The 56,537-nt window shown below is 40.4% G+C and overlaps 1 protein-coding gene and 1 long non-coding RNA gene across 2 annotated transcripts; both read right to left on the bottom strand.

The window, feature by feature from the left end:
- Nucleotides 1-7,872: 7,872 nt before the first annotated feature.
- On the bottom strand, nucleotides 7,873-10,496 carry LOC141277381 (uncharacterized). The gene is made up of 4 exons (XR_012328701.1): nucleotides 10,456-10,496; nucleotides 9,472-9,521; nucleotides 8,042-8,096; nucleotides 7,873-7,960 (listed from the first exon to the last, which is right to left on the bottom strand). It is a non-coding gene; the product is annotated as an uncharacterized lncRNA (long non-coding RNA).
- A 4,124-nt stretch (nucleotides 10,497-14,620) lies between these two features.
- Nucleotides 14,621-51,622, bottom strand: LOC101324789 (uncharacterized). Its single transcript, XM_033847648.2, has 10 exons — nucleotides 47,272-51,622; nucleotides 44,825-44,896; nucleotides 37,608-37,679; nucleotides 34,296-34,367; nucleotides 33,585-33,665; nucleotides 27,836-27,907; nucleotides 27,221-27,295; nucleotides 18,497-18,615; nucleotides 16,201-16,479; nucleotides 14,621-15,933 (listed from the first exon to the last, which is right to left on the bottom strand). Exons 1-10 carry the CDS (start codon nucleotides 50,982-50,984, stop codon nucleotides 14,621-14,623), a joined length of 5,868 nt encoding a protein of 1,955 aa, XP_033703539.2. The 5' UTR covers nucleotides 50,985-51,622.
- Between the last annotated feature and the right edge of the window lie 4,915 nt (nucleotides 51,623-56,537).

Raw genomic sequence — 56,537 nt, 5'->3', positions numbered from 1 at the left:
GTTATCCAAGGGTTGGGATTTTTTTTTTTTTTTTTTTGGATTTTTTTTTAAAGGAAAAAAACAACTCAATGGGAATTTTCCACCAGCTTGAAATGGTGGAGAACCCCCTACCAAGACAGGGTACACAATTGCACCTGAGTTTGAGAACTTGGGAGAAAAGTCAGGCCTTGGCTCCACCGTGGAGGGAGGCCCAGTGATCCAAGTATTCTCGCAACCCCAATGACCGTACGTGAGGGGCCAGAAGTAGATGATCCTCTATGGGCAGGAGGTCGAGCATGTTGTAAATAACTGGTACTTGATGAACCAGGAGAGAGAGGGCACCAGAATAAATTGTTATTTGATTTAATGATCTATGCCCCTTGAGAATGGTATGTTTTCCAGTTCCCAGGGACGGATGATACTGGGGAAACAAGGGAGGGAAGCCCCTCTTCATCCTTCTACTCATCCTCCTTTGCCCACATTTCCTCTTGTGGAAGTACTGGCTACATGAGGGATTCTAGTTTCAGCCCTGCTTCTTCTTGAAGGCCCTTGATATTGGTATATAAATATTCAACTATTTACATTTTAATTCCTTTACCACATGGTTAAACTTGGTTATGAATTTATACATTTTAATATAAGAAAAATAAGTATTTTACAAGCAATGCTGAGGAGCCAATATTAGAAAATAACATTTGCAGGTGGCCTGAGGCAGAACAGGGCTCACTCTGTGGCAGTCTCGTGTGCTGTCTCACTTTCCTCACCCGCCTCTTCATCAATCCAATATGCAGCCAGAAGCTTCTCTGCGGGGGCTTTGATGACTTCCCTGGGGTAAGAAGACTAATGCCAAGGCTTTTACTTTTGAAAGGAACAATTATAGTTTCATTATTTCCTCATTTAGATGAGAATTTTAAATTGTACCCTATCATTCACGTTGCATCCTTATAGAATATCTCATCCTCATCAGAAGACTCCCTGTCGTGTAGCTTTTGTGCCATGTTTTCCTTGCGTGTGGCGTTGAGAGGTCTATACATATCCCTAAGCCAAAGTTGTGGGAAACGTTCAGCCTTGAGAGCCAGCTGCGGACATGCCAGGCATGCCGCCGCTGCTCGAAGGGACTGTGCCTACTTGTTCCCCTCCTTGTTCCGTTCCACGGGAGATAAACCACCAGGGCCCAGGGATCAGAAAGAATGGAAACTGAGACGAGCAAAGCTGTCTCCCCCCTGCACACGCAGGTTATTCTGCATGATTCTGGGCTTGTGGGTTTCCTCCCAGGGAAGTTAACCTTGAAGCCGAGACGGTCTCTAGATGATGTAAACCACCATCTGGCAACCAACCTCCCTTTTTCTAGCCTATATAATCTGCAACTGTAGCATAATAAAATTTGCCTTGCCACCATCAGTTGTCTTGGTCCTTCTGACCCCATTCGTCGGTGCTACTTCAGTTCCTTACCCCTTCCCTTCTGACCCTGGGCGGTGAAACCCTCTTTCTCCGGCTGGTCCACGGCCAGCGGCGCCTGAACGGGGACCTGAAGCGTGAAGGCAATTAAAAGAAAGTGCAGGTAAGAGAATCCTTATGCAAAGTATGTGTGGCCACGAGTAAAAGTGAAACTAATAGAGGCGTAAGGCAATAGTCAGAAGTAAAAGAAGATGGGACAAAAGGGCTCAAAGGAGCGTGAATTATTTGCTCAGGTTTTACTTTCGATGCTTAAAGCTTGGGGTAGTAAGGTTTCTACCTCACAGTTGACTGAATTTTTGCAGCATATCCATGGTGTATCTCCCTGGTTTCCTGATGGCGGCTCTGTTGAGATAGAAATCTGGCAGAAAGTTGAAGAAGATTTTAAAAATTATTATGAGTCTCGAGGGCCTACTCATACTCCTGTTGTTACATTTAGTTTGTGGAATTTGATAAAAGAATGTTTAAATTCTTCTCATGATAGTGGTGATTTGAATGTAAAGTCAGAAGAGCCAAAGCCTTCTTCAGGAGATAAAACTGCCTTAATGGCTTCTACACCGCCACTTCCTAAATCTAGGGAACTTATTAATTTTGACATATCAGATGAAGAGGAACATTTCGATTTAACAGATGAGGCTTTTACACACGAAAGAGAAAAATACCTTGAGGATGATTTTCTAATGGCTGTGATAGGTAAGTCAGCGAAAAAGCTGCAGGTTAATAAGAACTGTCTTCCTCAAAAATCTGCATCTGTGAAAATGCTCAGTCCCTTGCAGCGCGCTGTACAAGGAGCAATAACACGAGGAGAAGATCCTATTTTCTGTTGTCCCGTCATAGAAAGACCTGATCCTAATAATCCTCAACAAGCTACTAGGGAGCATCGGGCTCTTCCTTTTAAAGTTTTGAAAGATTGAAAAATCTGCCTGTGCTCAATATGGGCCCACTGCTCCTCTTACTACTGTTACGGTTGACACTATTGCAGGAGAAGCTCTTCCCCCCGCTGATTGGAAGTCTATTGCACGAGCTTGTTTAAATGGTAGAGATTATTTGATATGGAAGTCCGGTTTTTATGAACGGGCTGCTGAACAAGCAGAAAAGAATGCTGCCCATAATATTCCAGTTGATTATCATATGCTGGTTGGGGAAGGAAAATATATTTATTTACAAGATCAATTAACTTCTCCCTTTGTTGCTTATCCTCAAATAAATCATTTGGCATTACAAGCCTGGAGGAAATGACCTTCTACACACAAAACTGAGGATCTTTCAACAATTAGACACGGACCTGATGAACCATATGCTGATTTTGTAGCTGGATTGTTACAGGCGGTGGGGAGACTCATTGTGGATGGACTCACTGGTCCGATTGTAGTTAAGCAACTTGCTTTTGAAAACGCTAATAATGCGTGTCAGGCTGCAATTCGACCTTGGAGAAAACGGGGAACATTGGAGGACTATATTCGCTTTTGTGCGGACATTGGACCTGCTTCTATACAGGGTGCTGCTATGGCTGCAGCATTAACTAAAGTGGGATTTAGAAGCAATCAAAAGAAAACAAAGACTTGCTTTAAATGCGGAAAGGCAGGTCATTTTGCTAGAGAATGTAGATCTTTTAATCCTAACCCTAGTCCTTCCTTCCCTACTCAAAAACCTCCAGATGGTCGAAAAATCCCTGGTTTATGCCCTAGATGCAATAGGGGAAAACATTGGGCACGAGACTGTCGCTCACTGGCCCACAAGGATGGGACACCACTGTCGGGGAAACTCCTCCCGGGGCCTTCCCCGGCCCCAACAAACAATAGGGGCAATGTTTGTGTATCCTCCTCAAATTATCAATCAGACATTAACCAAAAACAAAAACGTACAATATCCTCGCTCTCCAGAGCAACACCAGGAAGCGCAAGACTGGAGCTCAGTACCTCCGCCCGATATGTATTAACTCCTGAAATGGGTCCTCAGGCCCTCTCTACGGGCATCTGTGGACCTTTACCCAAGGGTTTGATGGGACTATTATGGGGAAAAAGTAGTGTCACCATGAAGGGTTTAACTATTATGCCAGGAGTCATAGATTCTGACTACGAAGGAGAAATAAAAGTCATGGCACAAACTATTAAAAATATAATAACTATTTCTCCTGGTGATAAAATTGCACAATTGCTACTTTTGCCCTTTGTACCTCATGGACAAATTTTACAACATCAAAAGAGAGGAACAAAGGCTTTTGGATCATCTAATGCTGCCTACTGGATTCAGAAGATAGGGAAAGAACGTCCAGAAATGAAATGAACCATTAATGGAAAGGTTTTTTCAGGTTTGTTAGACACTGGAGCTGATGTCTCTGTTATGATGCAGATGCACTGGCCTAAACATTGGCCCGTTAGTCCTACTATTACAGAACTTCAAGGAATAGGACAAAGTTCTTCTCCTGTGCAAAGTAGTCAGTTATTATTATGGCAAAATAGTGAGGGCCATTCAGGATACTTCCAGCCTTATGTTTTGCCTGGGCTGCCTTGAAACCTCTGGGGCCGAGATATATTAAAAGAAATGGGAGTATTGCTTTATAGTCCAAATTCTCAAGTCTCTAATATGATGTTGGATCAAGGATTTCTTCCCACAAAAGGGCTGGGAACAAATCAACAAGGAACTGTCTATCCTATTGATGTGAAAATAAAAAATGATAGACAAGGTTTGGGTTTTTCTTAGGGGCCTTGGATTCTCCTCCACTCACTGCTGATCCAATTACTTGGCTGACTGATGACCCTGTATGGGTGGACCAATGGCCCCTCACTAAGGACAAATTAGAGGCTGCAGAGTAGTTAGTTATAGAACAATTAAAGTTAGGACACTTAGGGTCTTCCAATAGTCCTTGGAATACTCCTATTTTTATTATCAAGAAAAAATCTGGAAAATATAGGTTATTACAGGATCTAAGAGCTGTTAATAAAACTATGCTAATAATGGGAGCTCTTCAACCAGGCCTACCCTCTCCAACAGCCATACCACACAATTACCATTTTTTAACTGTAGATTTAAAAGGTTGTCTTTTCACTATTCCTTTGTTTCCTGAAGATAGAAAATATTTTGCTTTTAGCTTGCCTTCCTTACATTTTAAGGAACCCATGAGGAGATTTCAATGGAAAGTATTGCCTCCGGGCATGGCAAATAGTCCTACATTATGCCAAAAATACATGGCTCAGGCCTTGACTCCTGTGAGAAAAAGGTTTCCATCGTTATATCGCATACATTATATGGGTGATATACTTTTAGCCACTGATAATATTCCTTTATTAGAGACTGCTCTTCAATTCTTACAACAATCCTTACAATCATTTGGCTTGGTCATTGCCTCAGAAAAAATTCAAAGACAATCTCCGTTTTTATATTTGGGAAAATATATTGATAACACTACTATTAGGCCTCAAAAACTGCAGATTCGAGTTGATAATTTAAAAACATTAAATGATTTTCAAAAACGGCTTGGAGATATTAATTGGCTAAGGCCTTCCTTAAAACTTACTACTGCTCAATTACAGCCTTTGTTAGATATTCTTTTTTTTTTTTTTATTTGGTTGTGCCGGGTCTTAGTTGCTGCATGTGGGCTTCTTAATTGTGGCATGTGAACTGTTAGTTGCAGCATGCATATGGGATCTAGTTCCCTGGTCAGGGATCGAACCCGGGCCCCCGGCATTGGGGGCACAGAGTCTTAGCCACTGCGCCACCAGGGAAGTCCTGTTAGATATTCTTAAAGGTGACTCAGATCCTTCTTCTTCACGCTCTATGACTCCAGAAGGATTTCAAGCTTTACAAATAGTTAATAGAGCTATCAGCTCTGCACAATTAACTCGAATACATACTCACCTGCCAATTTCTTTAATTGTTTGTCCAACACCTCATGTACCTACAGCTGTTTTATGACAAACTTGGGATTATTGAACGGATTCATATGAAAACTACACCCTCTAAAGTTATTAACCCTTATTATGAACTTATTAGTAATTTAATAATGCAAGGGAGAACTAGATGCTTACAACATATAGGAATAGAACCTTCTCAAATTATTATCCCTTATTCAGTTAGTCAGCAAAATTGGCGTTTTCAACATAGTAATGAATGGGGACTTGCTCTTGCAGGATTTCCAGGAAACCTAGAATGTCATTATCCTGCTGATAATTCAATTTAGTAAAAATAATCTTTACATTTTTCCTTCTATAATCCAACGACACCCTATTCCACATGTACCTTTGGTTTTTCCCAGCGGGTCCTCCTCAGGAATGGCTATTGTACTCACTGACGACAGGACAAAATTGACTGAACAAATTCCATTGACTTCAGCTCAGCGTGTTGAACTACATGCTGTTATTATGGCTTTTGAGCATTTTCCTTCTGTGTCTCTTAATCTGTTTTCTGATAGTAAATACCTTATTGATCTATTACTTCTTTTGGAAACTGCTACCGTAGGACATACTAATGACCCTGAATTATCATCCTCTTTTCGTTTGCTTCAACAGCTTACTCGTTCCCACGATGGTCCTGTTGCAGCTCTACACATCCGTGCTCATTCTAACTTGCCTGGTCCATTGTCTAAACTTAATGCGACTGCAGGTGTTTTAACTTGATCTAAACATAATCTTTATCCTGTGCATTTTCCTCCCAAAAATAAAGTTAAAGTTACTCTTCCTCCTCAATCTCTTTTCCCTAAAGCAGGACATATCCCAATTTACCGTACTCCTCCTTTCCGTTCGTCATGCTATCAAGAATGGCTAATGTATTGCATTCACTACTTGCGTACTGTAAATAAACATGGTTTATATCCAGGACGCCCTTGCGTTATGGTGAGTTATGATCAAACTCCTTTACAAGCAGCACAACACTCCCATGCTTTACATCATCAATCAGCTGCCACCTTACGCAAACAATTTTCCCTTACTCGTGAAGCCGTCCGACAAATTGTTAAGCAATGCCCACAATGCTTACCTCACCTTCCTGTTCCACATTATGGTGTTAATCCTCGTGGATTATTACCTAGTCATTTATGGCAAATGGATGTTACTCACATCCCCTCTTTTGGAAATTACAGTTTGTTCATGTCACTATTGATACTATTCTGGTTTCCTCTGTGCTACAGCACAGACCGGAGAGGCTACCAAACATGTTATTACTCATTTATTACATTGTTTTGCATTTATGAATATTCCTAAAATTATTAAAACAGATAATGGGCCCGCTTACACTAGTGCTGCTTTTGCAACATTTTGTAGTTCATTACAAATTACCCATATTACAGGCATTCCATATAACCCTCAAGGACACGGTATTATAGAACGTGCAAATAGATCTTTAAAGCTAACTATTGAAAAAATAAAAAAGGGGGAATTACACAGAACAACACCACATAACCTTATAAATAATGCTTTCTTTATTTAAAATTTTCTCACTCTTGATAAATTTGGCCATTCTGCAGGGGAGAGGTTGGTGGCTAGCAAATAGATGGCTCGCCACAGCTCACAACAAGTGTAGAAGTTGAAGAAGCTCTGCATCTCTCACGAAAATTTGACAGTGTTGATTCAGAAAAAGAAGAAGAAGGAGAGGAGATCAGATGGCAGCGTTAAAATTGAGGATGCGTTTAGCTTGTCGTGCAAAGTATACATGGATTTGTGTTACTCCTTATAAGTATAATGACTCTATTTGGGAATGAGAGAAAGTAAAAATGCATCTGCTGAGTGTTTGGTCAGATAATAATATTAGTCTTGATCTTAAAAAGTTAAATGCTGAAATTCAGGATATGCAAAATGCACATCTTGACATTTCGCCAGAAGATGTAATTCAAACTTTACTGGATCATTTAAAGTGGTTAAACCCTCAGTCTTGGATTACTGGAGGGTGGTCAGGATTTATTACCCTGGCCATAATTTGCCTATTATCGATAATAATCTTCTCATGTCTGTTTCGTATCCTCATGCAACAATATACTACTCTCGGCACTAAGCTTCATGGAATTATTTTGCAACAAAAATTAAAAAATAAAAAAGGGGGACCTGTGGGAAACGTTCAGCCTTGAGAGCCAGCTGCGGACATGCCAGGCATGCCGCCGCTGCTCAAAGGGACTGTGCCTACTTGTTCCCCTCCTTGTTCCATTCCACGGGAGATAAACCACCAGGGCCCAGGGATCAGAAAGAATGGAAACTGAGACGAGCAAAGCTGTCTCCCCCCTGCACACGCAGGTTATTCTGCATGATTCTGGGCTTATGGGTTTCCTCCCAGGGAAGTTAACCTTGAAGCCAAGACAGTCCCTAGATGATGTAAACCACCATCTGACAACCAACCTCCCTTTTTCTAGTCTATATAATCTGCAACTGTAGCATAATAAAATTTGTCTTGCAATCATCAGTTGTCTTGGTCCTTCTGACCTCATTCGTCGGTGCTACTTCAGTTCCTTACCCCTTCCATTCTGACCCTGGGCGGTGAAATCCTCTTTCTACGGCAGGCCCGTGGCATGAAGTGGCCCCCTTGCCCCGAAAACGCCCTCCTAGAACACAGAAAGGGAAATATTAATTCTGCATCTCCCCTGCTTTCTCTGGCCACAGTACTTTACCCTCCTCAAATTTACCTGACTCTCACTTTCCCCTGAGCTTCTCTTACGCCGCAGAAATCGAAAAAAGCCCCTTGGAGGAAAACACACACAGTTAGTGTTACATGTCATTTTTCACCTCTCGCACAATGTGTTATCTCTGGTCTTATTAGGACTAAACGGGTACCTCAGTCCATAATCACAATGAGCAAAATCACCACAGACCCGGGATCTTGAAATTCATTCCATGCATGCTGGCCTTCCAGAAGTTCTCTGTGTCTGTCAAAAATGGACCCCCAGTGTCTCCGGGGAGACCACTGCATGTGGCTTAGCATGGAGTATAGGCAGGATTTTCAGCCCCGTTCACCTTTCCTGGCCCTTGGCCAAGTGCCCTCGTGTGGTGAAAACACTGAACAAGGGCGCTGGGCAGAAACACGTTACTCTCTAGATGCGCTTCACACCAGTCCGCTTCGCATTAGTCGCACATGCAGCATTTGCTGGGGGTGTGGGTGTGGGGAGAAGGTGCTTTTATTTTCCTGGCTGCTCTATCCTATAAGTTGAATCACACCAAGTAAACACGTGAACCCAACAAGCAAAGTTATCTATAGCTCTCTGACTTTCATACTGCAGGGTATCACTGAGGTGTCAGTGAAAAGTGGAATCAGTTTAAAGGCCATGACCAGCAGGCAAGCACAAAATACTCTTTTTGAATACAAATAGAATAGAACACAAATCAGTGCACAATAAGTGTGTTTCAGAAACTACTTCTGTCCATATAGTATGTGTCTACTGAATTGTGACATAAAATCTAGCTCACAGCCCAAGCACAGTGGGATCAGTAGAGAAGTCCTCAGTGGAAAGGGACCATCTTTTTGATAATCACTAGCAGTATGACCATGGGACAAGATATTTTCCCTTTCTCTTTCTCCAGTTCCTTATTATAAAAGGAAGAGACAAACTACTGTCTAAAGTTTCTCCCAGTTAAAATTCCATGAGGTTGGGATAAAGGGAATAGAGAGTAGGGGCCTGAAAAACAGTAGGATGAGAAGGGAAGTTTTCTTGCCACTTTACAGAAGGGACTTACTTATATGTTCTACCTTTCGTCAGCTTTGAGTGAGGCCAGCCCCTAAATCCCCAACCATGTGGCCCTCCCGACCCCAGAGCCTCCTAGAAGGCGTCTGGTCTGGCCTGATGCCTAGGAACCAGGCATCAGGCCAGCAGGAACAGGTACAACCAAAACCCCTCCCCGTCCACCCTCTTTCCTTAAAGGACTAGTGAAAGCAGATGAATCTGTGCCAGTCCTGTTCTAACTCAGCTTGGGCTGGGGACCTAATTCTGCTGATACATAAATTAGGGTAAACCATTAGGGTAATTAAACATTCTTGCAGCCTTTGGTGAGGAAATGGAAACAGATGAGTTCTAAGTTCTCCTCTAGTTGAAAAATTCTGCTTTCAGAGACCAATATTTACCTTCTGCTGCTTTTTCTATCTTCGTCTTTTGCGATTCTGTGAGAATAAGTCTGTTTTGAAAGAAAACATGATCATGATTATCCATTACAACTATTTCCAAATCCTTATTCATTCCTTTTTACTTTAAATCTTATCTACCCAGTGAGATGATAACTTTTTTAAGGAAAGGCATTCTACCCTGTTTCAAAATCCTTTGACTCTTCCACAGTACCTAACTTAGGGTCTTGCATGCAGCCGGCAATATATTTTATTGACTGTTTTAGATAACGTTCAACAGATAATTCCTAATAAAAACTCTTAGAAGTAGGAAAAGAAAATAAAAGTATCTAGCAGAAACCTAAGCTTTGTTTTTGTTTTTTGTTTGTTTGTTTTTGCGGTACGGGGGCCTACTCGCTGTTGTGGCCTCTCCCGTTGCGGAGCATAGGCTCCGGACGTGCAGGCTCAGCGGCCATGGCTCACCGGCCCAGCCGCTCTGCGGCATGTGGGATCTTCCCGGACCGGGGCACGAACCCGCGTCCCCTGCATCAGCAAGCGGACTCTCAACAACTGCACCACCAGGGAAGCCCCTAAGCTTTGTTTTAAAGTCAAGAACAAGAGTAGGATGCCCATGATCACTGCTACTATTGATCATTGTGGAGGAGGTCTTAAACAGTAAGATAAGAAAAACGAAGTATTGGAAAGGAAGAGAAAAACATATTTGCATATGAAATGAGGGACCTAAAAAGACCAAAAGAATCAACCGAAATTTTACTGGAAGTAACATGAGGAACATGGTTCCATACAAAATCAAGAGATCCACATATAAGCCTCAATAGCTTTCCCGTATAACACAAATAACTAACAAAACAACAGAAGAAACATCTCATTTACTATATCCATAAAAATGAATAAATTACCTAGGAATAAACTTAACCAAAAATTTGTAAGACCTATGTGATGAAAATATTAAAACTTTTCTGAAGGACCTTAAGAAGAAGTACTTACATGGCATGAGATACCATCCTCTTAGAATGTTGTCAAGAGGTCAGTTCTCCTCAAATTAACCTACAAATTCAATGCAATCCATTTATATCCAAAATAATTTTTAAATAAAACCTAGCCAGCTGACACTTGGTAGGGAATATATGTAAGAGTAGTTATGAAATGTATGAAAAAGAAGGTCAAAGAGTAGGACCTTGTCCTACCAGATATAAAATATGTTATAGAGCAACTAGAATTAAGCAGTGTGATACTGGTACTGGTACAGGACAAGATAACTGGATCACAAAATAGAGTCCAGATGAAGATAGTATATTAGACCAGGGAAGAAAGAATAAACCATTCATTGAAAGATTTGAAAACAACTAGATCTTCATGTAGGGGGAAAAAGTTAGATCCCCTACCTCAACCATACTAAAAAAGAAATACAACAAATTCTAGACAGATTATAAAAGTACTTGGAGAAAATATTAGAGATGATTTTTACGTCATGAGGTGACAAAGGCCTCGCTAACAAAACCCACCCCACATGAGCCATGAGGAGAGGACGGGCAGATATGGTGGCAGACTGTCAACACACCTCCTACTCTTCACAGCCCTTGCCCCCTTTTCCCCTTGACTCTTTGTCTTCTTCTTGTTGACTTATGAAACTCTTGGGAGTTCCCTAGTGGACCAGTGGTAAGGGCTTTGCGTTTTCACTGCTGTGACCTGAGGTTCAATCCCTGGTCAGGGAACTAAGATCCTGCAAGCTGCAGAGCATGGTCAAACCCCACCACCCCCAAACAAACAAACAACTCTTCATAGTAAAGAAATACTGGCTTTCATTGAATTTCAGTGTTTCGAATCTTACCAGTGTTTTTGTCTCTAAGGAGACACGACAAAAGAGTGGAGTAGGGAGCACAAGCTTTGCAGTCGGGTGAAACTGGCTTCTGCTTTTGGTTTGGCCACTGGGCCCTCACATTGATCTCCTTCATCTATGCAGGAGGGATAGTAATATCATCCTCAGAGGACTGTGGGCATTAAATCAGACAATATATGGAAAACTCTTCCTCTTACGCTTGGCATGAATCAGTGCTAAGCTGGTGTCACAGACAAGATGGTGGAATGTATCAAAGGCTCTGCTTGTGGCATCAGGCTCTGAAGGCTCTTTCCCACCATAAGATTATAAAAATATTGCTTTCATTTTCTTCTAATGCCTTTATGTGGTCTTTCTTCACATTTATGGAAATAGGTTTATTTAAGATGAAAAATGGGGATCTGCTATTATTTACCCCCCAAAGAGCCAGGCAGCTATTCTACCACCATTAATTCATTTTTTTCCACGGATTCGAATATTAAAACATGACATTTCAAAAGTCTTAAGAACACATGGGTCTCTTGCTGGACTCTATGCTACTTCAAATCAATATTCGGCTGCATTATTCCTCACTGTGGAATTGACATAACGCCTCATCTCTCTTCCATTGAACCCCATTACTGTCTACCATAGGAAGAACACTGCATGGCCCCTGTCCTCAAAAAGCTTATCATATAAGTGGGGAGAGGAAATAATGGTTAGGACTCCTCGCTTTCACTGCCGAGGGTACAGGTTCAATCCCTACTTGGGGAACGAAGATCCCACAGGCCAAAACAAAACAAAACAAAACAAATGCAAGGTTAAACTACATAGAAGTTAAAAACAATAAAAAGGGGACTTTCCAGAAATTCTAAAAAAGCAAAAGGCCATATGCCACCTGGAGATGTAGAGGGCACAGTCCGGGCAATGGCCAATGACTAGCAGGCTGACCCCATGCCAGTCCCCAGCCTCCTGGCTCAGAAACCATACTCTTCCTCACCAAGAGAGAACTCACGTCTTCCTGTTGTGGCGGTCGCACTTTATCAATATCACAGGATTGATCAAAAATCAGAATGCCAAATTATTACTTGACAATGAGAAATACATCTGTTCTACACACAGGGCATCCGTGTCTACACAATGAGAGAACTGCCTTCTGTGGGACAGGCCTCCGTGGCACACTAAAGCACAATCACACGATCGGAGGCTACTTGGTGAGAACAGAATTAGACAAGGAATCAGCTGAATCGAGAATTTAATGGGAAGGCCTGAGGTAGCTGGATCCGTCCATCTCCTCCACAGGCACAGCCTGGCTAGGGGCCCTGACTCTTCAGTTATGCTGCCTAAGGTGCCCTCTCTACTCTCGGGCAATGTGAGGATGGGCACTGCCCATGCTGGTCTCTCCTCACCTTTTCTATGCTTTCACTACTGACCAACCCTTCTGCAGACAGACACATTTCTCTTTAGAAGTTAGTACATCATGTCAGGTTGTATTCAAGTCTGATAGGGCTGCAAGCCATTGGTCCTTACGCATCTCTGCTCAGCTCCACGATGTGCTAACCTTGGTGTTTCTCTCTTGGGGGGCTGCCTTTTAAGAAACTGCTTACCACTTTTGTGAGTTCTGAGGGGAGGGACCGCTTTGCTATGGCCCCTAAGAAATGGTGACAAACCTCACAGGACTAGGATCAGGAGGGCTGCAGTATTCGGGGAAGGCTTTACGAAGAAAGATATCTGAACTTGAGTTGGCTTTTCAGAGATTCATAGGACTTCCACAGGCAAAGCAAAATAAAGGAATTTTAGATGGGCAAAGGCACAGACCGAAGTAGGAATGGGTATGGTGTAACGAGCGTATAGTGAGGAGCCGCTTTGGCTGGAATGGAGGGAGGCCATTACAAGAGAAAAGGTAAATAAAGTAGGTTGGATTCGAAGGGTAGAATCAAGATTGTCAGCTTATTAAAGTCACTCTTTTAATGTTAGCAACTGCCTGTGGGGAAAAGTAATAAACCATTGTGTAACTGAACAAAAGGTAAACAGGCTAGCTCCAGGAATAGGCTACTATAAACATGACATACTTTAGGGTAGCCTGCTGCAGGATTTTACTTGCAGTGGTTTAATGGAACCTATCTACACAATTCCTAATACACCGGAGAAGAAAGATGCTAAGTAAACCTAAGGAATTGCAAAGATCCCACTTTTATCGTTTAGGCATGTCCTTTTACCTCTCCCAGGGTGACTGATAGCTCCATGACTTTGGAGATCGTATACCTCTCATCATTTCAGCCAACAAGGAAAGAAATCAAAAGTAGAATGAGAGTGACTGGTGAGTACATCAAATCAGCACAGTGTTTTGAGTTGAAGGAATTTTACTATCACGTCAACTCTGGCCTTCCTATAAACTTAACTTGTCAAAATAGTCCAATGGCTTGTTATCATGGATCCAATTCCATAGAGATTTCCTGGGAGTGGAGTTCCTTTAAAAATCCTGTGGGGACTTCTCTGGTGGCGCAGTGATTAAGAATCCGCCTGCCAGCGCAGGGGACACGGGTTCGATCCCTGGTCTGGGAAGGACCCACATGCTGCGGAGGAACTAAGTCCGTGCGCCACAACTCCTGAGCCTACGCGCCAAGAGCCCGTGAGCCACAACAAGAGAAGCCACCTCAATGAGAAGCCCGTGCACCGCAATGAAGCCCCAACGCAGCCCCTGCCAAAAAAAAAACCCACAAAAAAAATCTAGGAATATACTTTTCAGTAAAAGAACAAAGTGTATGTCAGTCCTCATGACTAAAGAGAAGAATCAAGTAGTAGTAGGTGGAAAGGTGGATTTAATTCTCAGTTTGTGGGTTCTGAATCTGAATTAATTATTGTCCTTACCTCAATGAGACAGAGAATTATAACCCAAATCGTCACTACTATAGTTACGGACATTGCCAAGATGAGTTTGTTGTTATAGCCATATCCTGGAACTTCTTTTGTGAGCTAAAAAAATAAATAACAATTTTTAAAAAACAAGGAGATAGAAGGGATGAAAACTTACTATTCTTAAACCTATTCTAAACAATAACTAACTATTCTTAAACTACTATAAAACCCAATCCTTTCAGGCTAGTAGCTTCTATAAGAACAAGCCAGATTTAATGTTATTCATCTTATCATTAGCATTTTCTTCTACAATTTATTTATCTTGTGTCATGCCTTTTCTCGTCTGCCCCAGGAATAGTGCCACACGGTCTAAATGAGCAAAGTGGGAGATCACTGTCTTAGCCCGTTTCATGGCTGAAGATAAGAAACAGACTAGGAGCCCGTGGCATTCCTGCTTGGGCACGTTAATGGCGTGTCCTAAACTGAGTAAAAGTCCAGGTCCCATGTGTCAGGGGTTACCCTCACCTCACTTGACTCCTGCCCTTTCTGCTCACTCTGGGCTTCTGTGCTCTCACTGATATAGTTGTCAGCTTTCCACTGGTCCGTATACCATTCCGCTTTGGACACATTTGCTTCTTGCTGCTTGCTGAGAAGCTTCATCAGGAGGCCTGTTCTAGAGATGAGGTTGGCACAGGCCAGCTGCACGTGGGTCTCCGAGCAGTTCATTTGTAAAGTCTGGATAACATGAGAAATGAGCCTTCGCACGTCATTGTTGGGGATGAGGGACCGTAGCTGCTGGTTTAGCTGAGTTTCAACTTGATCACCCGGGGATGTGAGCCCTGGGAAAGCGAAGCCTGTGGGCTTGGAGGATAATTCAGTGCCCGTGTTGTGGTACTCCCATCGTGTTGCATTGGTGTGTTGAACAGTTGGCATACTGTTGTCTGCAGCAACAGTAGAATGTGCAGTGGAGACGTTCCTATGGGTAGTGTTTCCAGGGCCGGTTACTCCTGGCAGAGTAGAGTTTCCTGTAGAAATAATTTGTTCAGAAACATTTTGTGCAGTATTGTTTCCTGAAGTAGTGTTTTCTGTAGAAGGGTCTGAAAGAGAAAATAATTCTGGAAAAGGCTTTTCCTGAGAAGTCACTTCTCCTGAAGATGAAGCAGCCTCTCGTGGAGGGGAATTTATGAGACTCCTCAGTACAGAGAACGGAGGGCTTGCAAGCATCATTCTAGTGAGTGAACTTTTCTTTCTGAACTTTCGACTCCTTTTGCCTTTGGGTTTTCTTTGGACCCGATGAGACCTAATTTTATGGAAGATGTATTTTTTTCCAGTATGTGAGATTAGTTCAAAGTCCTTAATACTTCTAATTCTAGCCTTCGCATCCTCTAAAACATCAATAGTGTCGGATAAGTCTTTCGATCTGCTTTTAACCTCAGATGAGGATTTTGGAGGGATGGAGGCAGAAGGCCTGCCCTTGAAGTACTGTTTCTGGGAAGAGGAGCCTGCTGCCTTGTGTTCCTTTATGAATGCAGACTCTGCATTGGAGGACTTTCCCACCAGCTTCCTGGGACTCTGCACCATGAGAAGCTGTTTCAGGTTTCTTGGGGATGGCCTCCTGAGCCTTCTTTCTTCAGCAGTGTTCACCTCAGATGGCTGGGCATTCTGTTTCCCGCTGACACTCTCATCTCCCACTGCTTTGAGGTGCATTTTCTGTATGCCCCTTGGGCCCTTGAGGACCCTGTTCACTCTCAGCAGGCTTTCCTCTGTACTCTCAGGGTTTGCTAGGCTGTCTTTCTGTGGTTGGGCAGTTTGTAATTTCTTTTGAAAGATGTAGCGTTTAAACGTGGCACTTGAAATGTTGGAACGCGTACGCGTGGCAGGTTTTTCTTCCTTTTTAACCTCATCAACTTTTTCTTGAGTTTCTGCAGCTAACAAATTTTCCGCAAAATGGAGTTTCCTCAGTTTGTTTTTATTAGTTGAATTCTTGGCTACAGGTTTAACAGAAGGGCTCCTTGTATCGCCTTTCAAAAGGCCCTGCGGCATATCTCCATCTGGTGTATTTGAGAAAAGAAGTTGAATGAATGGTAATAATGTTGATTCCACATCTCCTAGATTTCCCTCTGAGGTATAAGGCTGTATGTGGTTTAGTGTACTGATAATATCACTTTTATTATTAAAGTCCAGCTGCTCATTCATGAAGCCTGACAAGCTGACAGCACTTTCATCTGACGACGCCCTCTCTGACTCAATAGTCAGCTCAGTGGTGTTGTTCTTCTTGCGGGCTTGTAACACCTTCATCAACGATCCTTCTGCATTCTCTATAGATGTTTCTTCATCTGTCAAAAAAGAAGGGACTGTTTTTGATCATTGAACACTGATGGGACAGCTTTTTGTCAGTCCACAGCCAAATAAATTAGGAATCAGTCAAAGTTTGAGTGCCACTGAGGAGAAAAAGAAACCCACACTTAAGCCTATGACTGGCAACAACAAAATGTGAAAAAGATATCTCTTGAAAAAGGGGCTATGTACTCAGAAAATTCTGTAGCGTGAAATATAGTAACTATGTTCAGGATTACTCCACTGGTTCCCAGGGGCCAGTACTGAAGAAAAGGCAAGGCTGGAAGACAAATATTCCCCTACTCAGCTGGACTCTCTGCAGATCTACTGTGACTCCTCACATTCATATACCCCATCCTGTCCTGCCTCAGAGGCAGAGGAGTGTGAGGCTTCCCCCTCTCCACCCCCTCAGTGTGCTTGTGTTCTTGCTGCTATCACAGATGACCACGACAGCAACCGCCGCTAACAGGTCGTCATCTGGACATGTCCTTCTCCACCCGCCCACCGAGTCCTTTGCTCAGTCCCTGCTTCCACATATCCCAGCGCCCATAACACAAGGATCTATACAGAAAAGAACACTATGTCCGCCCTGGCTCTTTGCTAAAATTTGGGCGGGATCTGGGGTATAAGTTAAGAGATTTGCCAGATTATAGGCCAATGTGGAATGTTCAACAAATCAATGGAATAATACTTGAGGTCTTCAACTGCAGAAGGGAACAAGCAACTTCTCTCAGCTGGCTACTTTGCTTTCATTTCATTTTACCTCTAATATTTCCAGCTTTACTTGGGGAACTGTCCAAAGCTTCTGACTGTGTGAAGGCAATGTGTACCATTGTGCAGGTGGGCTTCTCTTCCAAAAGGATTAAAAGTAGTTTTGGTGAGGGTCAGAGGAGGAGGGGAGGGTCATGAGAAAGGAGGAGAATGGGCTTGCAGAGAGCCCCAAACTGGGGACAGGAGATCGGGGCACGAGGGTCATAGCACTTAACACCTCTGATCTTGTTTTTTCTCACCTGTAAAAGGAGAGTAAAAATGCCTTTTCTGCCCACATCTGGGGGAGAAGGGAGTAATATAATTAGTAAAAAAAAGTTGTCTGGGGGAGTTCCCTGGTGGTCTGGTGGTTAGGACCCGGCACTTTCCCTGCTGTGGCCCGGGTTCAATCCCTGGTTGGGGAACTAAGATCCCACAAGCTGTGTGGCACGGCCAGAAAAAAAAAAAACCGTGTTGAAAAATCAGCAATATTGTCTTTATATAAGTAGCAAAGTGTTGTTTGTAGGATGTGCTCTAGATCACTGAAAGAGACTTGTATTCAAGCTACCTGGGCATGAAAGCACATTTTGGAAGTCATCAAGTTAGTGCCAATAAATCTAATATATAGAAAAATAGTTGAACCCCCCTGAGTGTTTTGTGGATAGAAAAGCTTGAGATTCAGAGCAAGCTCAGAGCTAGACAGTCTAAGAATAAACTAGCTCTCCCGTCCATTAGAAGGGCTAGGTAGCAGCTTCTGGTTATGGAACCAGAAAATCCCAGGCTCCAAATAGGACATAAAACAGCATCACCTGTACTCTTTATAAAATTGCAGAAACACACAAAATAAACAAAAGTATATTTACTCCTCTCCTATGAGACAAAGAGTGCCTGAGACTTAATGTATATAAATCAGTTTACAAAATGTGATGTGCTATATGAATAAGTTCTCATTTGCAGAGAGCACAGCATAGGATATGTGGTCATTAATGTGAATTCCCTTCCCCCTTCCATTCCTTTCTCTCGTTCCTTTATGTATGCGGATCAGTTACATTACTAAGCTAACAATTTACCTGAGCTATTATTAGCTTAATAATGTAACCAAGAATCTGATTTTTAGCAAGGGGGTGGTCCTTAGAAACTTAGGGATCTGGAACTCTGAATGAATTAATTAAAATAATGCAATTACATCATTAATTTTAAAATTTATCATCCTTGATTAAAAATTAAAAAATTAAATTAAAAATTTATTATTCCACAATTGAGACTCACCACAGCGTGTCATGTCTGTCAGGCATTCACTGTCACAATGCAGCTTGACTGTCTTACAGACAACCTCAATAGTACCTTTAAATTGGCAGAGGCAGCAGGCCATACGGCTAGGTAAGATCCTATAAATGGAAACATTGGTAATTAAATTTGTGATAAAAGAGTTACTTGAGTAGGTAGAAGGGGGAGTCCAAGGCCACCACAGACCAGTGCAAAAAGGAGTTCTTGGGGCATATGGACTGGAGAACAGGATAGGGGCCGGTTGGCCAATTGCTGCTCTTGACTGTTGTAAATAAATATAGAGGAGGAGAGAGGTGCCCAACAGAAGGATTAGGATGGCAGTAGGTGTGGTATTCCTAGAAAAAAGGGAATAGGGATTAGAATTGGGTGACATTGATCTGTAATTTGATTCAGAAGTATCTCCTTCCAACCCCAAAGCCTCACTTTGGGTTGAGAGTACACAGGAAGAAGGCAGACTTCTAAGAAGAGTCTGAATAAGGCCGCACCTTCTGGAGTCCCTTTCTCAGGTCCTATTTGTCAGTAGTAATATATTAGAAATTATTCTCATAATAAAAAAGCATCATTTGGTTAAACAATAACAGAGATCACATTGGCCAAATCTAGACAAAAGGAACATTCCAAAGAATAACATGATCATTATAATAAGGTATAACATAGTTAATTTAAAAAAAAGCACATGAGCTCATAATGATACTCCAAATGAAAAGTGGGGGAGCTCTTCTTTATAGAATCATGTCAGCTAATAAATGCAAAAGGAATGATAGATTAGGAAAGTGTCATTTTGCAACTATCAATGTAATAATCGATTCAGACAAGGATTATCATTGATGCACAGCTGGGTGAAGAGTTGTTTGAAAGTAGGATCTCCACTGATCCCAAAGTATGACACCTCATATTATTTATCAATTACCAAGGGGAAAATTAACTTCACAATGGAGAGATATGGAAGATACCACCTTAATCAAGTGATCAGACTTAGCACTGGGCCACCTGAAGTGATGAAGTATGAAGAATACATCCCCTATATAGTATTCTTCCCCAAAACGTTTACTTTGAATCAAATGAGGAAACAGACAAATCCAGATTGTGGGGCAATTTACAAGACAACTGGCTTAGACTCTTCAAAAATGCCAATGTCATAAAAGACCAAAAAAAAAATAGTAGGGAAATATTCTAGATTAAAGGAAACAAAGATATGACATGCAATGACTAATCTTTAATTGGACCCTGTATCAAAATAAAAAAGACTTAAAGAATGTTATTGGCTACTGGCCAAGATGAAGTAACAAGGAGCAAATTAACCTCCCACCTGAAACAATGAAAGCATCAGGCAGAACATATGAAACAACAGTTTTCAAGAAACTGGACCTCAGTCAATACAGTTCAGTGATCCCCAGGAGATGGAAAATGAATGAAGTGATACCTATAATAGCCCTAACTTACTTCTCTGAGAGAGTTTCCAGGTCATGGTACAGGGAAGAGAAGTCCAGGCCGAGACTGGTGTACTCCCTGACTGAGGAAATGGAGCTGAGGGTCTGGGAAAACCAAGGTAACTAGAGTTCACAAAGCAGAGTATGAGAGAGAAAAGAAGTACACAGACAACGAACTCTGGGGATATGCAGAGGGATCTCTTGAGAATTCAACACAGTATTGGTCAGTACATTTGTGTGAGGAATTACTTGATGCCAGGAAAAGAACCACATGAAAGGATTAATAATAAGAATAACTGGATATCACACAGGGTTGTAGGAATATTACCTGTTCCTACAAGTCAGACTGGAAAACCTCATGATACTCAGAAAGGACTTGTCTCAGTAGTTGCAAATAATGAGCTCCAGACTAAAGGCTACTTGGACTCCTACCCAACAAATCTTAACAGCTAGACGTAAAAGAATAAAACTGTTTTGAGTAATTTAATTTCACACAAAACAAAGCCCAAGCCTTTTACAGGAATATAAATATATATAGCACACAATAAAGTAAACTCACATCTGTTATCATATGAAAAATTGCCAAGCATGCAAAGAAGTAGGAAAATATGACCCATACTGAGGAGAAAAGGCAACCAATCAAAACTAACCCATAATCTACACAGATGTTAGAATTGGTAGAAAAGAACATTTAGAAAGGTATTACACATGAGGCTCTCCTGAGCCTGTGCATCCGGAGTCTGTGGTCTGCCACGAGAAAGGCCACAACAGTGAGCAGCCCGCGTACCACACACACACACACACAAAAGTTATTATACATGAAGAAAAGTTATTATAACTGTATTTCAGTTGTTAAGAAACCCAGACACTGAACTGAAACACTGAAAATGTTAAGTAGAGGCACGGAAAATGTAAAACACACCCAAATTGAGCTTCTAGAGATTACAAACAATGTCTAAATGAAAAAGACATTGAATGAGGTTAATGACAGATTAGACACTGCAGAAGAAAGGGTCAGTGAACATTAAGGCATAGTAATAGAAACTATTCAAAATGAAACAAAACGTGTAACAAAGCAAAACAACACCACAAATGAATAGAGCATCAGCAAATTGTGCAACAACTTCAAGTGGTCTAATACATGTGTACTTAGAGTCCATGAAGGAGAGGAGAAATACAAACATTTGAAGAAATAATACCCCAAATTTTTCTACATTGGTAAACACTATAAACACACAAAGCGGGCTTCCCTGGTGGCGCAGTGGTTGAGAGTCTGCCTGCCGATGCAGGGGACACGGGTTCGTGCCCTGGTCGGGGAAGATCCCACATGCCACGGAGCGGCTGGGCACGTGAGCCATGGCCGCTGGGCCTGCACGTCCGGAGCCTGTGCTCCGCAACGGGAGAGGCCACAGTGGTGAGAGGCCCGCATACCGCAAAAAACAAAAAAAAAAACCACACAAAGTCAAGAAGATCAATGAACTTTAAGCATAAGAAACATGGACAAAACTACACCAAGGCACAAAAAATAATCAAATTGCTCAAAACCAGCAATAAAGAGAAAAATTTAGAAGCAGCCAGAGGAAAAAACTATACACTACATACAGAGGAACAAAGATAAAAATGACAGCAGAATTCTTGTTGGAAACAATGTAAACGAGAACTCAGTGGAATAACATCTTTAAAGTAATGAATTGAATTCTATCAAACTAGAATTCTATACCCACATCTGTCAAAACAAAAGCAAAATAAAGACTATCTCAGACATACAAAAGCTGAAAGAACTCATTACTAGTAGACTTTCACTATAAGAAATGTTAAAAGAAGTATTTTTAAGCAGAAGGAAAATGACACCAGATTGGAATATGGATCTACACAAAAGATTAAGAATATTGGAATTGGGACTTCCCTGGTGGTTCAGTGGTTAAGAATCTGCCTGCCAACGCAGGGGACATGGGTTCAATCCCTGGTCAGGGAAGATCCCACATGCTGCAGAACAACTAAGCCTGTACACCACAACTACTGAGCCTGCACTCTAGAGCCTGTGTGCCACAACTACTGACGCCCACGCACCTAGAGACTGTGCTCTGCAACAAGAGAAGCCATCCAATGAGAAGCTCGTGCACCACAACGAAGGGTAGCCCCTGCTCGCCGCAACTAGAGAAAGCCCAGGCAAAGCAAAAAAGACCCAACGCAGCAAAAAAATAACTTAAAAAAATACTTAAAAAAAAATTTTAAAGGATTTTAGTCAATCAATATATGTCTCTGACCACAATGGAATTAAATTAGAAATTAAAAATGCTGAAAAAGCTCCAAATATTTGGAAACTAAACACACTTCTGAGTAACTTTGTGGTCAAAGAAGAAATCAAAAGGGAAATCAAAAACTATTTTGAACTCACTGAAACTGAAAACATATTATGTCAACATGTGGGATATTGCTAATGCTGTACTCAGCTTCCTCAACTTCCGCCTTAAACTGGAAAAACGAGAGCAAATTAATCACAGAGTAAGAGAAGAAAGAACACAATAAAAATCAAAGTAGAAATAAATAAACTGCAAAATAGAAAAGTACTATAGATATTAAAAGGATAATAAGAGAATATTATAGAATACTTTATACCAATAAATTCAAGATGAAATGGACAAATTCCTTGAAAGACATGCACTACTAAAGTTTATTCAAGAGTAAAGATATTAAAGAAATTGGATGTGCAGTTTAAAACCTTCCAACAAAGAAAGCTTCAAGTCCAGGTGGCTTAACTGATAAATTCTACCGAACATTTAAGGAATAAAATAATGCCAATTCTACACAAACTCTACCAGAAAGTTGAAGAGAAGGGAATACTTCCCAACTTATTTATAAGGCCAACTTTCACTATACCAAGATTAGACAATGACATTACAAGAAAACTATAGACCAATATCTCTCATGAACTCAGAGGCAAAAATTCTTAACAAAATTTTAGCATATCAAATCCAATAATATATAAAAAGATGATACATCATGACCAAGTGGGGTTTATCTCAAAAATGAAAGGTTGCTTTAATATTTGAAAATCAACTTACCCAACTTAGTACACTAAAAAAGAAAAATCAGGACATCTCTGGTGGGGCAGTGGTTAAGAATCCACCTGCCGGTGCAGGGGACATGGGTTTGAACCCTGGTCTGGGAAGATCCCACATGCCATGGAGCAACTAAGCCTGTGCACCACAGCTACTGAGCCTGCGCTCTAGAGCCCGTGACCCACAACTACTGAGCCCATGTGCCACAACTAGTGAAGCCCGTGCACCTAGAGCCCGTGCTCTGCAACAAGAGAAGCCACCGCAATGAGAAGCCTGCATACTGCAACGAAGAGTAGTCCCTGCTCGCCACAACTAGAGAAAGCCTGCGTGCAGCAAAGAAGACCCAATGCAGCCAAAAATAAGTAAACAAATTAAGAAAAGAAAAGAAGGGAAAAATCACATAGTCATTGCAATAGATGCAGGAAAAGAATGAAAGAATCTAACATCCATTCCAGATTAAAGAAAAGAACAGCCCTCATTAGACTAGGAAAGGAAGGAGACTTCCTCAACTTGATAAATGACTTCTACAAAATACCTAACATCATATTTAATGGTGAAGGACAAAGTACTTTCTCTCTAGGATCAGGACAAAGGCAAGGATGTCTGCTCTCATTACTTCTATTTGACATTGCACTGAAGGTTCTAGCCAGTGCAATAGGGCAACAAAAAGAAAAGAGATATTCAGAATGGAAAGGAAGCAGTAAATCTATCTTTATTTCAGATAACATGATTATGTAGAAAACCTGATAGAATCTACAAAAATACTACTGGAACTAACAAATGAGTTTATCAAGTTTGCAGGGTACACGATCAACATAAAAAAAGATTAATTTATATCAACAAACAATCAGAGATCAAAGTTTTAAAATACTATGTATAATAGAATCAAACATATAAAATATTTAGAATAAATCTGACGAAAGATGTAAAAGACTTGCACACTGAAAACTGTAAAATGTTGCTGGGGGAAATTAAGGAAGACCTAAATAAATGGAGAGATATAATGTATTCCTGGATCAGAAGATTCAATATTGTTGAGACATCAATTCTCCCCAAATCGATTTATAGATCAAAATCCCAGTAGGCTTTTCTATAGAAATTGACAAGCTAATTCTAAAATTCATATGGAAATAAAATTTAGAATAACTAAAACAACTTTGAAAAAGAACAAAGTTGAAGAACTAACAGTAACTGATTTCAAGGCTTATGACCTTGACCTTGAGTTAGGCAAGATTTCTTAGATACAACACCAAAAGCATAATCCATAAAAGAATAAAATAGATAAATTAGACACCATCAAAATTAAGAATTTCTGCCCTGCAAAAGACACTCCTGAGAGAACGAAAAGATGAGTCACAGAATGGGAGAAAATACTTAGCAACTTACATATTGGATAAAGGACTAATTTCCAGAATATATAAAGAACTCTCAAAACTTGAGAAAAATATAGATAAAAGATTCAAAGATATACAGATGGAAAATAAGCATATGAAAAGATGTTTGACATGATTAATCATTAGGGATGCTACAGTGAGATACAACTACACACCTATTAAACTATGTAAAATTAAAAATACTGAGCATAGCGAATGTTGGCCACAACGTGAAGAAAATGCAGCTCTCATACACTGCTGGTAGAGATGTAAAATGATCAAACCACTATGGAAAATAGGTATTCTTTAAAAACTTAAACATGCACTTACCAATGATCCAACCACTCTACTTGCAGGTATTTACCCAAGAGAAATGGAAGTATACATCTATACAAAGACTTGTACACAAATATTCATAGCAACTTTATCTGTAATAGACAAAGACTGAAACAACCCAAATGTCCATCAATGGTGAATAGATAAATGGTGGTACATCCATATAATGGAATACTATTCAGCAATAAACAGAAATGGATTACTGATATATACAACAATATGGATGAAGATTAAAATAATCATGCTGAGTTAGAAGCCAGTTAGAAAAAAGTATGCCCTGTATGATTCCATTTGCATAAAATTCTAGAAAATGCAGACAGAAAGCAGATCAATGGTTGCATGGCAACTGGGAAGGGCAAAGAACCATGGGAAGGAAGAATTACAAAGAGACATTAAGAAACTTTCTGAGGTGATGGACATTTTGATTTTGGTGATGTCTTCATGGTGTGTATGTATGTGTGTGTGTGAACACAGATTATTGTATGCCAATTATACCTCAAAAAGCTGTTAAAAGAAATGATATTATATGAGAGAGCCAATTGGGGAAATTTGAATAGCAAATCTTTATTAAGTAATATTATTGTGTAGGAATTTAATTTATTTAGTACTGTGTGTTAACAGTATTGTCATTACATAGGGAAATACTTTTTAATATCCAGAGAGGAGGGCATCTAGCTGACAAGAGAGGGATCGCAATTGTGGCAGATTCTGTGGGAGGCTGAGGAAGATGAGGCTAGAGCAGTGACCAATGTGTGACGGCGTGGTGAAGACAGTCATTTGTCAGCTGACCTGACAAAGACGGTTGGAACAGACTGCTAAATGCAGGGCCCTTTCCGCATACTAATGTCATGCAATCCCCTCACCTAGCCTTGGCATAACAGAAGGTTTCTATTAGCTTCCCATATTGTAAGGGGGATGGCACAATTTAAGGTGCAGTAAGTTGTGTAATAAACTGTCACAATAGGGTCCTACAGAAATAGTTTTTTCAACTGCAAAAAAAAAAAATTAAACTTGACCCTTTCCTCACAACATATATGAAAATTAACACAAAATGAATCATAGACCTAAATGTAACTATACAACTTCTGGAAGAAAACATAGGAGAAAATCTTTGTCATTATGGGTTAGACAATGGGGTCTCAGAGAAAGATTTCTTAGATAAGACACAAAAAAGTACAAACCATCTAAGAAAAATTGCTAAGGGACTTCCCTGGTGGTTAAGACTCCGAGTTCCCAATGCAGGGGGCCTGGGTTTGATCCCTGGCCAGGGAACTAGATCCCACATGCATGCCGCAACTAAGAGTTCACATGCCACAACTAAGAAGCCCATGAGCCACAACTAAGGAGCCCATCTGCCGCAACTAAGACCCAGCACAAACAAATAAATTAAATAAATATGAAAAAAAAGAAAAATTGCTAAATTAGATTTCTTCAAAAACTTAACACTTCTAGTCTTCAGAGACACTTTAATATAATGAAGATAAGTCACAATCTGGGAGAAGATATTTACTAAACACATATTTGAGAGAAAGGACTTTTTCCATTGCTTTTTATATAAAGCACTCCTAAATCTCAATAACAATATCCAATTAAAAATGGATTTGAACAGACACTTCATTTTAAAATATATTTGCACATGAATAGACACTCAACATCATCAGCTATTACAGAAACGCAAAATGTGGCAAAAACCATGAGATGCAACTACACACCTACTAGAAAGGCTAAATTTTTTTTTTTTTAAATATAAGAATCAGGTGAAGATGTGGAGCAACTGGAACACTCATAGACTGCCAGTGGGGAAGCAAACTGGCACAGGCACTTTAGAAAACGGTCTAGCAGTTTCTTAAAAAGTTAAATATGCAGTTAGCATATGATGAAGCAATCCCACCCTTAGGGATTTTACCCCAAAGAAATGAAAACATATGCTCGCACAAAACATATGTTCAGACACACATGTGACTGTTTTCAGAGGCTTTGTTCATAATAGCCAAAAAACTAGAAAAAACTCAAATGTTCATCGAACGATGAATGCATAAACAAACTGTGTATCCACTCAACTAGAATACTGCTCAGCAATAAAAAGGAATGAACTACTGACAGGTGCAACAAAACAGATGAATCTCCAAAGAGACTGGCTAAGTGAAAGAAGCCAAAACCAAAAAGCTACATACCACATGATTTCATTTATAAAATATTCTGGAAAAGGCAACATTATACGGACAAAAATCAGATCAGTGGTTGCCAGGGGCTGGTAGAGAGAGGAGGATGGATTGACTACAGAGGGACATGAGCAGTCTTTTGGGAGTGCAGACGTTTTCTTTACCTCAAATGTGGTGGTGGCTACAGAACTATACGTTTGTCAAAACACATCACACTGTATATTTAAAAATAGTGCATTTGGTTAAATGAAAATTATACATAAATAAACCTGACTTAAGAAAATAATAAAACAAACCTAAAAAAACAACTGAGTGAAAATAAATGTAAGAAAAATCGACTTACAGTTTTTCCAATTCAAGGGTCATCATGAGGATGCTTTCAGTTGTTGTAAGTGACACTTGTGTTGTTCCCATGTCTCTGAAGGAGAAGCCCAAACATGCATGATAGAAAACCCAAAGACAAAAATTCTAAACTCAAAAAGATACTTAACATGTGATTACTTCAATGCTGGCTTCTTACTTGCCATGGGTGATAATCCAAAACAGCTCTTATTGAAGAAATTTAAATTTGCATCATCAAATTAATGACCTTGGTGCTGAACAGTACAATCATTTTCTATTATCCTAACTTCTCATTTTCAATTGCATCTACCTCTTTTGATCACTCTTTAAAAAAAATAATGTACCCCTTATTCCTTTTTTCTTTCTGGGATAAATAATATTCCTACATGCATCTACATGTTCCATATCTATATGTGTTCTTCAACACTGTTCTCATACTCTGGGGGCTGTCTTATCCATATATATTTTTTCTTAATCCTTTTCTTTGCCAATAACTCTTATTTTCAATAACCCAGTTAAAATCTAAATTATGACTTTTTAGCTAAAGTACTCAATCTTTGACGAAAGTAAAAAGGAGAAATTATCTCATGAGCCATGAAACTGTTACAATACTTACAAATACTTTAATGCTGGCAATTTAAAAAGATGAGAATCTTCAACTGTTGTCAAAGGATTACGATTGAGAATTCTGAAAAATGGAATGGAATTAAAATTATCTGCATTTTCAATTGCTTCCATGAAAGCTTATATTCATTTTTTTTGGTATGGAACTTGAAGGTTAAAAAAAAAATCATTTTCTGTCTTTACCTATAAATCACCCTTAGAATCTGTAAAACACTCTTTCACTGGGAACTACCCAGGTCTCTAGATGATAAAGTGGAGAAGAGAAACAAGCAAACAAACAATAAAATAGAAAAAAAGTGGCTAGCAAAGAAAAAATATGCCAAAGAACTTTTTAGGTTAAAAACCCTTGAAGTGACTATGCTGGTAGGAAGCCCTTGCTCTGTAAAAAAGTACTATTTCTAGTGTCTTCCATAATTCAAGGTGTTTTTCTTTCATCTCTACAAATTTTTTAAAATTTCATGATTTAATCTACCCAGCTAAAGACAAAAATAGGGCTAATTCCTTGGTTCTGGAGCCAAAGAAGAAAAGATAAATCCAAGAGGAACTGGTGAAAGCCATACTCCCATCACATAGTCCGTGTGTATTCTTGTATCATAGCCTTTGTTACTGTGTATGCAATCAACTGTTTACTTGTCAGTCTCCTAGATTGTCAGCAACTTGAGAGCAGAGGCCACACTTTATTGTCATTCTTATTCTTGTGACTGACATAGTGCCTAATATTTACTAGGTATTTAATAAATGTTTGCTGAATAAATAAATAACATTTTGTTTATATATCAATAAAAGAAACAAATTAATTTTGGGGAACAAAATTTTATTCCAAAATCCTGGAATAGATTTTCTTCTTAGTTTTTTCTTTCTTTCTTTCTTTTTTCTTAGTTCTTTAAAACAAATAAGGGGGGAAAAAAACCCCAAAAGAAACAGGAAGAAAGAAAAGAATATCTGACTTTAGGTTAACTCTACTCAAGAATTATTAGCGTATTTTTGCAGAATATTATAAAGATAATTATCAAAACTAATATCTTTTGGGTTGCCAGGCATCTGTGATCGGCATTTAACATTTAATCCTCACAGTAACCTTATGTGATATATATATTACACCATTGTACAAATGAGGAAACTGAGGCACAGAGAAGTTACATAACTTGTCGTAAGTCATCAAGCTAGTAAGAAGCCGAGCTAGAATTTGAACTTAGTTCTGACTCTAAAGGCTGTGTTTAACCTGAATGAAAAGAAAAGGTGGGGGGGGGTGTTAAAACATCTGTTACTTTAACCTTAATTTGCAGAGCACTAAATATAGAAATACCTTTTCAAACTTCATCTACCCATCTGGGAAAGCCTCTATGAGAATTATATTTTCTCTTTTTATTTATTTATTTATTTCTCTTTTTATTTATTTTTTTCCTTAATCATCTCTCACGATAAATATTTGATTAGCATATGGACATTGAGACTTTATAGATTTTTTTAAAAATTGCAGGAAAATCAGTAAAAATGTTGGAGGAAGGACATCTGAAAATTCATCCCTCCATAGAAGCAAAAATAACAACAACAACAAAACTGGCAAAAATGGTCAGAATCAATTTCTGAACTCTGGAAATTTAACCAACATGCTGGCAGCCAATTGGGGAGCAATTTATTCAAGGAAAACAAATTAATTTCTGTAAGAAAAATGAGATCTGTGTTGCTTTAACTTGTCCTTGAACTTTGCTCTCCATGCCAGTGGTAGCCTTGAGAAACAGCCCACATCCCTGGTACCAGAAGGAGCAGCATGGACTGGGAGGTCCTTCAAAGCCTCATTCCCAAAGAACTGTCATTGTTTTACATGTCTGGTGGTCCCCTGGGAGACCTCACTTGAAAGGCTTGCCTTTGACCTGACTGAGAGCTGTCTAGTGAGAAAAGCCTCTCCTCAGGTGGCATTTCTGGAAAACATTTTCAAGCAAATATTTTAACATGGCGGTTGCATGAGGCAATGGATAAGAGTTGGGGGCAAAAAACTGCCCAACCGAAAAGCTTAAAAAGAAAAGCTGAGGAATGAGATGTCCACAGAGACTTTGAAATGTTCCAACGTATTCCTGGGAAACTGGAAGACCACAAGACATATTCCTGGGAATCTAGGAAAATAACTGTTAGCATTAATAAATGAGTTCAGCAAGGTTGTAGGATATAAGATCAATATTATTTCTACACACCAGCAATGAGTAATCCAAAAATGAAATTAAGAAAACAATTCCACGTGTAACAGCATCAAAACAAAATACTTATGGAAAAATTTAACCAAGTAAGTGCAAGATTCACAGTGAAAAGTACAAAACTGTTGAAAGAAATTGAAGAAGATCTAAATATAAAGACATGCTGGATTCATGGACTGGAAGATAATCTTATTAAAATTTCACTACTTCCCAAATCGACCTATGGTTCCATTGCAATTCCTTTCAAAATCCCAGCTGACTTCTTTCCAGAAATTGCCAAGCTAATTCTAAAATTCATATAGCAATTTAAGGAAACAGAATAAACCAAAACAATGTTGGTAAAGTACAAAGTAGGAGGACTCACACAACCTGGTTTCAAAACTCAGTTCAAAGCTACTGCAATCACAGTGTGGTACTGGAATAAGAACAGACATGTAAATCAATGGAACAGAACTGACAGTATAGAAATAAACCATCATATTTATGGTCTATTGATTTTCAACACGGGTGCCAAAACAATTCAATGTGGAAAGAACAGTCTTTTCAAATGATGCTGGGACAGCTGTACATCCACACACAAAATAATGAAGCTGGACTCCTACACTTCACACAGTACATGAAAATTAACTCCAAATGGATCAAATATCCAAATGTAAGAGCTAAGGCTATAAAACTCTTAGAAGAAAACACAGGAGTAAATCTTTATGACCTTGCATTAGACGACAGTTTCTTAGATATGACACCAGAAGCACAAACAACCAAAGGAATAATAGATGAATTGGATTTTATAAAAATTAAAAAGTTTGTGCTTCCAAGGACACTATCAAGAAAGTGAGAAAACATACAGAATGGGAGAAAATACTACAGGTGGGAAGAATAAGATGCAGTTGGGAGAAGAAAAGTATAGTAGTTGCTAGGTGTGACAATCTCAAAATTTTGAAGTATTACAAATAAAACAGCCACCATGAGTCACCCCAAAGGGCAGACCCAAGTTATTTTTGTTTTTAGCGTTTATGCCTTTGTAAATCTGAGAAGCTGCTAGGATTCTAGTACATAGCAAAAAGCGATGACAACACCCTGAAGTGTGTAAGAATTTTTAAATTCTTAATAAAAGAATTTTTAAAAATAAAAGAATTTTTAAAAATAAGCCATCAGTCTGCACCTGCATAGGTGAAATGAAGGAGAAACACTTTAAAGTCAGAAAAAAAAAGTATACTTAACATTTAGGATTATCAACCACTGCTGGTTTTCCATAATATATTTCATTCCTGATTTTATCTGAAAGAGATATGATTACTACCACCATTCAAAGAGTGATATTTTATTAATGAATAAGCTCTTGGCTCATCTGTGAGGTAGATTTCGGATTTAAAATAGACTACCACACGGCTAACTACTTCACCTTATGCTTGTCAATAACATCGAGGCTTCATTCGAGAAACCTACTGTCTTATAATTACCTGAAACCCAGTGATGAATCAAGGTTTTGTGGGGCCTGAACCTCATCTACTTTGGGAAATCATATCTAATAAAAACATGCAAAGTTATGAATACAAAAATCGCTAGGACCCCTCTGAAGACCTTGCAAGGGAGCTATGCAAGTGAGGAGCCCTGAAACCTAAGCTTCATTGAATTCATAAATCCACCTCAGCTGGGGCCCTTTTCCAAACTTATTTAATGCAGGCAACTTATAAACACCCCAGTAATATGTCATTATAGGGTAGTAAAATGACCTAACTCGAGGGTGGTATCTTCCCTTGGTGGCTTGCCTTTGGAAAGAGATGCAATAAAGTTTATATCTCATCATGGCAAATGTTTCCTGAAGCAAATTAGCTTTTTCTATTAGAAAGACTTAGCCCCAAACAAAGACTTACTATACTGTGACAATCTTTTGAGAGTAACTGTGAATGAGTTTTAGGAGTACAGTACTAATTTATTTCCAACACCAGATAGTTCTGATTCTTTCACTACCTTTTTCTGTCATTTAAGAGGAACACAAATTCAAAAGGAACAAGTTGGTGCCTCTTCCATTACAAATTTTTTCTAACTTACCACCCATTTTCTACTTCATCACTCCCCTCCCTCACCTTGTTACCCTGCTGCATAGATGCTAGAAGACCACAAGAGCCATATATGGCTCTCATATATGTTTTCCCATCAACATCCATCTTTCTCCTTCCAGTATGAAAGCTTCTTGGGGACAAAGTCCCTGTCCTATGCATCTTTGTATCCCCAGCAGTTAGTACAGTGCTGACACACAGTGGGCATGGCACTCAGTGAATGTTTTTGAATGAATTCATTAATTTTTAAACAGTGATTGATTGATTGATTGATTTCCACAATGTATTTTCCTGGGTTGCCTACATAACTGTAGTGAAACTCAGATTCTTATAAGGAACTCTTGGTGTTATAGGATGTTTAGGAAAGGTGGTGAGTTTAAGACGTTGTATTGACGCTACTAAAACCTCCTGGTAAAGGGGTGTCATGAGCCTGCTCTCCGTTGTGCTGGCAAAAGAAAACCTGACCCTGGTGGTCTCTTCCCAAGGTAGGCATCAGCAAACTAACAAGGGAAAGGAAGGAGGCCGCTAAAGATAGGCATCTGCAGGAATTGCTAATGCAGCTCCAGACACAGCCTCAACACCTTCATTAACCCAAATGTGTGAACTGTGTGAAACTGGATTTCTGAACCACAAGACAGGGAAGAGAGTCTTTTCCAAAGCCAGGTGTAGAAGAGCTCTTTACCTTGAGTCTAAAATCGCCTCCGGGCCACTGAATGTACCCACTATCATTTCCTGTGTCATGAGAAATCACAGCATTTTTGAGCTGAAAGGGTATAAAACCCACACTTCTTATTGAAGAGTAGTCAGCAAAGAAAGTATATTGAATTAGGCTACAACAATGTATTTTCCTTATATTTTTCACACTACAGCTGAACACAACGTCTTTTTCCATACCACAAAGGTTCCTATTGGCAAGAGATAATTCACTTCAGAGATATATGCTTTTTGAAAAATAATGTTCTGGGTGGCTGGGGAGAGCCCTGTGGTGTGTGTTCAGGAATTCTTTCTGCTTTACCATTTAAAAGAGCTAATAATGGTTGGGGAAGCACCCACACCTTTTGCTCCCTGAAGAACTGGGTGCTAAACTTAGTTCGTTGCAGCTCTGGGTTGCATACATTTTAAGCAGTTAGGAACTTTGCACATGAGCAGGAATCAAAGTTAAATTCAAAAGCGGAACTTCATGGACCACTCGCATAGTGGAGAGGCATCAGTGGGTTTCCATGACAACGCTAATCTGAGCGTTTTTGCTTGGTGCCTTTTATTGCTCGTGCCAAAGATCAGTGCTATGGAAAGCACAGCGTTTCATATATACGAGTTAAACAAGTCTCTTGGCCTCTTTGTACCTTAGTTTCCTCATTTGAAAAGAAAATAAATGGCTCTCAAGACATACTTTCCAGAATTCAAACTGGGTTTACACCCAGCTAACCAATAACTTCATGGTGTTTTTACACACAGTTTTTTACATGTATTCATCTTCTATTTCACTTACAACGTGTGTAAAAAGCGCATTCCATGCCAGGCCTGAAACGTTCCAAAGCTCAGTTCTGTGAGTAAATTGCAACCAAGATTTCTACAAAAAAAGACACATGCAAAAGAAGAAGAAAAATATATATTCTTTCAGAACAGTTATCGTTTGGCAATAATTCTAATTTACATATGATGAAACATAACATCTCTACTCCCTCCATACACTAATGAAATCTCACTGTGGAAGATATTATGATTTATACTTTCATGATTATATATGTGGTGCATTAGATACAAAATAGTAAATGCTCATTAAATACTTGTGTTAAGTGATCTTTATTTCTCTAGAAAGGCAGCATTATTGATATTTTGGGCTGGATAATTCTTTGCTGTGGGAGGCTCTCCTGTACACTGTTGGATGTTTAGTAGCATCTGTGGCCTCTGTCCACTAGATGCCAGGAGCATATACAGTTCTGACAAGCAAAAATATCTCCAGACACTACCAAATGTCACCTGTGTGCAAAATCACCCTGGTTGAGAACCACTGCTCTACAATGATGCACTCTGATCTGTGTAATAACTCTCACACTAACCTTTGCTAGAGACAAAAAGGATTTGCTACAAAATTTTAGTAGTAATTTTAATCATATTTCAAAATGAGTAACAAATTAATTTTATAAAAATTAAGCTTTATAAAAATTCCAAATATAATGAAGTTATAGTTGTAACTTACATAAACTGCAAAAAAGGTAGTGGTTCAAATGTACGTCTTTCGATAGACTGTATTTTATTGCAGGATAAATCTCTAGGAAAAGTAAAAGGAGAATATTGCCTCAATTAGCTATTAGATATCTAATTAGTAGGAATAACTAGTAGAGGTTAGAATGATAATAATAAATAAGAAGCTTTGGTCTAAACTCCAAACCTTAGGAATTATTATTTGAACCTTCCAGAGCCCCTAACCCTGCCTTCACCTCTCTTAAGAGTCTCACCTTGAGGATCTTCATAAATTAAATATACAACTATAGATCTTGATAGATTTTGGAGGTAATCTTTCCTGAGAGCAGAAGCATTGATTAGATTCCACCTTTTGTGGTCTTATCAAATTCTAGATTATGAGCTCAAAGTTTTTATCTCTATATATCATTATAATTTCTAATATTCAAAGGAATATTCTTATATTTACACACTTCCCAGTATAGTTCTGTTTTTCTAGGCCAATTCATTACCAGAAGAAATAAAAGATACCCTTTCACACAACTTGAAAGGAAGTTACTCCTCTCATTAATATGTAACTTTAATTCAGTATTACACTTTCTATCATATTGACTTTTATTCGAAAATACCTACTCTTGACTATAGCTGACTGTCTTATTTCCGCTGACTCCAGCTTAGTCTCTCATTTCACCTGGATGGGTATAACTGTCTTCTGACTGGTGTTTCCATCTCTTCGCTCTCCGTTTCTAAGCCATCCTCCACACGATCCCCAGATCAACTCTCCGGAAGTTGTTCTCAAATACCAGCATCACTTGTGAATTTATTGAAGATACAAATATTCAGCCCTACTGGGGACCTCTTGAATCAGTAACTATGGGGGTGGAGCTTGTGTTTTCACAAGCCCTCCCAGTGGTTGGTTCTCTTGCAGGCTCAAGCTTGTCCTAAAGCCCTGCTGTGGTAACATGGTAGCTGGGCATGTTATCCTTGGCTTGGCCTCCAAAGCCCTAGATGATCTGGCTCTCATCTCCTACTCTTCCCACTTGTACTCTACAGGTACTCAGAGTATTTTTCCTGTGTTCTGCCTTTCTCCCACTTTCCTTTTGCAAGCTTATTCTTCCCAAGATGTCTGTCATTGATACCCAATGGCCCTTCAAGGTCCCATTTAAACAGCATTGCTCTAGTAACATCTTCCCTGATGCAATTTGAAGTCTTCTTTCCCTCTTTTGTGCTCCAATACCAATTTATAGCTCTCATTGCCCATATTCATTTCTTTCTTTAAACATAGCTATTTTTGCAACCCATTTCCTCTGAGCATAAACTCCTTCAAAGTATGGACTAGATACTGCTTATGTGCATCGTCTATCATGTTTAAAGCCAACGCGTGGACATAAAGCAAACTCAAATATTTATAAAATCAACAAATAGCTGGGGAGTGGATAGAAGGAGGAAATGACTGTTTTAAAAGAAATGTGATTTTATTACTTCATGGTGCCTCCACAGCACTTTGTCAGTATGGTTTGAGTTATATGTTTATTTTCCCTGTGAGATCATGAGCTGCTAAAAGGAATCCTGTCTTACCCGCCGTCGTGTTTACAACACTAGGCATAGTGCTTATTAGCATATGCTTTTTTCGCTTTTTTATTGATTGGCTTTTTTTTTTTAAGAATGAGAATACTTATGCTAACGTGAAATAATCAGATTATAAAGTATTTCATAGTAGAAGTAATGAAGGGCCTAGTCCACTGAGCACTTATCTTATTTGTTTTTCTCCAAACTGTGTTTGTAAGGTTTGGAGCCCAGATGGCAGAGAAGAGATTAATATAAAGGTGATTGTCCCTTAAGGCTTGGACGGTTTGATAATTAAAAGAACTATTTTTAGGGTCATGTGAGTCTCTTTATACCCACTTCCCTTGAGCCTTTTATGTTTGCAAGAAGAATCTATTTGCTAAAGAGGATCATTAATTGGTTTAATAAGGATTAATGACATACACAGCTTTGGAGGCCATGGACAAAGGACAAGAACTGAGCTTTTATAGCGAAAAACACTGTTAGCTCCTTATCCCTAAATAAAAAGAAATACTAGGCAAGCATTTCCTCTTTGATAAAGAAGCTGGAGAGGGAATTCCCTGGCTGTCCAGGGGTTAGGACTCGGCGCTTCCACTGCTGGGGACCTGGGTTCAATCCCTGGTCCGGGAACTAAGATCCCACAAGTCCTGTGGTGTGGCCCCAAAACGAAAACAAACAAACAAAAAACAAGAAAAAAAAAGGCTGGAGAGATTTTTGTTAGGGGCATTATTGATATGCTTATTTGTGTAAACATTTGTAAATATACCACTTAACCATCATCTTAAACATTCTTAATATTGGCATCACAATTCCTGCATTGAAATCCTCAACAACAGCTTGTTCTTTTGGTAACTTAATGTGTTCTTAACAATACTAATTTTTTTTTAAGATTTTTTTTTTTGATGTGGACCATTTTTAAGGTCTTTATTGAATTTGTTACAATATTGCTTCTTTTTTTTTATGTTTTGGTTTTGTGGCCATGAGGCATGTGGGGTCTTAGCTCCCTGATCAGGGATCGAACCCGCACCCCCTGCATTGGAAGGCAAAGTCTTAACCACTGGACCACCAGGGAAGTCCCTTGACAATACTGTTTACATAATTCATCTGCATAAATATTTAATATTTAAATGTTAATTCAATTTAGATTAAATTATCAAAGTTATGAGTTAATGGCATTCATATTAATGTAAGGGGTCTATATTTTCTTGTCCTATAGGTGACAATTTGAGGTTAACTTTAATTCCTCTCATTTCACTAAACCAACTTTTTCAAACCTTTGCTGTAAAGGCCAGATAAGTAAATATTTTAGGCTTTGCAGGCCACATACAATGTGTGTCACTTATTTTTCTTCATTTCTTTTTTTTCTCATTTACAGCCCTTTAAAAATCACTTTTAACTTATGGGCTGTATAAAAACGGACTGTGGGCCACATTTGATCCATAGGTCATAAACAAAATATAAATACAGATGGAGAGTATATGAACACTTATATAACAAGGTTCATATGGGAGTCTATAATTGCTCAGACCTCATTACCTCTTTTCCTCTACAACTAAAGGGTATTTTTCTATCTATACCTTGCCTATATAATTAAAAACTTAAAAATGAATAGGAGATATTTAGGGCTAGTGATGGGCTGGGCCCTACACAGACTTACAGAGCTATAGAAGTTTATTGCTAGAAGAAATTGAAGAGATTATCTAACTTGAACCCCTTAATTACTTTATAGATAAGAACTCATAAATAAATATGATTAACTTACAAATATCGGAGGGATAGCAAGTCTTCAAATGAGTCCTTATGCAATTCAATCAAATCATTTTCACTGAGATTTCTGAAAAATGAAAAGGTTATTTCTGGATCAAAATGCAAAATAACTACAACTATATACTACATAGGACTAACTCCAATATGTGGAGGAAAGCTGGGTAATGGTGTCTCCTAAACAACCTAATTCTTATTTAATTTAGGGATGGTGATTTCTGCTCTGTTTCCATTTATACCTTCTTTTCACGTCCTCCTTTGTGTCCATCTCTCTCCACCACGCATGTGTGCATGCGCGCACACACACACACCACCCACTCTTCCCACCGAATCATATAGTTAATGCCTACTCTCTAGATCACGAAGTCTCTGTTAGAACCCAGCTCTGGGTGGCACCAACGTTGCAGAGCTGCCCTTCCCTCCTCTCTTTCCCCAAACCTTAATGGGAAGTCCCACACAGAACTGTATCAGGGCAAATGAAGCCATCTGAATTTTTCCTCCATTAAAATTTTTTTGAAAACTAATATGTGCATAAAATATACATAACTTCAATAATTCAGTTATTTCAGCTGTTTAATAATTACAAAACAGATCCCCATGTAACACCATTCATATCAAGAAAGAATCCTGCCAGCATCCCAGAAGCCCCCCGTGTGCCCTTTTCCAATCACAGCCCTCTCTGTGACTTCCTAGAGGGAACCACTATCCTGACTTTAATAATAATTTCCTTGCTTTTTAAATGTAGTTTTGCCTTTTCTCTATCAGCCATAAACAACACAGTTGAGTCTTGCTTGTTCTTGAACTTTATATAAGTGGAATCATATTATATGTATTATTTGCCACATTGCTTCTTTCATTCAACATTATTTTGTAAAATTATTTTATGTTTGCCTGTAGTATGTAGTGTTGCATGTCCAACTCCATGAGGTTTCTGAGTATTTGAAAGTGGCTAACGTGACTAAGGAGTTGAATTTTTAATTTAATTAACTTTAATTATTCTAAAATTTAAAAAAACTGATACTCAATGTAATTATTGGAAAATGTTTATTTTAGCAACAATTTGCATATGTGATATTACTTTTTCGACTGTAAATTTTATGAAATATAAATACCGATCAAGTATTTGTAGTAAAATTTAGAAACCAAATTGTGATTTCAAAGAGTTAGTATGGGAAAGAAATGTAGATTCTCTCATTAACTTTTTTTTTTTAACATCTTTATTGGGGTATAATTGCTTTACAATGGTGTGTTAGTTTCTGCTTTATAACAAAGTGAATCAGTTATACATATACATATGTTCTCATATGTCTTCCCTCTTGCGTCTCCCTCCCTCCCACCCTCCCTATCCCACCCCTCCAGGCTGTCACAAAGCACCGAGCCAATATCCCTGTGCCATGCGGCTGCTTTCCACTAGCTATCTACCTTACTACGTTTGTTAGCGTGTATATGTCCATGACTCTCTCTCTCATTAACTTTTATATTGAGACATGTAGATATGATATTACTTTGGATATTTTTAAGTACTTAGTATGAAAACAACGTAGAATATATTATTAATAATGTATAAAATGAGTACATGTTAAAATGATAATATTTTGGATATAAGGGTTAAGTAAAAGAAATTAACATATATTTCATCTGTTTCATTTTACTTTTATTTTTAAGTGGCTATCAGAAAACTTAAGATTACTTATGTGGCTTGCATTATGTTTCTGATGAAGTGTATGACTTCTAAGTATGATTATACCACACTGTATTCATTCAACTGTTGGTGTAGACTGAGATTTTTCTAGTTTTTATTTATTAAAAACAGTACTGCTTTGAACATTCTTGTATTTGTTGTATCCTGATACATATTTGTCTGAGTTTGTCTAGGATGTATTAGGGATACAAAATTGTTTCCTAAGAAGTTGTGCTATTTCAAGCTGGCAGGTTGAAACATGTCAGGTCTCCACCCCTTCAACTTCCACCAAAATCGCTAAGAATGATACAAAAGATATAACATAAAATTCACAACCTTAGTTCAATGTGTGGGAGCAGCTGCACAAATGCCCCCCTACCAGAAATGGCCCGGAGCTACCTACAGGGTGATCAGTTGGAATAGTGTGGTAGGAGTAGCCTACAGCAGACATCAACCCCACATCTTCCCTCCTTGGTCCAGGCAGCAAAAGGTGTCTTCCTCTAGGCAGGAGCAATTGGTGTTATAAAGGGGACAAGGTCCCAGAACCCTGGAAGAAAGGTATGCACTCCCTGACTAGCCACCAGAAGGCACCTTCCACCTCTGTCTTATTCTCAGGGGAACCCATTGGGAGTAATAAGCCCCAACAGCTCATTTCACTTCTCCCCTAAAGCTGGGAAACAAACGCAGCAGAATCTCAACTACAAAGATGAATTACACTCAGGAATGACCAAACAATGTGAGAAAGCCAACTCCATTAAGGACAGAAAACAAAAACAAACATAAGAGCTTATAGCCAATGAATCAGAGTTCACAAAGCACAAGAGAACCTTAGGACAGCACAATTATTACCCTCAGGCAGATGTAAGCAGATAGTGCATCCATTAATCAACTCAGGAATATATGAATGAAAAGTGTTAGCAATAATTAAAAAAGAACTCAGTATATGAGCAGCAGAAATGACAGTTAAAGAATAAATTAGGAAACTGAGAGATCCAGCCAATGACTTCTCAAGAATGCAGAATGAAGGGAGCAGGAAGGATTCACAGTCAGGCCTGACCCCTGGGTCTGCCCGAGGAATGTTAAGCACTTTGCTTCCCCTGGTCTCACAATAAAGGCTAGGAACATGCTGTGGGGAGGTGGAGGGGCGGGGGTTTGCACCAGTTTCTTATATCTGATAAGCAGGAAGGCACATAGCCTGTATCCCAAGAGTGGAGCGAGGGAGTGGTAGAGAGAGCCAGTACGGAAGAAACTCTATAAGATGTCAAAAGTAGGTTTCTCTTGCCTGGAAGAATTCCCTTCCTTGCAGGTGATATTAACAGTGGTACATCCTTCAGGAGCCTTGGGGATCTGAGCACAGGTTATGTTGCCTTGTGAAACTATCTCCACTGAATTCTGCATTTAAAACGTTCTGCTTTTCACTCACAGTGTCTCTTGGTCACATATTTATATTAATTCCATCTCATAGCTTAATTTCAGCTCTTAAATTAATTCTTTACTCATAGCTTATGAGAATTAAAATATTACGACCTGGAAACTCTGCAACTCAGTTATTAAGGTGGTTCATATTATAGAGAATATAGTCACACACATTTTTAAAAGATCACTAAAACAAAAACACAAAAGACTTCAATTCCCACAAAGAACTCTTGGAGACCTGAGCATGATTCAAAGACCCTGAGCTCAATTTGAAATTCACCATTTTAGGAGGAATCGCAGTGATTGTCAGAATATATGTTAGGGGGAATGGTCAACAGATGGTGTTAAGATTGATTGTTTTCTCACCTCTAAATAGTGGTTTCATATTTCCATGGAAATGATTCAAAAAGAAAAAAACCAAATCAATATGTCCAACGACATGTATGGTAACCCTTTTCATACCATCAAAGGTAGGAAAAAACTCTACCTCCCCATATCACGTAACAAAACTGTATGTATATACCATAAATGATATACAAACATCACAGGAAATGATGGTGTATGAAGAAAGGCTACACAAAAGTGGAGCTCATATATACTAATTATAATTTTGAACGTTGACAAGGATTCAGTAAGTACAGCAAAGAGATGGGGCTGGTCCTCAACTCTCTCTGGCACTGTCTTCTCTGATTGGCTGATGCCCATATCAGACTGGTTAGAGTTTGAATATCATGGTTGGACAGGGGCTAACCAAACAGTATGTATTTCAAATTAATTGGGTTTCTTTCTGTGAAGATGTTTGCATGACAGGACAGTAGAAATTTTAAAACTAACAATGGTAAATTCAGCCTGGAAGTAAAGTTTAGACTGAGAATGAGTCAGTCACCAAAAAATTACCCAAAAAGGGGCTTCAAATAAGCAATAACTGAATAACTGAAACAAAACACATTAATCTGTAGAACTTCAAATATTCATCTTGACTGAAGAAAAAATTTTTAAACTATGGGGAATCAGAGTTAAAGCCAGATCTAAAACTTTCTCACACCATGAAAATATCAAAACTAGGCATGAAGTAACATTTAAGAAAGACCAGGGTTCAGGTCTAAGGCAATCTTCTGAACTTCACATTCATTCTTGATTCTGTAATACTGACAATTATCCTTCTCTCCACCTCTGAAACTTCTAGGAAATTGAGAGAGCTCAGGGTTTGTTTGTTTGATTGATTTAACTATATATATAATGCAAACAATCGGCCTTTCTGGAACTGATTTACTCTCCTTCCCCTGCTTTCTTTCTCTCCAAAGTACTTAGCAATGCTTGAAATTATATCTATCTATTTATTATACTTATATACTTATTTCTATTTATTTGTAAAACCCCTGAGAACTGGGATACTTGGGCTGTTTCATTCTTGGGCCTGAAACCCTAGCATGTAAAACAGTTCGTGGCATATAGTACATACTCGAAAAATATTTATTGAGTGAATTCAGAAAGTGACAAATTATCAACTATCAGATACTTTTATTTAAAACAAATTATCCATTTATCATCACTCATGAGGATAATTACAGGAAAAGAAATGTCTTTTTTCTCCCCTACATTTGTGACTCAATCTTTTGAGGCAAGAATCCTTTGAGAATTTCATAAATGCAATGGTGCTTTTCCCTAAAAAACTGCACTTTCTTGAACACACGCAAAAGTGTGCATGCAATTTCAACTTGTGGATCATCCTTTTAGGGCAGAGGTCTGTGAATCGAGAGGACTGAATCCAGAGAGCCAACCTTGGATGGGAAATAAAATTACACCTCAGTTTTCACAAATCTCTAACTAAAATCAGCACCTCCTTCTATTATGAATGTAGGCAACGAACCACAGTAGATCAGCAGTATAGTTAATTTGGTCCCCAATAGAAATCACAGGTCATTTCATATCACGTATATGCTGCAGATACCTCGAAATATCATTTATTCTCATCACTACCCTGGAGTTATAATATTTATTAGACCTACCACTATATCTTGTTATTTAAAGTGTTAAGAGAAGCATATTTATTACTATTTCACTAATTTTAAAAATATTCTGAGGGCTTCCCTGGTGGCGCAGTGGTTGAGAGTCCGCCTGCCGGTGCAGGGGACACGGGTTCGTGCCCCGGTCCGGGAAGATCCCACATGCCGCGGAGCAGCTGGGCCTGTGAGCCATGGCCGCTGAGCCTGCGCGTCCGGAGCCTGTGCTCCTCAACGGGAGAGGCCACAACGGTGAGAGGCCCTCATACCGCAAAAAAAAAAAAAAAATATTCTGAAAACTATTTCAATATAGTTGGGTTCCTTTGTTTTTGTATATATTTTGACTTATTATACATTTTAAAACATTATCCCAAGAACATAAGCTTCTGCAGCTTGCCAAAGAGTTATACACGGGGGAGCAGGAGGGAGGTTAAGAAATTCTGCTTTGGGGAACCACTGACCTCAAGTTAGGAACCTCTGCTTATAAGGTATAAACCTCAAGCTGACTTAGAAATCTTCAAACCTTACCAGACTCATGTTATAGTGTACCGCCTCCCAAACACATGCTTTTTAAAAATTAATTTTTAATTTGAATTTATCTTTTAAAAATATGTAATATATATTCACATCTCAAAATTCCAAAAATATGTAGCACGCAATTCAAACTTTTTCTCTTACCTCTGTCCCTCAGTCTACCACACCCCTCCACTCCCAGAGGAAATTAAGTTATCTATTTCTTGTGCCAAATGACTTTCATTTTTCTTACAAGATTGGGAAATAAAATCTCCAAGTTAGGTACTATCACGGGAAATATAAACTACATATAGTATTTAGGAAATCTGTAAATTTAAAAAAGTGCTTGGTTCTAGCATTTTTTTCATTACCAGTAAGATATCAGACTAAGGGGGCATATCTTTAAGGGTGGTCATAATACCAGTTTTTAGATTGACTGTTATGTCTTTTATTATTAATTCAGAAGTCATTTATGACGTCTATTCAAGTTGAACTAAGGATATGACCACAGACTGTCATGAAAATTACTTTGAATGCTTTTTTTTCCAAAATAACTTATGTGTCTAAACTGACTTGTTCTACAAATCAATTAAAAAATAGTAACAGAAAAATGGGCAAAGGACAGACAATTCAGGGATAAAATACAAATGTTCAGTAAACATATAAAGATATTTAATTTCACAAATGATAAGAAAATTCAAATTCAGACGGGACCCCTTTTATTCATCTGTCAGATTAGCAAAAAAAAAAAAACAAAAAGTGAGAATCTCCAGTGGTGAAAGGGTGTGGGGAAATGAATGTCATCACAGCATGGTGACTGGAGGGTAAGCTGGCACAACTTTTTTTTTTTTTTCTGGCACAAATTTTTTGAGGGCAATTAAAATTTTACATCTAAATAGTCTTCACCCCAACAATCCCATTTCTAGATAACTATTCTATAGAAATAAACGACCAGGCTCACAAAAATGCATGTACAAGGATATTCATGGCAGCAATGCAAGTAACAAGAAAACTGGACAAAATCTAAACCTCCTTAAATAGGGGCATTATTAAACTGTAACACGTTCATACTATGGAATATTATGCAGGAGTTCAAAGGAATGGGGTAACCCTCTATGTACTGGGAAGGAAAGAAATCTAAGACATATCATGAAATGAAGGAATCGAGTTTCAGGATATTAATTATGTAAAAACAGATAAGAAAAGCACACAAACCTCTTTTGCTATCTGTAAATATGTATGTACTCAAACATATGGAAAAGAGTCTGGAAGGATTAATACTAAACTCAAAGTAGCGGGTGTGGGATTAGGGCAAAAGGAGGGTTTTCACTATACCTGTTATTTCACTGTTATATATTGAGAATAGAATCGTGTCTTACTTGTATAATGGAAAATAAGTTTAAATTGTCTCTTACTGATTTTAAAGAGGTCCTGCCAAATTTAATTTTTAAAATAAACACAGAATTTCAATCATTAGGTTGCTTTGGGATATGGAAGGGGAAATACCTTTGCTCACAGGTATTGACCACAAAATTCTGGACCAAGAAGGATCTTATAATGCAGTTAGGTTTTTGTATTCATATTTGGGGAGAGTATACTCACAGCTTCTCAGCCCAGGGGTATGCCTTCCATATACTTTCATCAATGTAAGAAATAGAGTTTCCTTGGAAATTTCTGTGAAGAAACACAGTTCATATGCTTGAATAGGTAGGAAAAGAATGTAGAGAATAAGGAAAAGAATCATGGCTACCATGTAGGGAATATTCAAATGCAGAAAAGACCAGCTTTCTAATTCCGACAGCTTCCCAGTGTGCACAATTAATAAAAACATACTGTGAGGCCACTGGAACAAACAATGAGGCATCTCCTCAGAACCTGAACTTCCTATCTGTCCAAATTCTTGGATACATAATGCCAATTACTTTTTTTCCAAAATCACTTATGTGTATAAAATGACTCCTACAAATCAATGAGAAAAATGGCAAACACTTATCAATATCAGCAAATAAATATTAAGAAATCCTATGGCAACACCAAAGCTTTGGCTCAGTGCCCTCAGAATCTCTCCAGGTGTTAGAATGATACGGGCAATTAGAAATTAGAGGGACTAATATGAAAATAGCTCTTAAACATATTGCGTAGGGAAAAGCACAAGTCACTGAGCAAGGAATTAAGTTATTACCTCATTAGGGGAACAAAATGCAAAGGAAAGAGATCGGAAGGAAGGACACACATCAAAACAGTAACAGGAGTTACCTTATTGGTGGTAGGGAAGGTGGGGTGGAATTTTCACATTTTACCCTATATACTTCTGTGACATTTCTTTTTTTAAACAGTGAGAATGTATCCATGAATTAGACATGTTTAAAAGAAGCTGTTAAATGCCTGAGGTTCAGTTTGAACCACTAACTCAGTGGATGACTGAATCTTTCGCTTTAGCTTTGCCCTCTTCCCTCAGCAACAATGGAAGTATTCAGTTTATATGCACATTTTTCACGGGAGTCAGAAAGAAGTCAAAACGGATACCTGTCTGCCCATCTGCCTGAGGGACATTTCCACTCAAACAGAGCCTTCTGGTTGCTTTATGCTCACCAATAAAAGATGCCTAAGACTGAACTCATCTCCCTCAAACTGACTCTGCTTCCCAACTGCTGTATTTCCACCTGTTATACCATCATCATTCTGCCCATCAACACATGTGATTTTTCTCTTTCCTGTACTACAATCCCCCAACTCTAGTCAATTACTACATCTTGTCAGGTTTTCCTCTGTAGTACTCTAAGGATTTTCTTTCTACTTCCTTCACAACTACTCTAATTCGGCCCCTTCTCACTTTACTCCTAGATTTTGATAAACCATTCTATTTGGTCTCCCTGAACCAAGCTTTCCTCTCTAGATCGCTCTACATATGAAATCTAAAATCAGCCTCTTGGTTTAATCATTTGTCTCTCTTGCTTGACTACTTGCAGTTGCTCCCCATATCTCACAGCATAACTTTCAAACCCCCGTTGCCGATAGTCAAGATATTTTATAATCCTATCTTTCATTGTTGCCTAACCCAATTCTTTACAGCCAGGCTAATCTATTAAATTCTGATCATCCCTGCAGTCACACCTTTGCCTACACTGTACTGCCTATTATTTTTCTGACAAATCACAGCCAATCTTTAAGTCCCAGCTAAAGATTTAGCTTATCCATGCAGCCTTCTGTGACCTCCACACCCCTGTGATTACAGGTTCTGGTGAATTACAGCACGTATCTGTATTTCTCTTAATACTTAATTATATATTACCTCCCTTTTAAGGCATATCCCCTTTCTTCCCACTTGTCATTGTCATGTTCTGGAGACAATGACATGTACTTCTGTGGCTCCCACAGTACTTAGCCCTGGGTTGGGCACAAAATGGGTGCTACATATAGAAAGCCAGGGGACAAAGATGAATTCTAGATATAACTGAGGGATTGATAATAATAATAGCTAACACTAAAATATATGCTAGGCACTGATAGAAGAGCTTTATGTATATTAACTCATCTAAATCTCCCAATGAGATTGGAGTCATTGGGAGATTTAGCAGCCATAGGAGTCATCCTATGAGATGATGACTACCATAATCCCCATTTTACAGATGAGGAAGTTGAGTCATAAAGCTAATAAATGACAGACCTGGGTTCAAACCCAGGTAGTCTGGCTCCGGAATCTCTACTCTTAAACACATTGTTGTATTACCACCAATGAGATGGGGAGAGGGACATGTTGCTGTAAAGAGGATGGAGTAAAGATGGGAGAAGAGTAGATGTTAAGGAATTAAATAATGGGGTAAAAAATGGAGACGGAAAAAATAAGGGCAATTAAAAGTAAAAGACTGGAGGAGAGGGAATAATAGTTAAGAAGGAGAATGAAGATAAGGAATCATTGACAAACGAAAGGTGGAAACACAAAGTCAGTCAATGTGGATTGGGGAGATAAGGAAGGCCCAGGAAGACCTGAAGAAAGACTGCATTGTCAGGCAGGATGCAGAGAACAAATGAGGAAAGGGGATTCTTACAGGATGGTGAAGGTGCCGTTGTAGGCGTTAGGCTCTGGCTCAGGCACTCTGTGGAGCGTCTGCTTTGGGCTGAGACCAACACACGACAGCGTCTCATTTTTGCAGGTACAGAGTTCACATATGCTGATGTTTGTGGTGGCATTCTGCCCTGGTTGCTTCTTTTCTGGGGTATATCTTACACCAGGAAGACCTGTGGATACTGAATACTGAGTCGAAGGAAAAGGAACTGTCTCAGATGGCCTTGGTTGCTGAGATACGTTAACTCCCAGGTCCACAGGTGAAACTGTGACTTGAGACAGGTTTGGTTGTTCAAGTGTCACCTCAGGGTGTTTTGGAGGGGGAGCTGTAGTCTGCTGCCGGGCTGTAGAATGTTCAGACTCTGTAGTAGGTTCTGGAGTTGTGGTCAGCTCCAGGTTCAAAGGTTTAACTGTGCTACTGGGTGATGTTGGAGGCTCAGTGTGATCCTGATGCGGTGTTGGAACTATTGGATTGTGATATACTGGAGGCTGAGCTACAAAAACCTCCTTAGGTGTTTCTGCAGGCTGGGTTAAGGTCTCCTGCATGACTGGAGAAGGTTCGTCCTCCTTAGTGGGTTCTGGCCTTCTGGTCAGTCCAAGGTCCAATGGTTGAATTGTGACCTCAATCAAGGTTGGGTGGCGAGCCTGAACTTGCTCTGGATTTGGAAATGTCACCTCGGGGTACGGTGGTTGAATTGGGGGTCCTTGGCGAACTGGAAAAAAATCAACATTTTCAGAGTAGATTGGATGCTGATCTGAAAATTGCTGCCAGACTAACAAAGGTTCCAACTGCTCAGAGGACACTGTAGACTGAGCCGAGGTTTCTTGTTGGGGTGGAGAAGTTTCAACCTCATTAGTGAACGCTGGAGTTACGATCAGTGCAAGACCCACAGGTTTAACAGTGACATCAGGCCGCTGCAGAAGCTGAGCTTGATCCTGACCTGGAGGAGAAACTGTCGGCACAGGATGCTCTGGAGAGAAAACTACAGTCACATTAGAGAGCTCTGGAGACTGAGTTGGAGAGGATTCCACCTCACCAGGAGGCTCTGGAGGCTGAGCTGTGGCTTCCTGCTGAGGTGGAGAAGGTACAACCTCAGGAGCCTGTGGACGCTGATCTGGAGTCGCCTGCTGGCTTGTGGCAGGTATAACCTCTTCTCCAGGATGCTCTGGATACTCAGCTGGGGGCTCCGCTTGTACTGAAGGTGTATTATGTGTACCAGCTTCTGGAGATTGGGCTGGAGCCTCCTGTTGAACTGGCAAAGGTTCAACCTCCTCAGGTGGCTCTGAAGGCAGCGTGGGGGCCTCATGCTGGGTTGTAGAAAATTCTGCATTAGTAAGGGGCCCTGAGGGCTGAGCTGAAGGCTTGCGCTGATTTGGAGAAGGGCCCACCTCTGGAGTGGGTTCTTTTGTTATGGTAAGCTCCACATGTGCAGGTTTGACAGGGACACCGGATAAGTTTGAACGCTGAGCCTGAGGGTGACTTGGAGGTGAAACTGTCATTTCATGATGCTCTGGAGGTTGAGCTGGCTGTTCCTGTTGAGTTGGCGAAGGTTCCACCTCCCCTGAAGAAGGCTCTGGAGGCTGAGCTGGTTGCTCCTGCAGGGTTGCAGAAGGTTCTATCTCCGCTGGAGATAGAGCTGGGATCTCCTGCTGGGTTGGAGAAGATTCTGCCTCATTAGGGGGCTCTGGAGACTGAGCTGAGGCTTTCTCCTGGGTTGCAGAAATTTCAGCTTCTCCAAAAGACTCTGAAAGCTGAGCTGGGGTCTCCTGCTGGGTTGCTGGAGGCTCTGTAGGCTCAGAAGGCTGAGTCGGTTGTTCCTTTTCACTTGGAGAAGGCTCAGCTTCCACAGGAGGCTCTGGAGGCTGACCTGTGGTCCCCTGCTGGGTTGGAGAAGGTTCAACCTCCTCGGGGCTCTCTGGAGGCTGAGATGGGGTCTCCTGCTGGACTGGAGAAGGCTCAACCTCCTCGGGGCTCTCTGGAGGCTGAGATGGGGTCTCCTGCTGGACTGGAGAAGGCTCAACCTCCTCGGGGCTCTCTGGAGGCTGAGATGGGGTCTCCTGCTGGACTGGAGAAGGTTCAACCTCCTCGGGGCTCTCTGGAGGCTGAGATGGGGTCTCCTGCTGGACTGGAGAAGGTTCAACCTCCTCGGGGCTCTCTGGAGGCTGAGATGGGGTCTCCTGCTGGACTGGAGAAGGTTCAACCTCCTCGGGGCTCTCTGGAGGCTGAGATGGGGTCTCCTGCTGGACTGGAGAAGGTTCAACCTCCTCGGGGCTCTCTGGAGGCTGAGATGGGGTCTCCTGCTGGACTGGAGAAGGTTCAACCTCCTCGGGGCTCTCTGGAGGCTGAGATGGGGTCTCCTGCTGGACTGGAGAAGGTTCAACCTCCTCGGGGCTCTCTGGAGGCTGAGATGGGGTCTCCTGCTGGACTGGAGAAGGCTCAACCTCTTTGGTGACCTGTGGAGTTACGGTAAGTGCTAGATCCAGAGGTTTAACAGTGACATTGTACAAGTTTGACTGCTGAGCTTCATTTACCCCATGATGTGCTACTATTTGAACTACAACCTCCTTACGTGTCTCCAAAACCTGGGCTAGGGCCTCCTGAGGACGTGGAGTTTCTAGTTCCTCAGGGGCCTCTGGAGGCTGAGATGGAGCCTCCTGCTGAAGTGGAGGTGGTTCTACCTCTTCAGTGGGCTCTGGTTGCTGAGGCTTTGTCTCTGCCTGGGGTGGAAGACATTCAACCTCCTCAGGGGTCTGTGGATGCTGAGCAGGGGCCTCTTGCTGGGGTAAAGATTCAGCCTCCTCAGTGAGCTCTGGAGGATGAGTTTGGGCCTCCTGCTGGGATGGAGAAATTTCAGCTTCCTCTGGGGGCTCTGGAGGTTCATCTGGGCTACCCAGAAAAGCCCTAGATAGGCTCTCCTCAAGACGAAAGGCATCCATACTGGGATCTAAATAATCAGCCTGCAACTGTTGTTCTAGACCCTGAGTGGTTTTTTCAAATTGGCCTGTAGTTCCAACAACAACTTTGGCAAGCCATTGGTGCTGAACTCGATCTTTCTTCAGGTTTGGGGGAGAAACAATAAACTTCATTGGTTTTGAGCTCTTACTACCTAGAGGTGGAACAGGTATTTCAAGCGATCGGTGACCTTCAGCCTCCTCTAGACCTATGTGTTTAGTCTTACTTTTGTGTCGAGAAGGCAGAACCAAGGGCTGATTCTGACCCCAGTCTGGCACTGGAACCGCCTCTGGGATCTTTTGATGTTGGGTTTGCTTGTTATTCAGATCCTGATGTGGAACAGCAAACCGATCTGGCCCTGTAGGCAGCTCTGCAACGGAATCCGTGTCCGGGTATGGAACCTCAGTCTCAGTCAACTCCCGATGAGGCGGGGCCAACATCAGGACTGGAGACGAGGACGTCAAGTAATTAAAGCCCCCGGCTTCTGCCAGGGGTGTAAGGGCATGGGGCAATTTGGGAGGGGGGTCTGAGGCGTATGAAGACCAAGCCTCTGTCAGCCGCGGGGAGTTGGGGGTCACCTGGACGGGGCCCAGGGCCCACTCCGGAGGCTGAACTGCTTGGACTTGAAGCCACAGTTGTAGCCACGTGAGGAAGAGCCGTGGCAACCAAAGGCGCAGCCGGGACATAACGTGCGGCGGCTCCCAGGCGCAGTGACCCAGGCCAGTGAGGAGCCGGAGCCACATCCTGCATCCGAGCTGAACCGCTATGCCAGTGCCGACGCCAGCGCTCACGTTAGCAGCCGCGCGCCCCTCCCCCGCCTAACGTTCCACCCGTTATTTATGACATCTTTAGTTACGTCACCTTTATTAGGTTCGTGCGGAGATCCAATCCGCGCCACCAGAGTGGGCCTTTTTCCCAGAGTCCCCAGGGCGCAAGCCATCCTTCCCCTTGCAAAGGCGACAATTACCTCCTGCCGGGCCCTCTTCCCAACCCCTCCCTACTCTCCCTGGCCCCAAACAATGAGGCGGGATTTGGGCTGCAGACCCAAGTGGCCCCAACCTCCAGCAGCCCAGGGTCCGAGGGGGATTAGAAAGGATGCAGAGCTTCCCGAGGAAACCACATTACGTGGCATTCTGGGAAATTCAAAAGTGCCAGTCCAGTTCTGGAAATCTGAACTCTTCCTCCTCAGAGCTGAAGTCTGAGAGACATTCTTCCTCCCTTTGGCCACATGGCTGACAAGAAAAGTAGCTGACCAGCAAAATGAGCACCAGTTGGGTGGCGGGAGGGGAACACACCTTACGAGTATTTGAAAATGTTGCATATATATGTCCATGCCAATCTCTCACTTTGTCACAGCAGCTCGGTGGTTTGTGACCACCTAGAGGGGTGGGATAGGGAGGGTGCGAGGGAGGGAGACGCAAGAGGGAAGAGATATGGGAACATATGTATATGTATAACTGATTTACTTTGTTATAAAACAGAAACTAACACACCATTGTAAAGCAAATATATTCCAATAAAGATGCTAAAAAAATAAAAAACAATAAAATAAAATAAAATGTTGCCATTTCCTCCAAACTCTCAGTATTCACGTCTCATTATTAATTCACCACTCTATTATTAGGGGTTACCACTGAATCAGTGATGACTCCAGAACTTCTGTAGGAGGGGTTTGGGGCAGATGAGCAATTCATTCTGGAAAAGAGAGTCTAAAACCAAGTGAGTGGCCCTTTACATTAGCATGGGAAAACTTCTCCCACCCCACCTCTTCTCAACAGAGCCATTAATCTAGAAAAAACTACAGTGTCACTTTTCAGAGGTCTTCCCTGTGAACACACATGGAGAAGACACTTAGAAAGTTAAAGTCAGCATGTTAAGTAATTTTCTTGAAATACTGTAACTAGCACCCAGTTTACCTTCTTCACAGTCCTTTTCATAATCTATTTAATTTTAGTCCTTTTTAATTGTCTGGTACAACTTTAACACCTAAACTCCAAGACGCTTTCATGTGAAGGGCGTGGTGGGGTGGGAATTTAAACTTTGAGGCTACTCAGATTTCAAACTTTCTATATAGAATAAGTTCCCTATTGTATATAGTGTAGGAGTGCCTCCAATTTCAGAAACTGAAGGGGGTTGGGTAAAGGGTTAAGGGGATCTTTCTTTCTTCATCTGTATATTCACGACACCATTTTATTATTATTATTATTTATTTATTTATTTTTCTGGTACGCAGGCCTCTCACCGCTGTGGCCTCTCTCATTGCGGAGCACAGGCTCCGGACGCGCAGGCTCAGCGGCCAAGGCTCACGGGCCCAGCCGCTCCGCGGCATGTGGGATCTTCCCGGACCGGGGCACGAACCCGTGTCCCCTGCATCGGCAGGCGGACTCTCAACCACTGCGCCACTAGGGAAGCCCCTATCTTATTATTAACAAAAGCTTTTCCTCCTTGTCTTCATCCTCTTTCCCTCTGCTCCCACTTCCTCTTCTGCCCCCTCTTTCCTCCTCTTCCTTCCTTCCCTTCCTTTTCCCTCCTCCCTTCCTGCTCTTTTGTCTTGAATACTGAGGCAGTTATCCAGCAGTGAAGGATTTCATAATTACAGCAGCAGGGTCAAGGGTCATTTGTAGTGACACCAGCTGTCCGGTGACTACTCTGGCTGCATGTCAGTGGTGGTCTTCAGACGCATCCTGCCAAATGACCTTGGCTGAGTTTTACTTTTATGCTGTCCTCGCTTGGTTCCTGCTCATTTTCCTAGTTCTGTTCTCTGCTTTCTGTTGATTTTATGAGGTATAATATATCCTTCCAATAAGATCTTTTTTGCATAAATTGTATATATTTGCATAGAATTTGCATATATTAAAAACCTGCCTGGTAGACTGAATAACAGCAGTTTCTGTTATTCAGGATACAGACTTATCCTATAAGAACTGATTTAAATTCCAGCTCTTGAGTACAGCCCCCCATGACTACTTCATTTCTGCATTGATCTTTTGTGCTTTTGGAGTGTGTGGGGTCCTTCCTATACTACTTAATATTTTATCATGTTATGCCTGGTAATTTTTTCTAACTGAATTAAGCTAGTTTATTTCAAGTTCCTAATTCCATCAAAAGTTTCTCAAGGGCAGATTCTCTCTCCATCCCTCCCACTCCGATTTTTCTCCTTTTCCTCTCTCCCTGATAGAACTGTGTATGAAACTGAGCACACCGAAGGTTTGAAGGTCAGAAAATACTTGTCTTTCTTTAATTGATGTAGGTCATAGTGCTTTGTTGACTAACAAAGATTAAACCATGCCTGTGCAACCAGTGTTGAAAATACCTCTGTCTGTGTTTGTAGCTCACATGAACAAGAACAGTATAAGAAACTGGTGGGCTTGAGCATGAATTCTAGAGCAGACAAACCTGGATATGACCTTGGAAAGCTTTAACTTTTTCTAACTGTATAGCCACAGACTGGCTTAAATTAGCTCACTCATGAATGGTTTAAACAACACTTTCCAGGGTAGAAAAGAGGACTAAGTAAAGTAATAATAATAAAGTACCTGGGCTTCCCTGGTGGCGCAGTGGTTGAGAGTCCGCCTGCCGATGCAGGGGACGCGGGTTCGTGCCCTTGTCCAGGAAGATCCCACATGCCGCGGAGCAGCTGGGCTCCTGAGCCATGGCCGCTGAGCCTGCGCGTCCGGAGCCTGTGCTCTGCAACGGGAGAGGCCACAACAGTGAGAGGCCCGTGTACCGCAAAAAAAAAAATAATAATAATAATAAAGTACCTAAAGCACATATCAAGAGCTCAATAAATTTTGAGTGTATTTATTCTCAATCTGTTGTGGCTTATCAGAAAACTAATGAGTGCATAGAATGAGTTAATGGAAGTAAAATATTAAAAGCGAGGGAGGGGAAAATTCCACTGTCCTTCAGCTCTTGTTATCTACTGAAAGTAAGCATTTCTGGGGTCCTTTAGGCAGAATGTTGACAAACCAGTACATTTTCAGGGATGAGGAACCAGGATCTTGGAGGGTTTCCCTGTGGAGAGTGAGTCTTCATTTACGTTGCCCTGGAAGTACGGTCTAGAAACAATGGGTTCTGATCACCGTGAAGAAGATTGCAGTCTGACCTTAGGAAGCACTTTACCATGTGACAGTTGGAACGCTGAATGGGCAACTGGAGATGCTCAGTTAGAAACTGCATTAACACTTGGCCAATGTGTGGTGGAGAGGACTGAGCACTGGAAGAGCAGGTTGTATTAAGTTATCCTTCAAGATTCCTTCCACAGATTCTCTAGTTATCCTTATAGCTGTTCATCATCTAGAATATATAATTGCCTAGAATCATAAAATCCTTATGGGCCAACCTACCTCTGGAAATTCTCCAGCACCAATATTTCAGATGTCTCTCCTTTACTTCTAGCAACATTTTCCAGACTTTTCTGGTTGCATCCGGACACTTATTTGAATTATTCTGCAATGCCTTGTCCTCCCCTCCCTCCCTCAGCCATGTCAATTTACACAGCGATGGGCTCAGAATCCAGACTGCAGCTCAGAGAGGTGGGCTGTACTTGCTTTGGCATCACTTGGCATCACCTCACCTTGGAGTCTGCTCTTGTGCCTGCTCAGGGCATTTTGTGAAAATTGCCAATAAAATGGCTTCTACGTCTGCTGGTGTCACTTACCCTTGAACATGATGGAATAAAAATGTTGGAAGTACTGGAGATGCTTGTTACTCTACATTTGGAGCTGTCTGTGGATGTGGCCCTTGACCTGAAGCTTCTCTGTAGAGATGCTTTCTGCTTCTGCTAAAAGTTCCGGCTTTCTAAAGCAGTCTGACATCATTGCTAACTCCCCCCTGCTTCTTCAGGGTCAGACTTCCTTTGTCCACTGACAATGGGGACAGGGAAAGGAACTCACAGTTATTGGACACTGTTTTGGTATTTTATATCGGTTATCAAATTCTGAGCTCACATCCACTCTATCTGGGAATCTCTGTGATTCCCATTTTACAGAAGAGAAAGCTGAGTGTCCAAGGAGTTGAGTAAGTTGCCAAAGACACAGACATAGTCAAGAGTGGAGATGAATGCATGAATTTTATGATTAAACTTACAAGAGTCAGTTTTGCTTGGCACTAAGAACCCTGATACAGGAATCAAGTTCTTTTTTTTTTTTTTTTTTTTTTTTACAATGGCTATTAATTTATTTTAAATTGGCAATACTTAGTGCTGACAAGGATGTCAGCACTTCTCAATGCAGTGCTGGTCAGCATGCAAAATGGTACAGTCCTTTTGCGAAACAGTTTTGCAGTTTCTTTTTCTTTTTTTTTTTTTTTACATCTTTATTGGAGTATAATTGCTTTACAATGGTGTGTTAGTTTCTGCTTCATAACAAAGTGAATCAGTTATACATATACATATGTACCCATATCTCTTCCCTCTTCGTCTCCCTCCCTCCCACCCTCCCTATCCCACCCCTCCAGGCAGTCACAGAGCACCGAGCTGATCTCCCTGTGCTATGCGGCTGCTTCCCACTAGCTACCTACCTTACGTTTGGTAGTGTATATATGTCCATGCCACTCTCTCGCTTTCTTACAGCTTACCCTTCCCGCTCCCCATATCCTCAAGTCCATTCTCTAGTAGGTCTGTGTCTTTATTCCTGTCTTACCCCTAGGTTCTTCATGACATTTTTTTCCTTAAATTCCATATATATGTGTTAGCATATGGTATTTGTCTCTCTCTTTCTGACTTACTTCACTCTGTATGACAGACTCTAGGTCTATCCACCTCATTACAAATAGCTCAATTTCGTTTCTTTTTATGGCTGAGTAATATTCCATTGTATATATGTGCCACATCTTCTTTATCCATTCATCCGATGATGGACACTTAGGTTGTTTCCATCTCCGGGCTACTGTAAATAGAGCTGCAATGAACATTTTGGTACATGACTCTTTTTGAATTATGGTTTTCTCAGGGTATATGCCCAGTAGTGGGACTGCTGGGTCATATGGTAGTTCTATTTGTAGTTTTTTAAGGAACCTCCATACTGTTCTCCATAGTGGCTGTACCAATTCACATTCCCACCTGCAGTGCAAGAGTGTCCCCTTTTCTCAACACCCTCTCCAGCATTTATTGTTTCTAGATTTTTTGATGATGGCCATTCTGACTTGTGTGAGATGATATCTCATTGTAGTTTTGATTTGCATTTCTCTAATGATTAGGGATGTTGAGCATTCTTTCATGTGTTTGTTGGCAGTCTGTATATTTTCTTTGGAGAAATGTCTATTTAGGTCTTCTGCCCATTTTTGGATTGGGTTGT

This window comes from Tursiops truncatus, chromosome 20 (assembly GCF_011762595.2).
Source record: "Tursiops truncatus isolate mTurTru1 chromosome 20, mTurTru1.mat.Y, whole genome shotgun sequence".
NCBI classification, from domain to species: domain Eukaryota; kingdom Metazoa; phylum Chordata; class Mammalia; order Artiodactyla; family Delphinidae; genus Tursiops; species Tursiops truncatus.
This window is presented reverse-complemented; position numbering and strand designations above follow the sequence as displayed.

Bases quoted from the DNA above. Each gene is read 5' to 3' on its own strand.
- LOC101324789 (XM_033847648.2), bottom strand. From the start codon at position 50,984: ATGTGGCTCCGGCTCCTCACTGGCCTGGGTCACTGCGCCTGGGAGCCG. The intron at 44,897-47,271 runs GTAAGAATCCCC...GTTTCTTCACAG, and splicing joins AACGGCACCTTCACCATCCT to AAATTTCCAAGGAAACTCTA. The intron at 18,616-27,220 runs GTAAGTCGATTT...TTCCATTTATAG, and splicing joins ACCCTTGAATTGGAAAAACT to GATCTTACCTAGCCGTATGG.